At 39.9% G+C, this 72,089-nt stretch overlaps 1 pseudogene; it reads left to right on the forward strand.

Annotated features, from left to right (window-relative positions):
- The first annotated feature begins 12,857 nt into the window (after nucleotides 1–12,857).
- On the forward strand, nucleotides 12,858–50,232 carry LOC110719134 (annotated as a pseudogene).
- Nucleotides 50,233–72,089: the final 21,857 nt, after the last annotated feature.

Below are 72,089 nucleotides of genomic sequence, written 5' to 3' on the forward strand. Positions count from 1 at the left end.
CAGAGCATAGCAGAACAGAGCAGAGCAGGGCAGAGCATAGCAGAGCATGCAATGCAGAGCAGCTCTAAGGGACCTGTTTTATTTGCAGACGATCTCTTTTCTTTCAGTTTTGTTTGTTTTTTTAGATCCGCCACTAACATAGTATAGATATTTTGTATACTTATCACTATAACCCTATATATATTGTCATATTGATTAAAGGTAATCACTGACGAGTTTTTTCCAAAAACTAGCAGGGAGTATGATATGTTCTATTATTATTTATGACTAATGACCTTTAATTTTGAACCTAGAAAAAATCGTAAGCCACAATTCTGGATGTTGGTGTCATTAAAATACTTTGGCTTGATGGCAAAGCACGAATAATGAATTTAACAGTCTTTCTTTTTACTTTTTGTGCGAGGTAGCTGCATAATGAGTACCATGCTGAGCAATATAACATAATTGTCAGCCATAAATTGAATTGACTTTTATTCTTCTCACTATTAGTGTACAACCCACTACCTGTCCAAAAGTGCATGGCCCAATTTTCAACACCTACTTCAAATATTAACTCATAATTCCTTACAAAAACTACTACCAAATGAAAAAAAAAATCTAATTTTATTTATTATGGAGTTGAATTCCTACATCAGACTTCAAATATAATAACTCATAATTCCTTACAAAAACTACTACCAAATAAAAAAAATTCTAATTTTATTTATTATGGAGTTCAATTCCTACATCAGTACTACATGGAAACTCTGTTCAATTGGTAGTTTTCTTGGATGCTTGATTGTTATCTTTCTTTATAACCAAAGTTACCAAAGTTTAAGCTATTTTGCAGCTACAAACACCGTGTTTAATCCATTCGATGCGGTGGCACCAATGCCGGCCATGATTTTCAAGCCTCCCACACCATACATGAGTGTTTGGGTCCAATTTATCTAATTGGGCCTAGTCATGTATTTGGGTCCAATTATCTTATTGGGCCTGGTCACTAAATGACTTCATATTCCAAGGTCAAGGCCCGAGCCTCCAATCAAGCCATGTCAACCAAGAGTCCTTTGGTCCGAATTGCCATGGTCAGCCCATGACTATTTAAAGGCCCAATTACTCTCCTATCATCATGTGCAAAGGTATAAAAGCCTTCAATTCATTCATTTGTACATAACAACACAACAAAGCCTCAAGCATCAAATCTCTTGCATAGCTTTCTCTCTCAAAACAGCTTGACTTCGGCATCGGAGGGGTCTTCCTCGGATCCACCCCCGAGGCCAGTTTACGTGTTTTAGTTGTGCAGGAAACCTTCGGCTTAGCATCAATTGGACCGGACCAGTCTTCAGCCACTTCAGCGAGCCTTCGGCAAGGCCCCATTGTTTTCATCCGAAACAATTTGGCACCGTCTGTGGGGAAGACTTTCAAAAATCTTTAAGCAAAATTTCTGATCAAAATCATCTTGCAATCATCTTAGAAGCAATGGCTAAGAACCGCAAGAGCAAAAGCCTCCGTCAAGGAGCAGGCGAAAAGCCTAAAACTCCTACACCATCGCCCTCACCGGACCGGAACTCTCCCAAGGGTGCCAGTTCGGGGGGAGGATCATATAGGGAGGATTCCCTTTCTCCCGTAATTCACAACTCTCATCATAGGCCGAGTCCCTCTCGGTCTAGCAGAGGTCAGTCCGATCATAGGACTCATTCAGTGCCCCAAAGCCAACCATCGACCGTCCGCTCTCATTCCCACACTCCGTCGAGGACCCCTTTGACGGGGCCCAGCTCGGAGGAGGTGGCGAGAGCGCTGGCAGTGCTCATGGAGGCAATGAGGCCACAAAATATGCCTCCACCTCGCGATCGAACTCCTCTGCATACCCGGCATCAGCGGAGGAAGCTAGACCATGATGGTGGGAAACCTCCTTCCTTCCGGGAACTGGAAAAGTGGGAAGAGGATTCCTGGAGAACTGAAAGAGAGAGGAAAAAGAACCCTCAATTTTTCAGAGGATCCTCAACCTCTCGACCAGAAACGCATAAAAGCAGCAGCTCAGCTTCTCGGCCAGAATCTGCTCGTCGAGAGCAACCTGAGACTGTTCGCCGAAGCGTCCTCGACCGACTCGGCGGCAAGGAACCGAGCGTGCACAGTCGCCTCTCGTTCCCCGCAACCGAGGCCCAGACTTCCCAGCCAGGGATGAAAACCACTCCTACCTCTCTAAGAGGACGGAGCGCGGTCCCTTCGGCCAGGAACAAGGGCAAGGTCGTTATGCTACCCACCAGTTCCCCATTCGAGAAATGGATACTGGAAGAGCACGTGCCCACGGTTAAAATACCGTCGCACATCACATATGATGGGACTTCGGATCCGAAGGACCACATTGCCTCGTATGAGGCTCATATGCATCTTTGCCCCAGATCCGAAGCGACTTGGTGCAAATATTTTCCAACCACTCTCAAGGGGGTCGCGCAAGCATGGATCTCCAAGGGAGTGAAGCAAGGCTCTATAACAGGGTGGGACGATTTGTCCTCCAAATTTAGGAGCAAGTTTTCCACGGCAAACCGCCGAGAGAAGACTACTGCAGAACTCATGGGTCTGCAACAAGGGGAGGTCGAAAGCCTCCAAGAGTATCTGACCCGTTTCAGCAACGAGTCATCCAGCGTCTCTCAGCTGGACTAGGGGCTAGCCGATTTTGCAATGCAGAATGGCCTTCAGCCTGGGAAGTTCCTATACTTCATGGTCATGCATACCCCGCAGACCTCAGAAGAAGCTCTGAACGCCTCGGATAAATTCATCCAAGCCGAAGAGTGGAACAAAAAAAAACCCAACCTCAATCTAGGGGAGGGAAGCAAAAACAAACACCCTTGTCTGAAGGCCAAGGCCAGAGGACTAAGGGAAAGGCCAAGGCCTCGGAACGATCTTCGACCAATGAGCCGAACAAGGAAAAATCTGCCTCATACACAGACAAATACGAGTCCTACACTCCGCACTCTCTTCCACGCGCCAAAATTTACAGCGTGACGAAGGAAGAGCAGAGTTACCGAAAGCCGAGACCACTCCTAGAGTGGTATTAGCGAAAAAATAAAAATCAGTGGTGCGAGTTCCACGAATCTACGGGGCATAACACTGAGGAGTGTACCCAACTGAAGGACCAGATCGAGGACATGGTCCGGAAGGGATACTTGAAAAAATACATCGTGGATCACCGCGAGAAAAAGGAGGCCGAGAAGTCAGCAAAGGACCCTCGGCAAGACCTCGACTTCCCCCGGAAGAACAGTAAAAATGCGGAGGGAAAATTCTCTCCGATCAATGTTATCTTGGGAGGAATATGCTCTCGGAGGGAACACAAGAAACACCTTAGGGCTCTGACCCACCAGGTGAACAACGCTGACATTCAGCCCCCCTAGTCACCGGTGCCGAACACGACGTTCACAGCTGCCGACTGCCGGGGGGTAACGTTCCCTCACGAGGATCCGTTGGTGATCATCGCCACGGTGGCCAACCACGACGTCAGCAAGGTCCTTGTTGACGGTGGCAGCGGAGCAAACATTCTGTTCCGAAAGGCCTACAATCAAATCAAGCTGAAGCCCAAGCACCTTACGCCGGTACCCTACCCGGTATCCGGATTCAACGGGGCTTCAACTTACCCAGATGGGAAGGTGACACTTCCTGTCACCATCGGCTGCGATGAGGCAGCCAGGAATGTCATGACTGAATTTTTTGTCATTGACGCTCCTTCAGTGTACAACGTGATTTTGGGGAGACCCATAATTCACGAGATCCAAGGGGTCGTCTCAACTTATCATCAGCTGATGATTTACGTCTCAGACGCTGGCTTCCTCGAAAGGATCCAGTGCAGCCAAAAGGACGCCCGAAGGTGCAACTACCTTAAGCCATCCACTAGTCGCCAAAATGACGATGATAAGGATGAGGAGGAGAAAGAAAGAGAAAGAGAGCCTAGCACAAAAAAGCCGAAAGGCCTAAGTGCTTCGGCCCAAGGTTCTGTGCCCAGAGAAAAAGGGCCAGAAAGGGAAAAGGCTAGCTCTTCATCTGAGCCGAAAGACTCAGAGAGCCAGCCGAAGAACAAAAAGTCTGGGACGCCTGCTGACATAGACAACAGGCCAGATTGTGAAGAGTCCAGTCCATCAGCAATGGACATGGACCATCAGACTGAAACGGTCGAGTTGACCGAAGGAGACGCTGAGAAATGTGTAACAATCGGGATGGACCTTGATCCGAACACCCGTTGTGAACTTATTCAGCTCCTTCGGGACAACAGAGATGTGTTTGCTTTCTCGGCAGCTGATATGCCCGGGATAAGTCCATACCTCATCTCCCATAAGCTTAATGTTGACCCAACGTGTCGACCAATTAAGCAAAAGAAGCGGAATTACTCCGCTAATAAGAACCGAGACATCGCAGCCGAGGTCAAAAAGTTGCTGGAGGCAGGCTTCATCGAGCCTTGTCAATATCTAGAATGGTTGGCAAATGTGGTGATGGTTCAGAAGGCCAATGGTACCTGGAGGATGTGCGTTGACTTCACGGACCTAAATAAGGCCTGTCCGAAGGATTTCTATCCCTTGCCGAGGATCGATCAGCTAGTCGACTCGACAAGTGGCCATGCCTTGCTTAGTTTCATGGACGCATTCTCGGGGTATCATCAGATCTTCATGCACCCCGACGATCGAGCAAAGACGACATTCGTCACGAACGCCGGGGTGTACAATTATAAAATGATGCCCTTCGGATTGAAAAATGCGGGGGCAACCTATCAAAGGCTGGTGGATCAAGTTTTTGCCGATCAAAAGGGCCGAAACATGGAAGTCTATGTTGACGATTCGATCGTCAAAAGCAAAAAATCTGAGGACCATGTTAAAGACCTGGCTGAAACCTTCTCCACCTTAAGAAAGCATCAAATGAAGCTGAATCCGAAGAAGTGTGTCTTCGGCGTGAAGTTAGGGAAATTCCTTGGGTTCATGGTCAGCAAGAGGTGGATTGATGCAATCCCTCCCAAGTTAAAGCAGCGCTCGACCTTCCTAAGCCGAAAACAAAGCGGGATGTTCAGCGGCTCACCGGAAGAATGGCAGCCCTCTCGAAGTTCATTTTCAGAGCTTCGGATAAGGGGTTACCTTTCTTCAAAGCCCTAAAACTCCCGAAAACAAAAGAGCTCGTCTGGGAGGAAGAGCAAAAAGAAGCCTTCAAGTAGCTTCGGGAGCATCTGGCTCAACTCCCAACATTGGCTAGCCCAGCAGAGGGAGAAACTTTGTATCTGTATGTGGCTGTTAGCCCAGCCACCATCAGTGCAGTGCTGCTGAAGGAAGAAAGCAAAATTCAGCAACCGATCTATTTCGTCAGTCACACTCTGACGGATGCCGAGACTCGCTACCCTCTACTCGAGAAAGTCGCTTTTGCGGTAGTGGTAGCTGCCCGGAAGCTGAGGCCCTATTTTGATTTCCATCAGATAGTGGTCTTAACTGATCAGCCGCTGGAAAAAGTTCTCGGCAAAGTTGAAAAATCTGGTAGGCTGGCCAAGTGGGCTTTTGAGCTCACCGAATTCAGCATCAGTTACCAGCCGAGGGCTGCCATCAAGGCTCAAGCTCTAGCGAATTTCTTGGCCGAATGCTCGTACCAAGAGACGCTAGACAATGAAAGGAAAGTCTGGACCGTGTTTACGGATAGATCCTCCACCGTAAATGGTTCGGGGGCAGGGGTAGTGATAACCTCTCCCGATGGCAAATCCTTTGAGTATGCACTAAAATTTTCTTTTAAGGCTTCGAACAACGAAGCTGAATATGAGGAAGCAATCGTTGGCCTAGAATTGTGCATCTCCCTGGAAGCCGAGCATGTCTGCTTGAAAACAGACTCTCAGCTAGTTGCATATCAGATCAGTGGCAGCTACGAGGCCAAAGAGCCCTCCATGATAGCCTATCTTGCCAAGATCAAATCAGTCATTGCAAAGCTGAGAACTTTTGAGGTTCAGCTGATCCCAAGGGGTCAGAATACCCAAGCCGATGCACTCTCCAAACTTGCCAGTTCAACTCTCACTGAGCTGAACAGATCTGTATATGTGGAAGTGCGTCGAGAAAGAAGTGTCGACGAAGCACCTGAAGTGTGCTGCGCTGATCCAGAGCCTAGCTGGATGGACCCCATCCTAACTTTCAAGCTCCGGGGAGAAATTCCCAAATATAGAATTTTGGCCTCCAAGCTGAAGAGAACCAGTTCGAGGTTCATTGTCTTCAAGGGAGAGCTTCTGAAAAAGTCCTTCTCAGCCCCACTGTTGAAATGCGTGGGACCAACAGATGCAGATTATATCCTACGGGAGATTCACCTCGGCATCTGCGGGAACCACATTGGGGGAAGGACCTTAGCCCACAAGGCATTGAGGGCCGGATATTACTGGCCCACCATGATCTCAGATGCTAAGGAGCTGGTTCGGAAATGAGAAAAGTGTCAAAAATTCGCACCAGTTATCCATCAGCCAGCTAGGGATCTTCAGCCGATCCTTAATCCACTCCCGTTTACCCAATGGGGACTGGATATACTGGGACCATTTTCAGATGCTGTGTACCAGAAAAAATGGCTGATAGTCGGTGTTGACTATTTCAGTAAGTGGATCGAGGCCGAAGCAGCCTCGAACATTACAGAGCAAACTGTCAGAAAATTTATCTGGCAGAATATCATCACTCGTTTCGACATCCCGAGAGTATTTGTCTTCGATCATGGGAGGCAATACGATAACTTACCGCTGAAGCTGTATAAAGAACAATTCAGCATCAAACTGGCATATTCAGCGGTATGCCACCCGCAAAGTAACGGACAAGCCGAAGCTGCAAATAAAAAGATCCTAAATGCCCTCAAAAAGAGGGTGGAAGATCAAAAGTCCAAGTGGATGGAGGAGCTCCCAGGAACCCTTTGGTCCCTTCGGACAACTGAAAAAGAGGCAACGGGCTATTCACCTTTTGAACTGGTGTATGGTGCCGAAGCCGTTCTTCCAGTGGAAATCGGCTCTGAGAGTTTACGAGTGCACCACTTCTCGCCTGAGAATGAGCAACTGATGAAGGAATCTCTCGATTTCCTCGACGAAGTAAGAGACTCAGCCCGAGACAGAATGGCTGCTTATAAGCAGAGAATCAGCAAATTTTACAACCGAAGGGTCCATGCAAGGCCTCTCAAAATTGGAGACCATGTCCTTCGGAATGCTGCTGCAGTTTAGAAAGGCCGAATCCATGGGAAACTCTCAGCTGCATGGGAAGGGCCCTATGAAATCTGTGATGAGCTTCAGCCAGGGACATACCGACTTCGGCAGTCGGATGGAACTGAGTTGAAAAATCACTGGAACGATGATGTACTGAAGAAATATCATGTGTAAACCCTTCGGGGAAGAGCAATCTTTGTAAGTACATTTTGAATTAATGAAAGGCCTTGGAGCCACCATTTATATAAATATTTGCAACTTTTTATTCTTTCAAAGTTTTCTTTGTTCTATCTACTATTTAAGGGTTTTTATTCAGCCTCGTCTGAAACCTTCGCCTCCGGGTAACTGGGTTTCAGATTGCTGACAAACTCGTCTTTTTAAAGAACACTGGTCTTTCAGCTGAAGTCAAACTTCAGTAAGACTTGTTCTCCAAAGACATGAGTCCATGGACAAGTCTGGGATATTGCCTTAACTGAGCCTTGTATCCCAGAAAGCCATTATCCGAAACATTGCCTTCAGTTGGCCATGTGTTTCGGATATCCATTTTTTAAAGATAGACAGAAAATCAAGGATAACAGCAACTGTTGGAAATTTTTTATTCAGCCTCGTCTGAAACCTTCGCCTCCGGGTAACTTGGTTTCAGATTGCTGAAGTCAAACTTCAGTAAGACTTGTTCTCCAAAGACATGTTCTTTAGTCTGGGATATTGCCTTAACTGAGCCTTGTATCCCAGAAAGCCATTATCTGAAGCATTGCCTTCAGTTGGCCCTGTGTTTCGGATATCCATTTTTACAAAAGATAGAGAAACAAAACCCAGCTCAGTAATCCAAAGACTTGAATCTTCAGATTTCTAGGGGGGCAAGAGGCACTACCAGTGCAAGTTTATGTTCAGCAAGATTCTTCAAACCGGAAGCTTTATACTTAGCAAATTTTTGCGAGAATTTCTCAAGCTCAGAAACAGTAAAGCATTCAAAATAAGACAAAGCAGTTGAAGAAAGGAACATCAGATTAATGACTCATGCTCAGAAAGCGAGCTACAAGTTCAAATAAATTAAAGACTATATCGGCAGCCGCCCACAAGCAGAAAATAACAGCTGCTGAAATACGTACAAAAAAAAAAATAAACTGTTTGTACATCAAGGCAAGCTGAAGCAAAAAGATAAGGCAAAAAGAGATTCAGAAAGCGGCGAGTCTGAAGTTAAGCGCATGTTGAACCGCAAGATTCTGAAGACGACTGCCCGATTTCCTATGCTTCAGTTGGAGGACCAGGCTGATCAGCCGGGCCAAGCCCCGGGGCAGTCTCGGTTCCAGCAGCAGAGGAGGCAGGTTGGGCTCTTGCCTGAGCTTCAGCGGCTCGCTGTTCAGCCTCCAACTCCTTCCGCTCAGCTTCCTCCTCGGCTTGTTCAGCCTGAAGGATCTCATGCTCGGCAGGAGTGGCATACAGCATGTGCGGATCTTCGGGGTCCTGAGCCCAAAGCGCACACTTGGACCAATACAGCGAAGGCTCAGCATGGAGAGCCAACCTCCGAGCCACCTTAAACCCATTAATGAAGCCCATCTCATATTCTTCTTGGGTGTAAAGGCGGACTTGGAGTAGGGCTTCAGCATCAGCCAACTTCTTTTGACTCTCCTCCAAATCCTTTTTAGATTTTTCTAACTCTTCTGAGAGTTTGGAGGAAGAAGTATTCTGCTCATCAAGCTCCAGCTGGACGTTGGAAGCTTCGGTGTTGGCCTGGATCAACTCATCTCCCTTGACTCTCAGCTGATCTTCCAACTCCTTCAGCAGCAGCTTGGGCAGTAGAAAGGTGAACATCCCTTGCCTGTAGAGCCTCTTCAGCAGCCATCCTGCTGGCTTCAAGAGCTTCCAGCTTATGTTGCACCTCAGCTTGTGCAGCAGCTCCTTCTTGAATTCGGCTCTCGATGGCAGCTTTAAATTTGGAGATGTCCACTCCCATTTGCTCCTGAAGGAATTTCTCCCCTTCCATCAGCGGGGGAAAAACATCCTTCTCCATAGCCGAGCAGAAGGTTTGAATGGCTTCAGCAGCCTTCTTTTCATACTCTTCGCTCTGCTGCTGCTTCTCTTCAGCAGCTTGCTTCTTCAGCTCAGCAAGCTTCGCCTCCTCCCGGGCAATTTTTGCCTCCTCCCAGGCATGCTCCAGCTTGTCTTGGAGGGTGTCAATCAACTTTACAGTAAGAGTCTGATTATGCACAACCTGTTTGCAGGGGCACATCAGTTGAAATAAATAAAGTAATAAAAAAGGGAAAAGGCCAGAAAGGAGGAGAAGAGCTGAGTGAAAGCAAAGCAACTAAAAGATTAAGTACCTGCATCAGCAAACGCTGGTTGTCTCTTGCAGGGTCAGGGACCCTTCGGCTGGATTCTCCCATCCCAGCCGTGGCCTTCAGCGACCACACCCTTGCTCGGTCCACTTCGGACATGCTAGTCAAGTCGCCGAAGTAGCCTGCAGCCCCTTCACGGTTCTGACCCCAAATTCGTTCCCAAACAGGTTCTGGGACTGTGATACGGGGGGTCGAGAAACCCAAATCTCCAGAGTTCAGCGTCTGGAATGAGGGGAAGGAAGAAGAGGGAACCTCCTGAATCTTCTCAGGCTCAGCATGACCTTCTCCTTCGGCGGAGCCCAGTTGTTCTCCACCAAGGTCTGCAACAACGACCTTCTCTCAGATAGACGAAGAAAAGCGTCAACCTCCCTATCAATATCATCTGAGAAGCCTTCAGCAATCGGCTTCTCAGATTCTTCAGCACGGTGTCCCTAAACCCCCCCTCCCCCTTCGGATCAGGAGTTCTTTGGTCCACCTCCATCTCTTGAGTTTCGGGAGGTGGAGGGGGGGTTTGAGGACGCGGAGCTTCCGGCGGAGGGGGAGCCCTCGGCGAGCGTCTACCTTCATCAGGCTCCCGTATGAGGATGCCCCCGGTAGGCCTCATCCCCATCTGAAACTGCCGAGGCCCCAACACGGCCAACCTCCTCCTTCTCTTTGCTAAGGACTGCTCGTCCATTTCTTCAGATTCTGACGAAGATGGATCTTCAGAACGAGCAGGCGCCTTTCCTTCTCTTCTTCCGCTCCCTTCCTCAGACTGCAGAAAGGGGGGGCAGCAAAGTATGAGTAAAAAAAAAAAAAAAAAAAAAAAAAAAAAAAAAAAAAAAAAAAAAAAAAAAAACCCAAGCAAGTCAGGAACTTACTGGAACCCTCGGCTAAACTCCAGGTGCAAGGATACCCCCCTCAGCAGCACCAGACGTCCCAACACCTCCTTCCAAGGAGTTGATTACTCGGGATACGTCAGCTACTGTCTGAGCAGCCTGTGCTTCCTCGGGTAATAAAGGCCGAAGGGGATCTCGCTTCTCCCACCAAGGCTTCTGCTTGATGTATTCGGCAGCGGCTTCAATTTGAAGACCCGTTTCGTGCAGATGCAGCGGACGGTTCTTCGGAGCTGTGATTGCCGGAGCCCGGTCTAGAATGACCCTTTCAGCGTTCACCCCGAGCCGGTTATAATCAATTCCCGAGGTAGCTTCGCTCAGCTTTGAAAAGAACAGACGAAGGTTAAACCAAGGGAATAAGCATCAAATACAAATCAAAATTGACTAAGTTAAAGTCCTCGGCCCCAGCCGAACATACTTACCACCCCTGTACTTTCGGCTGAGGCCGACAACTGCCAACATCTTCTCTTGGAAAATGTAATGGTTATCCGGAAGCCATCTGCCCGGGAGAGTTCTCATTCGGCCAACTCCCCCGGGGTTATTCTGCTTCCCGAAGAAGCTCATTTGCTCATAACTCGGGTGGCTAGTGGCATCAAGGTCCTCAGGACCCAAGTCTTGCATGTTCGGATCAGGCCTGGAGAGGTATCGGGGAGCCCCGAAAAAAAATGGATGCTCCGGATCAGCGGGAACTCTCACCCAGACCCATTGACCCCTCCAATCCTTATCCGAGGAGTCGTTCGGCCACATAGTCAGATATTGGGGGCGACTCTCCATTCGCCACCAGCCTGAAGACTCGTGTTGGTCGTACACGCTCTGGAGGTTCTGCACTAGCTGATGCATCTTTCGGAAGCAGTGCAAATTCGGTTCAACAGCAAAAAACCGACACACCCAGAGATAAGTCATCACCCGCCGAATGCTAACGGGTGTTAATTGGCACAGGGAGATCCTGTACTTTAATAAAATGTCCCTGACGAAGGGATCTAAAGGAAACCGAAGCCCGTATTGCAATTGCCGAGTGTACACCCCTACATACCCAGGAGGGGGATGGTGAATCCTATCAGTCGGCGAGGGCATTCGGCACCAATGCCCATCCTCTTCAAAAATGTCGTAGTGCAACTCAATTTGCTCGGCGAATCGGTAGGTTTCGGCATGCCGAACTCACCATGAGTATGGGTTATTTCTCACCATGGCGTCCTGGGCCTCGGCGTCCTACCATTTAGCATGCCCAAGAAGCAGGTCCCAGAGCACAGGGGGCAAATCTTCAGCCTTCCCAGCCTGTTCTCTCTGCTCAGGTTGCTCCGCTTCGCCGGCCTCGGCGTCCTGCTAAGGCGGCACAGCGTTTAAAGGAACTGTCGGAATCCCCTTTTCCGAGTCTTCACCGGCTCGTTCCCCGTTCCAAACGTCGGCGCGGTCACGGGGACCCCTAGCCTGACCCCGTCGACCCGGCTGACGCCTCCTTTCTCGAGCCATAATCAAATTCAGAGAAGGAAAGAAGGGAGAAGAAGAATTTCCCTAAAAAAGGGCAAGAAAATCGAAAAAGCTCGGAGAAAATTACCTTCAAATTGGCCGGAATACGCCGGTCAAATCAGTGGAAGCGATGGATTTGAGTCTCGAACTTGGATTAGAAAATGGTATGCTGGAAATTCAGAGCGAAAATGGGTTTGCGTGAGAATTTGAGTGTAAGTTGGTGAAGAAATGAGGTTGAAATGCGAATCAGACCTTATAATTCCAGGAAGGAGAATCCCAAAGGTCGAAAAGTTCAAATTAACCGCTAAACACTCTCTCTCTTGATTAACCGCCCACTATCCACTCCACTTCCTGTTAATTATCCAATTTACAGTTATTTAATTAATAACTGTTTAAAAATTTAAATCTTTTGATTTAATTAAATCATTTACTTCCCTCCATTTCTTATTCGATTCAAACCTGACCCGTCATCCTTCCAAATCGGGTCTGGGGGGCAAGTTGTTTGGGTCCAATTTATCTAATTGGGCCTAGTCATGTATTTGGGTCCAATTATCTTATTGGGCCTGGTCACTAAATGACTTCATATTCCAAGGTCAAGGCCCGAGCCTCCAATCAAGCCAAGTCAACCAAGAGTCCTTTGGTCCGAATTGCCATGGTCAGCCCATGACTATTTAAAGGCCCAATTGCTCTCCTCTCATCATGTGCAAAGGTATAAAAGCCTTCAATTCATTCATTTGTACATAACAACACAACAAAGCCTCAAGCATCAAATCTCTTGCATAGCTTTCTCTCTCTAAACACTGTTTGACTTCGGCGTCGGAGGGGTCTTCCTCGGATCCACCCCCGAGGCCAGTTTACGTGTTTTAGTTGTGTAGGAAACCTTCGGTCCAGCATCAATTGGACCGGACCAGTCTTCAGCCACTTCAGCGGGCCTTCGGCAAGGCCCCATTGTTTTCATCCGAAACAATGAGTACGACCAATAAAACCCTCTCGGTCTATAATAAAAGTCTTGTGTCCATGAACAACCTTGTTCAAGCTAATAAAATCGTTTCAAGTCTTATTGAGAAACGACCGTTGTCAACTTTATTAGACAATAAGACGATGCCAAATGTCTGTATGGAGAAGTTAAAAAATCCAACAAACAAGACCAGTGTACAAAATTGCAATATGTTCAATGGTAGATGGGTTTACAAACCAGAAGAGGGTCCGGATTATGATACAAATAGTTGTCCATTTGTTGAGGAGAAGATGAGTTGCCAAAAGAACGGAGATGTGAGAAATGGAGATGGGAAGCTAAAGACTGCCTCATACCATTGTAAGTGCTTATACCATTGTAAGTGTTTATATTACTTGTAACTAAAGTTTACTTGTACTAATATATTTGTAATCGTACAAATATGCATGCTTTTCATTATTAAATCATTATTTACTATGTCATCATTCCTAGGTTTAATGGAAGAGACATGCTAGAAAGGCTAAGAAATAAAAGGGTAATTATCGAGTTCCATTGGAGCCCATTTCTAATTGAGTTCGACGAAAATCATAAGAGTAGGAAGAAGGTCCTTGTGTTGGACAAGGTTTCATCCAATTCGGAACTATGGCGAGGGGCTGATGTTATGGTGTTTAATTCAGGACATTGGTGGAGTCATACCGGAAAATTCAAAATGTGAGTAGCAAATATTATCCTTTAAATGGCTTATTTTAGCGATTTCTTATGTGAAAATTCTATAGTAGTCGTTTGAAATATGACTGCCATAATATTTTACTGAATAAATAGTTCATAATTAACGTATTTTTATCCAATTAATTATATATATTGATTTATTTTTGCTATAAAATTTTATTCTCAGCATTTTTTTAATTTATCAAATTTTTTAGTTTTATTTATGTAATTTTTACACTTATTTTATAGTTTCTTGAAAAATATTTATTTTATGTTGGATTAAAATTTTCAAAATTTATATATGCACTGTAGAAATTAGAATACTAATTGTGTCCAATTTATAGTGTGAAAAAATGAATCGCACATATTGTTTATCATTAAAATAATAAGGTAGTCATACTTCAAATGACCACTGTATTACTTTATCCGTCCCATAATATAGTTCATGTTTTCCTAACCAAAATATTGTTCATGTTTCTATTTTTGGATAGTATGTAAAGACCTTTATACCCTAACTTTTTTAACTTCATTCATTGTAATTCCTAATTTACCCTTGAATAATTTTACACATAATTTATACTTTTTTTCCACTTTATCTCTTTAACTTTTGTCTATGATTGTAATTTTCACTTTTAGTAATGTATTTTATCTACTTTCTCCTCCTATTTCTTAAATATGGTAGAAAAACACAGACAAAAATTATATTATAGGACATAAGTTCATTATTTGTAAATGTTTTTGAACTTGTTAGGGATGTTGCAAAACTTATAAGCTGCCACATGCAATGGCATAAATTAACATCCTATATTATTAGGGGATGTAAAATCGACTGCTTTATGACTTTATCTTTTCTTGGTATTTTATGGTCTCATATACATAGTATACAAGCAGAGGGGAACCTTCCACCGGGGTCATTCGGGGCCAGGCCAGCTATAAATTATTATAATTAATTAAATACCTTATATGAAGTGAACATTTTTGAACAAGTAGTAAAATATTTGAGTATAGTGATCAGTAAAATATTTAAATCTTGGCCCCTATAATATTTTTGTCTAAGATCCGCTACAATATACAAGTACATAGAGATGTTATTAGTTCTTTGGCAGGGGCGATTCTAAGGGTGTGCGGGGTTATCGACCGAACAAGCCCCTAAATTTTAGGGGTCCCAAATTTTGGATATATGTATATTAGTCTCATGTTAAAACAAAAAAAATAACATTGCAGCCATGGTTTGAATGCTACTTTTTAAAACAAAGGTTTAAGGTTTAATTCCTTAAACCAACAAATTTTACTCTTTTTTTTGGAAAGCAATACTAGAGAATGTCCATGTTCATTGATTAACAACATAAAAATCTTCCCTTCCTTATTTTCCTTTATTCTCTCCTAAAAATTATCATTTCCTCTCTGCCATTTCCTTTTTCACTCCTCAAAATTTTCAATCCTAACTAAAATCTTTTAATCTTTCCCTTATTTCTCCCAAAATATTTCAATCTATATTTATTTCTTCATCAAAATTAACAATTACCTAAAATTAATTCACCCCTTATTAATTTTTAAACAATATAATCTCCAATTTTAAACTTAAAATTCCAACCCAAAATCTTCTAATCTTCCCCTTTTTTCTCCAATTTTAAGATAAAATGAATAAAAAAAAAAAGTACCTTGATTTTCTACAGAAATTCTTTATATATGTATTTTACTAGCTCTTTCAATTTTACAAAAAAAAAAAAAAAAAAAAAAAAATCATCAAGGTAATATCATAATTCTTAATAATTATAATGAATGAATTTATTTTATGAAAAATAATTGGTTATTATATATATTGAATCTAAGGACCCAATTTGATAAGTTGAACAGGGCCCAAAAATATTATCCAATTATAGCCCCGGCCCTGTTCTTTGGAACAATATATAAGTAATGATGCAAGCTTCTCATTATTCATTTTAGCAAACTCTTTAGTATACTGATAAGCGCACATTAGGGCGCGCTTTAAGGCATATAAATGGGTGATTTTGGATGTATTTAGGCCCGTTTTGGTCGTTTATTGCCTTGTTACACTCGTTTCCTTCATATTACGTGCTTCACGGGTTTCGGTCTGTTTTTGGTGTGTTAACAGGTATAGTTGACCAAGTTATGTCGAGTCCCGAACCATTGGTGCGTAATCAGGCTATTATCGATCCTAGTCCACCAAGCTAAGGCTTTGTTGCGGTTCTCAAGGCCTTGAAAGGCAAGTTAAGTAGCAGGCAAGGCAGAACAGTTCACAAATATGAAAGGCATTAGCACGGCCGTGCAAGATTCAGCACGGCCGTGCCAGGCATTAGCACGGCCGTGCCAAGCCAATTTTCAGCACGTCCATGCCAGATTCAGCACGACCGTGCCAGGCATTAGCACGGCCGTGCCAGATTCAGCACGGCCGTGCCAGGCATTAGCACGGCCGTGCCAAATTCAGCACGGCCGTGCCAGGAAGCTGCACGGCCGTGCCATATATAGCACGGCCGTGCCAATTTGAAGAAGAAACCCGGTTTACTTACTGACAAGCTAGCACGGCCGTGCCAAATACAGCACGGCCGTGCTGATCCAGGGTTAACTGCGCGCTTGACTTCTCCGAATTAGAAGACGTATATAAGGCCCAACTTTAAGAGGATTCCGGAGAGAGTTTTAGAGATAGTTTTGAGAGCCTTTGTAGAGATTTATTGGAGAACGTTCTTAGTATTAGAGATTCATTAGTTTTCTTAGAGAATTTCCTAGAGATTTTAGTTTTCTTGGATTGATTTGAAGCAAGATTTGCGAAGGTTCTTTGTATTATTCATTGACGACGGATATCAAAGTTCTGAACTTTTCCATTGATTCGCATCAATACAATTGGTATTATTCATTCTTGTTTATTAATCAAGCTTTATTATTCCTTAATCAGAATTCATGTTTATATCTATTATGCTTTTGGAATTCATTATTGCTTTGATTATGAATATGTGTGAGTAGTCTCCTAGCTAGGGTTTCGGGATGAAACCCGGCCTAGATAATCTATGTAATTGAGGATTGATTTTGATAAACGGATTGTGATTAAATTGATTATATGCGATTGCATGTTAATTCATTATAATAGGAGTAGCTAACCTAGAATCTTGAATTTGATTGCATGATATCCTTGATTTGAACAAGAGATTGTGAATTGAGTATTTCATTATTGAATGTGGTTTGATTATGTATCGAGTAATGTTAAGTGCATGAGAAATCCAAGCTTAGTATTGCCCGTTGTCTTCCTATCACATGATATTGATCAGACTTATAGTCTTTGCATATCCCGTTTGTCTCTGTGATTCCTTGTTGCGTAGTTACCGATGGTTTGGTGAATTCCCGTTCTCCCTAGTGTCTTAGTTTATTGATTTATTCCATCTTATTAGTATCATTTTAGAACACCATTTTCCATTGATTTCGAACTAGCTTAGGTTTAAGATTGATTTGCAATTACTCTCGTTCCTTGTGGACCGAACCTTTATTTGCCATTGTACTTGGTTATAGGGTGTTCGTATAAGTATTGTTTGATTGAGAGTTAGATTGTAGCGACCGATTTAACCCTTGTCAAAATGGCGCCGTTGCCGGGGAACGGTGTTTGTTAATTGCTTTTTGATTTCTTGAGTCTAGTTCATCATAAAAAAAAAAGCACAAAAAGATATTTCCCTTTTGGCTACACTTGTAGCCCTGCTATTTAATTGGTTTGGTTAGTGTGTATGCGCAGGTCTAAACAGAGAGAATTAATACACTTCGATCCAGAAATCGAAAGAACTTTGAAGAGCAATCGTAAATCTCGATTGACGTCATCAAACTCTCAAGGAAATGAACACAACACACAACAGGTTCCAATGGCAGACATACCGCGCCAACCCAATCGGCCAGCACCACGACCCCTTAAGGAGTTGGGAACTCCTGGGGCGTATAGAGCTTCAAGTGGGATTGCTCCACCCACTACTGAGGCCAATGATTTCGAGATCCGGCCGGCTATGATCACCCTCATTGAGAGAAGGCAGTTTAGTGGTGCCAAGCATGAGAGCCCTTTGGCTCATTTGAACGAATTTGAGAAGTACTGCAATACCATCAAGGTTAATGGGGTGAATCAAGAGTTTGTGAGATTGAAGCTTTTCCCCTTTTCACTTATTGGGAGAGCTCTCGAATGGTTAGAGAAGGAGGTGAAGCCGAACTCTCTACACACTTGGGATGATGTCACGACAACATTTTTGGGAAGATTCTATTCTCAAAAGAAGACGGCCGATGCTAGAGCCTTGATTCAAGGGTTTCGGCAAAGGAGTGGGGAGTCGATCTATGAAGCATGGGAAAGGTACAAGGAGTACCAAAGAGAGTGCCCACACCACGGAATCCCAACATATCAAGTTTTACAGATTTTCTATGGAGGATTGAGTCCTCAAGGGAAGACCAGTTTGGATGCGGGAGCAGGTTGCCCAATAATGAACAAAACTGAAGAGCAAGTCATAGATATTATCGAAGATGTGGTACGACACCACATGGATTAGCAAGACGGCGAGCGAGATGCTGTGAACAAGAGTGGAGGAGCGGTCTATTCAGTGGACCACCTCAATGCCATTAGCAACCTGACATCACAAATTACGAACCTCGGGAAGGAGATGTCAGTGATTAAATCCAAGCTCGATTCCGTGCCATTGCAAGATCTTCCCTCCCAATCTAAGGGGAGAGGTATGAATCCTAATCCTTCCGTTTCTAATATGCCTGTAGGATGTATTTTCTGTGAAAACTGTGGGTCTTATGATCATTATACTAATGCTTGTAATTTTGATCCCTCATATGATCCTAATAATAATGATGGTAATAGATATAATAATGAACAGGTCAATGCTATGTCTTATGATAACAGACCTAGGAATGACAATAATAGATATCTGCCACCTAATCAAAGAGGGAACAATTATAATCAGGGAGGTAATGATTTTGATTATCAAAACCAGTGGGGAAATAGGGGCCAAAGGGACCAAAATTCCCAAGGACCCTATAATCAACATGGTGGTTTTGGAAATCAAAACCAATACCAACAGGGTAATCAAATGAATCATAATTCCCAAGGGCAATTCAATCAAGGGGGAAACGACATTAATAACAGGGGAAACTGGAATAATAATAAGGGGTACTCTAATCAAAATCCCCAACAATCTAATGTGCATGGTTCCCGAGCTACAAATGATAATTATTATGCTCATGGACCACCACAGAGATCTAGCTTGGAGGAAATGATGGAGTCCCAGGCCAAAATGTTCAACACTTTTATGTCCACCACTGATAAAAAGTTTAGTGAAGTGATGACACATAATAAGATGCTTGAAACCCAGATTTCTCAGTTGGCTAGTGCTATAAAAGATGGGGTTGGAGTTTCAAAACTACCGCCTCAAGGTATTGACCCTAAAAACTCTGTAAATGCTATCACCACTAGGAGTGGAAAGACATTGAGGGGGAGCGATGAAGTAGTACCCCCTAAGAGTCAACCTGTGACTCCACCTATCACTGATAATGTTGTAGGAAGTGAGCATGAGAGGACCAGAGAAAAAGATAAAATTAATGAGGTCCCAAAGGAACAGGTGGGAGCACAAAACAATGAACCCGACCTATTACATAGACTCCCCTACCCCCAAAAATATGTGAGACATAAGCTAGATGCCCAATTCGGGAAGTTTTTAGAGACCTTGAGAGAAGTCCACCTTTCTATACAATTCACTGATGCTATCAAGCAAATGCCTAACTATTCTAGGTTTTTAAAAGATATATTGAGTGGTAGAAGAAACTGTGAAGGGGTAGAAACTGTTAACCTCACTGAACACTGTAGTGCTATAATAATGAACAAAATGCCTCCTAAGTTAGGAGATCCGGGTAGCAGAGCACAACGTCGAGATAGAGAACAATGGAACACCCAACTGATAGGACAACACACAGCGATAAGTCTTGGCGTTCATCGTCTTACCCAACCCTGAAATAGGAACCGCCCGAAGCCAAGCAGAGGTGTGATCACCCTACTGTGATTTCCACAATGCTGATTGTCGAGGAGTTAAAGAATAAGCAGATTCATCATTATCATCATCATTATTATTATTATTATTATTATTATTATTATTATTATTATTATTATTATTATTATTATTATTATTATTATTATTATTATTATTATTATTATTATTATTATTATTATTATTATTATTATTATTATTATTATTATTAGTATTATTATTATGGGTTACCCGAGTTTTTTTGTAACCCGAGTTTTTTTTGTCAGGGGTTACTCGACTTACTCGTTCAGGATTTACTTGAGGGCCTCGAATGATTCACTCGGTCAAAGTAAGGTTACTCGAGGGGTTATTCGGTCATGGGTTACTCGAGTTACTCGATCAAAAGTTACTCGAGTTACTTGGTTATGAGATACTCAGTCATGGGTTACTCGACTTACTCCATCAGGGGTTACTCGAGTTAATCAGTCAGGAATTATTTAAGGAGTTCGGTCAGGGGTTACTCGATTAATTAGGTTAGGGTTTGCATAAGGAGTTCGGTTAGGGATTATTCGGTAAGGGGATTACTTGAGGGATCGGTCAGGGGTTACTTGATGGGTTACCCAGTCAGGAGCCACTTTAGGGGTTACTCGGTCAGGGGTTACTGGAGAGATTTGATCATGGATTACTCGAGGGGATACTCGGTCAAGGGTTTCTTGAGGGGTTACTTGGTCAGGATTAACTCAAGTAACCCTTCACCGAGTAACTCGAGTAACCTCGGCACTGAAAAACTCGAGTAACCCCGACTGAGAAACTCGAGTAGCCCCTGACCGAGAAACTCGAGTTGCTAGGAGAAACTCGTGTAATATCAGCAACTCGGGTAACCCGCCAACTTGAGTAACTCTTGACCAAGAAACTCGAGTAACCCTAAAAACTCAAGTAACCCCTGATCGAGAAACTCAAGAAACCTCTGCCTCACAGTACAACAGGCCGTATACAAAATTTTTTAATCAATTAATGAGTGTCTCTTGTATATATATGGTTGCTGATTCCTAGTGTTGATACACAATAGTTGTAGCCTAATATTTTTGTGCTGGTATGTTAAATACACTTGAAATGTTGTCATAAGGTTTAACGATTTGGAAAATTTATAAACTTTGAAGAATTTGCATGTATGGTCCAATTTCTCAATATATTGGGAACTAATGAGCACTAGAAGTGTTAGATTTGGGCGATTATACTTTTTCGGGAGTCCATAAGCTTTTCTATAGTTTTGGGTAAACTGGGTATGACCCATTTCAACCTGACCCTAATGATGTACAGTCCGAGTTTAGACATAGGTGTGTTGTGGTTCATTTTTTTAGCACAACTTATTTCGGCTCAGCCCACTTTGATCCATTTAATTTGGTCTAATCCGCATAACTTGGTGATACAACTCATACAAGTATACAACACAATAACCCACCCAAAAACTCTCAATAAACCCAAATCACATGAATCACTTTGCACGCCCAAGATTTTAATTAGGTAGCATAATTGAGGGAAATTTGAACATATTATGACTGACTATTGATAAGGGAATGGATCCCAACATTGAGGGAAATTTAAGTGATGAGGTCCTAGGATATTGCATTGAGTTTTTGGAAATTTCATCAAATGCCCTAAGTTATTTTTTTTATTCACCATATACCCATGAAAATTTTCAAATTCATCATATACTCATGACTTTCACAAAAATGTCATCAAATACCCAAATGACTAACGGATGTCAACTACGTTAGTCATTAAGGATAATTATGCTACATGGCATGTTTTAATTGGTACATTTTTTGTTATTATTTTATTTAACAAAAAATTAAGAAAAATAAAACTAAAAAAAAAACCCAGCCGCTTTCCCACAGCACCAGCACCCCCATGGCAGCCCAGACCTTTGCCCCCACCCCCATCGGTAACTAACCCACCCACCGCTTGTCCCAACTATCGCGCGTCGGCGCGAAATCCGCTCCTGAACCGCTGCGCCGGCGCAGAATCCTCCCCTAATCCCCAAACACCGGTGTCCCTTCCCTTGAGCCTCCTTGTCCACGCACCTAATAACCCCTCTTTTCCTCGAAAAAACCCTCCCCGCCTTGGGCGCAGAAGAACAAAAATCACCCCTCCCCCTACCTTCTCCAACCCCTAACCACCACACCGAAACCCTAAAATCCAAATCTAGGAACTCGATTTTGGGTTTTTAGGGTTTCCATGTGGTGGTTTCAACTAAGGTGGGACGCGGCGTCGTAGGGTAGGGGGTTTGGGTTGCTGATGAAGTAGTTTCAACGTGGTGGCCTAGGTTTCGACGACGATGGAAAGGTGGAAAACAATTTACGATTCAAGCAAAGGTAGGGTGGCAGAGGGTATAGTGGTTTAGTGTAAACAGCAGGCGCCGGCGCGGGGTTGGTGGGAGGGTGGCGCTAGCGCGCTAGTGGGAGGTGGGTGGCGATTGTTGGGAGGTGGCTGGGCATACAAGGTTAATCCACCGTCGGAGGAAGGTGATGGCCGGTGGTTTTAGTAGTGGTTTTTTAAAAAAAAAAAATTAAGTTTTTTTTATTAGTAATTGTAGACACCTATTTGTGTCTCCCCAAAACCAAACCTGGTGATGAGTACCTTTCACGTCGAATCATAATCAAATGAAGTGAAAGTGTGAAAAGTGTAGTGTTGCGAATAGTTTTAATTCTTTTCTCTTCTCTCTGTTTTTAAAAGCCTATTTTAAGAAAACAGCCAATCCAGTTTGGTTTGGTCCATAGCAAGGGTCCAATAATGGTGTAGTTGGATGGGGCTTGAAAGGAGCTTTCCAACGATATATTATAAGCCCAATTATGATGAATAATGAGGAAGTTATGGCAAAATTACTAAATTGGGCCCGGTATGATCTTTATATGCGGCCCAATGATCTAGAGGAGGGCCTAATATGGATTTATCATTCCTAAGGCAATTAGAATTGACTTTAGTCTTCTAGATTCATCTAGAAGGTTCTTTTTATTACTAATTCAATTAGCATTGATGAATTGACTTTGGTTTACTGTTTGGAGTTTTAATCAGAATAAAATAGTGTTTTTGAGGAAAATACGATTTTGCCCTTCTGTACGGCTAAATTTAATCCGAATTAAAAAAAAACGTGAAGTTAATTGTTAGCGCCTAACGACAGGGATTAGCGTCTGGCGCTAATGCTTGGCGCCCGACGCTAGCCTTAGCGCCCGACGCTAGCCTAAACGCCCGGCGCTAATGTTCAGCGTCTTGCGCTAACCTGTTTTGTTCTCGGCGAAACTCTGATTTGTTTTTCTATCCGTTTGGCTGATTTTCTCTATAAATAACCTTCTTAAACCTCCGTTTTCAATTCCCATCAATTCTCAACAATTTTCTATTCTTATTCTCTCTAGCTTTCAAGAATTCTTCTCTCTTTAGTTTTCTTTACAAAATTCCGCATTCACTAGATCTAGAAACACCTAGCCAAATTCGAAGTTGTTTTCGCCCTAGGCGTGAAAGGTTTTAATTTCTGAGGGTTTGGTTCTAAATCTCTCTTTCAATTATTTAATTTAATTATTTGATTTTATATTTTCCTTGAAGTTACTAACGCGTGTATTTTGTTATTAGAAAGAGATACGAGGCATCCAAGTAAGTGCTTAATTGATTTATTGTTATTATGATATAGGAATCATGTCTAGGTCGTTATTATGATTCCTAGTGTCATGTTAGAGCATTTTGATCTTTCTAGTTTTATGTTTAGGGTAATAACTATAATCTCTATTATCAAATATGACAATTATGTTTCCTACGATGCTTCCTATTTTCTTTCCTAGTAGCATGTTAGTATCATGTTAGGGTTAAAACTTTGATCTTTATTACTTAGTGACATGCTAGGGTTTATTATTAACCTTGTTAGTAACATGCCTAGGATCTTGCTATTATTATTATGCTTTATTATTAACATGATTATTTTTATGATAATAATTGTTATAGTTATGAATTTTATTATGATTATTATGTTGCATGATATATATTTTTTGTTATTGCTTGATCACACCTTTTATGCATGTTTAAAGGGAATTGGTACTTGTAATCATGCTTAATAAAATAATTAATAATCTTGTTTAGGGTTAATATGATTATAATTCAAGTGATCGCCAATAATAGTTTTGTTTGTGCATTAATGTTCAACCAACATAGATTAAACAGGTTTAGGGTAATCCTATTGATTGCATGTTAGTCAGATTGTGCACATGAATACGATGAGAATAAAGTAGAGGCCTATTATTAGGGCAGGTTCAATCTCTTTTCGGGTGGATTTGTACCTTCATCCCCGAACTATCAATCATGGTTCTAGACCTATTGGAGTTGACGATCTCTTGGATCGTTAAGGAGTGTAACCTTCACCTCGTGAACGGTTTACAAGTTCCTAAAACTTGTTGGCGACTCTTTTGCTCTATCTTCTTTCCCTTTGGATGCCACCTTACTTTAGTGTATGATCACAGTGGGGCTCAAGCTAGGGATAATGCTTGAAATATTCCATACAGTTTTTTAGCGACTCCGCTGGGGAGGATTTCTATTTTAATTCCTGAAATTTATTTCGGCAATGATTTAGAATGAGTGGATGAGACTCGAAAAGTTCTAAGTATTTCATGTGCGTAATTTTGATTAACATTATTTTCATATGCAGAAAAAAGATCTCATTGGAAAGACCACCCGTAACGAGTTAAAAACATATGATTTTTACACGTAGGAAATTTGAGGAATATCTTTCACAACTAGGATCGAAATAATGCTGCACGAAACTGGAAAATTGTATCGAGCACAGAAAGCTGCTGAGGCATGTAGGAACTAGCGCCAGGAAACAAAGTCTAGCGCCAATTATTTGAATTTAGCGGCAGGCGACAGCTTCTGTCGCCAGGCGCTAAAGCCGAATCGTTGGCGTCGGCCTCTGTTTGCTGGCGCCAAGTTTTCCAATACCGAGCCTGAATTATGCGTTCTAATTTTGACAAGTTTTAAGCACTGTTTGGTCGATCCTACTTCCTGATTGAGTTTTTCTCACTTTTCTGAAACCCATATGTGTTCTACATATGGACGTAACCCTCTGGGAATTTATGCTACATCTACCTGATTGAACACTCTGTGCAACAAAGGTTACATCCGAGAATGTTGAATTCACCAAATCATGGAAGCAAGTTTTTCTTAACTCGCGGTTTCCCATCCACTCGCGCCAACCCTTCATGGTTAGGCTTCTGCGCGGTGCATATGAACAATTAACCATGGACCCTCTTTGACTAACCCATATCCTGAACTTTAGAGAACTAGAGCCATGGTTAGGTTACAAACTCATTGCATCATGTTGTGCCTACTTGACTAATTATGCATTATTGGGTGTGCATACTCTATGTGGTTTTCCTAACCGTTTGTTTTACTTGTGTTAAGACTAAATAAACTGATTTATGACTAAAAGAACTTTTCCTAATTAATTAATTAATTTGAGTAATTAAAGTCTAATAATTCAATCAGAGTTGACTTAGTACGACTTTAGGCATACACTATAGAGTAATAATACCGAAAGCAGTTCCAGATCGACGTTCCAGCAATGGCGCCAAGATTTAAACTATAGCGCCACTCTGTGAAGCATAGCACCTAGCGACAGTCCTTTCATATGGCGCCACACTGCAAAGAGAGGCGTCAGTCCTGTCATTTTGGCGACAGTTCGGTTTATTGCTCGAGTCATCACCTTGTGTCTATTTGAACAGTTTGCTAATCAATTCGGTTAATTTTTACTAGTAATAATACCGTGTCAAGTCATTAATCCAGTCTAGGCACTAAGTCCCATGGTCTTACACAAAAGTAAAAGCATGTCACTCGCACTCACCATGTAAAGCACACATTAACATTTAATGCACACTTTGACCATGTCTAAGAGAGTCTTGTATGCGCGTATTTTCCGTCATTTTATTAAGAGGGTAAGTCGGATATTAATCCTCAAATTAAACCACTTGTTTGAACCCTATACTTAAATCCCTAAAATATACACCTTATTTTTGCCAAAAATATGCACCCTATTTTTGCTTTTTTCTTTTTCAAAGCCCGTAAAGTCAAAGTCAATTTGACTTAAGTCATAAAACAAAAAAATGGTTTAATTTACAGCGCGTGGTCAAGAAAGGAAGGGCGTTTGATCAAAGACAAACTTTTTATTCAAGTTTAACTTTTTGACAAACCAGTCACTCATAAAAGGAAAGCTTAGACGATAATGGAAACTCAAGAAGAAGTTAATGAGCTCAGGAACCAATTGATTACTGTTACTGAGGCGTTAAAAGTTTTAACCCTCAAAATCGATGATCCTGTGAAGCAACATTAGATGGACCTCATGCAAGAAAGCTTGAGCAAGTTGTCTAGTGACTATAAATTTCAAAGCATTAGCTCACAAGGGGTCTCAGTGGACAAGGATCTTCTTCTGCATAAGTTCAATGCCAATGACATCTCAAAATTCAGAGCGACTGACAACCCTTATTTTCACCTAAGAGCCTTTGAAACAATAATGAGCATTAAGGGTATTGACAAGAACGTGTTTCCCTCCTTGTTTTCTCTATCTCGTGAAACCGTTTGCCAACAATGGTTCTTCTCTCTTGAGAAAAAAAGAACCTTTACATGGGAATATATAGTAAACGCTTCTTGATAGGTACAAGTGCAACATTCAAGTTAAAACTGACTATAGGGAACTTGAAATTCTCAAGCAGAAGGAGAATGAAGGTTTCACTTCTTTCTTCAACAAATGGAGAGAAACCTTTGCTAAGATGATTGGCGTACCAAGCGAGAAAGAATCTGTGAGGTTGTTCATCAAGAACCTTTAAGAGAAGTACTCCAAGCATCTCAAATACCAGAATAATCTCCATACCTTCAAGGCCGTCTATGACATTGGAATTAATATTGAAGACGACCTGGCTAAGCTGAAAGCTGCTAACAGTAAATCCAACAGTGACTGGAAAGGCAAGAAGAACCACAATCCTTATTCTTTCAAAACCACCCACTAAAAAAATGTTAGCACCTTTAATTTTGGTGAAGTCCTTGCTATGAATAATCAAGTACAAAAGAAACCATTTAGGAGGAACTTTACTCCATCCTATAGGTATGAGTTATGACACCGCATTTGACCGACTAAATGCAAATGGTCTCATAACAACTATTGGACCATTTTGGGACCCACTAGTCGAGAAGAGGACAGCTAAATGGAACCCCAATGCACATTGAAAATATCACCAAGGTAGGGGCTATCTTATTGAAAATTGTTGGAAGCTTAAGGAAGCTATCCAAGATTTAATCGATAACAACAAACTGCCATTGCCTCCTGCCAGTAAGAAGCCAAGCATTGACAATGCACCTCTCGCTCATTCCTTGGCCATTTCTGTTGAAGAAAACAAGGTTGATCCCTCATCTCTCATCAAGCTTATTGAAAAAATCCATGCTATCGAAGAAGAGGAGGAGATCTTTTTCGATGCCATGGATGACTTTCCTGAACTGGCAAGTAAAGCGGATGTACGGTTGCTTACATTGTCCATGCTGGAGGGATTAAACTTGCTACGTGAAGCTCTCGAAGTCGTAAAAAAATAATTAGAGGAGCTTCAGAAAAAGTATGACAAGATTCCACCCACGAAGAAAAAACCCTTATCTCTACAAGTAATTGACAGACCCAAGAAGAGTAATAGACTCTATACTCCAATTGGGATTTCATACGCTAAAATGTTCAACATGCTCTCCGAGAGTGGCAATGTCAAACCTCTAGAACCAAGACCATTTGAATCACTAAAAAGGACAGATAGGTTCTACTGTCAATACCATCAATCAGGGGGTCACACTATTCAAAATTGTTTTAAATTTAAAGATTTAATTCAGAAGATGATTGATGATAAAAAGCTAGTCTAAATTCCACAAGAAGAAGATATCAGTATAAATGGGGTTTCGAATAGCGACAATGAAGACGTCTTTCTTAAGGATATGGAAGAACCGCCACTTTCAGTCATATATCCAATAAGCGATTTTTGGGATGAAGAAGATTCATCTATAGACGTCCTCAAAAGATCTGGGAGAACGCAACCTCCCATCTCAACACAACCTATACCGACTACGCAGCAAGTTCCCATACCTATCATAGAAGACAATGATATTGTCAAACAATTCCTGAAAACTAAGGTTGAAATGAATGTATGGAAGCTTCTAGCAACATCTCGAGAATATAGGTTTGCAGTGATGAATGCCTTGGATAAGATAGGGATAGATTCTGACACCACTCCTGAGGGGTTGGCTAACTTCCTTACGAGTGATCACCCTAGTACTATCAACTTGATCACCTTTTCTGACAAGGATTTACCTCCAGAAGGTGACAAGCATTATAAGGCACTAAACCTCACAATAGTTTGCAAGAGAATGAACGCCCTTATGACTCTTGTAGACAATGGATCGACAATTAATGTCTGTCCACTCAGAACTGCGAGGATGCTAGGCATAAGGGATGAAGACTTAACCCCGTCAACACAAGGAATAAGAGCTTATGATAACACTCGTCGTCAAGCCCTTGGTAAAATTACCATGAATATAACGGCGGGAGCGATAGAACACGCTACTACATTTCAAGTGGTAGATATAAAAGCCTCATTCAACTTACTGTTGGGACACCCTTGGCTTCATGACCTAAAAGTCGTACCTTCATCGCTCCACCAACAGCTAAAAGCCATAGTTGGAGGAATTCCTATTACGATTGACGCTTCACCCATGAGGATTAAAGCCATAGAAAATCCCATTATTAATGTGGAGCACGATGAAGACAATGAAGACTTATGGGGGTTTAATGAAGAGGTCTCCTTAATTGAGAAAGATGAAAGGACCCCTCTCTGCCATGACCCCCACTCCAATATGATAGTGAACACCATTCTGAAGAAGCAAGGGCATTTTTCTGGAATGACTCTAGGAAAGAAGAAAGGAATAGCAAAATCGCTGGAATTACCTGGCCTCCCTAAGTTAGACACTTTCGGACTTGGTTTCGAACCGACTCGGGAAGATCTCAAGCGATCCCAGGAAAAGTCAAAGGCGCGTAGGGACGCTCGCATCCAAAAGAAAGAAATCCCAATAGATTAGTATCCTCTTACTCTCAATGGACAATTCATAAAAGAAGAAGAGGACTATACATGCTACGAATTTCCCGAACCTTTTGTCGTAAATGGCATAAGGCAACCGGGATTCGAAATTTTCCTAGATTGCTATTTTCTAGATGAAATCCCAACTCCTATCCTCAAGGAGAAAGCACCCACATGCTTTGACTTTAATGTCATGGGATTACTATTTGGGCGAGAAAAAGATGAGCCGAAGCACATAGAGGATAAATCCTCGCTCATCCAAACGGTCCTACAAAGTGAGAACTTTGATCCCTCGAAGCTCATCACTCCAGCGGAAGGATCACTACAAGGATGGCGCAAGACAATCAAGGTGACTACTCCAAGTGGAAGGGGAATCTCCATTACGACAGGGAAAGGACCAATGTTCGAAGAGTCGTCAGAGTCAGAGTTAGAGTCCTTTCTTATAAAGTCATCTAAATCCTTAGTTGTAGCACCCCCTTCTTCTATATCTTCCCTTAGGATAGTTAGGAATCAAGTCCCTGAGGACATATCTCTTTTCGATGTAAAGATTTTTGAGTTTAATAATATGTCTTCTTCCTCTTACTCCTCGTGATTTTCTTTAAACCCAGATGACGAGCATTATTGCTTAACTAACAATGAAAATGACAAAGAATTTATTAAATCAATGGAAACACTTGAAAAGAAAACACCGATAATTGAGGAAACTGAGACGGTTGATATTTCAAAAGATTCAACCATTAAAAGAGAATTTAAAATCGGATTAACACTTAATGAACAAGAAAGAACCGATTTAATCAATCTACTTGATGAATTTATCAATGTAATTGCTTGGTCATATGAAGACATGTCAGGCATTAATAGAGAAATAGCTCAGCACACCATACCACTAATTCCAGGAATGAAACCTGTAAAACAAAAGTTGTGTCGAATGAAACCCGACGTAGCTCTTAAAATAAAAGAAGAAGTTCAAAAACAAATAACTGCAGGTTTCATCAGGGTATCCAAATACCTCGAATGGGTGGCCAACGTCGTCCCAATACCGAAAAAGGATGGAAGGGTAAGAATGTGTGTCCACTATCGAGATCTAAATAAGGCAAGTCCAAAGGACGACTTCCCTTTACTACACATCGATATTCTGGTAGATATTACAGCGAATCATGCACTTCTCTCGTTCATGGACAGATACGCGGGATACAATCAAGTTCTCATGGCATAAAACAACCTTCATAACACCATGGGATACTTACTGCTACACGGTAATGCCATTCGGGTTGAAAAACGCGGGTGCTACTTACCAACGAGCATCGACTGCCTTGCTCCATGACATGATGCACAAAGAAGTTGAAGTATATGTGGACGGTATGATTGTGAAAGCAAAAGATCGCCCAGGCCATCAAGTAGCCTTGAGAAAATTTTTCGAAGACTAAGAAAATACAACATGAGGTTGAATCCATCCAAGTGTGCTTTTGGAGTCACCTCAGGAAAACTTTTGGGTTATGTCATAAGCTCTAGAGGAATAGAGATAGACCCAACCAAGATCAAGGCAATCATGTCAATGCCACCGCCCAAAACCGAGAAGAAAATTCGAGGATTTATTGGCCGGTTGTAATACATAAGCAGGTTCATATCAAAATTGACAACAATATGTGAACCAATATTCAAAAAGCTTAAAAAGAATGTACCAGTAATATGGGATGATGAGTGTCAAAAATCCTTTGAAAAGATCAAAGCCTATCTCGCAAATCCTCCCGTATTAGCACCAGCACTTCCAGGAATACCTCTAAGGTTGTACTTAACAGTCACCAAAGAAACAATGGGAGCCATGCTTGCACAAGAAATAAAAGGTAAAGAAAATGCAATCTACTATCTAAGTAAAATGATGCTCGAGTACGAAGTACGTTATACACCACTTGAGAAATTGTGCCTCGCATTTGTGTGGGCCACAACCAAGTTAAGACATTACATGCTCGTGCATACAGTCTTTGTAGTTTCCTGAATGGATCCACTCAAGTATTTATTCGAGAAGTCTACACTCAATTGGCGCATATCGAGATGGATAGTTAACTTAGCCCAGTTCGATATAAGATTCATGCCCCAAAAAGCTATCAAAGGATCTATGGTTTAAGACTTTCTAGCGGACTTTCCAATAGAAGATTCAACGCCAATACACGACAATGAATTTCCAGACGAAGACTTGATGGTCACAGAAGATGATAATTGGACCTTATACTTCGATGGAGCCTCAAACCAAAAAGATGTGGCGTTGGAGTATTACTAGTATCACCTAAAGAAGAGCATGTTCCAATCTCCATAAACCTAGATTTCGACGTTACCAACAACACTGCAGAATACGAAGCATGCGTGGTAGGCCTTGAAACAGCTTTGGCATTGGTAGTGAAGAAATTACGAATATTCAGGGACTCTTCAATGATCATCAACCAGATCTCTAAGAGATCGAAAGTAAGGAGCGAAAGTCTAGCCCCTTAACAAAATTATCTAGAAACTCTCACTAATCAGTTAGAGAAGGTAGAATACACGTATCTACCTAGAGAGAAAAATCAATTTGTTGATGCCTTGGCAAGACTAGCCTTAATGGTTAGGATTCCTACGAAAATCGAGCAAATGCCTCTAACTATAGAAAAAAGGCATAAACAGGCTTATATTCAAGCTATAGAAGATGATGAAGTGATCCAAGATGATGAAGAAGAAGAAGAATAAAAATCGTGGTATACGGATATACTTAATTATGTCACTAAAGGTGAATACCCTCCTCATGCTGACAAAAGAGCGAAACGAGCATCAAGACTTTTGGATTCCCAATACGTACTCATAGACAACAAGTTACATAAAAGGATACCTAAGGGTCGAGCTCTCTTATGTGTAGGAAAAAAGGATGCTCAAAGAACAATAAGGATAGTCCACGAAGGCATTTGTGGAACTCATGTAAATAGCAAAATGCTAGTCCTAAAGATAATGCGAGAACGATACTATTGGACTACCATGAATAGGGATTGTCATAAATACGTAAAAAGATGCCCTAAATTCCAAATTTATGCCAATTTACAAAATGTTCCTCCATCCGTGGGTTGGGGGTCGCGTCCTTCGAAAATCCGAATTCGAGGTTGGGGCAAATTCGGTTTTCTTCAGGCTCTACTCTACACCTACACTTCACCATGGCCATTCTCAACATGGGGAATTGACATTATTGGTAAAATACTCCCCCAGGAACAGGAGGTCATGAATACATCCTAGTTGCAATTGATTACTTCACAAAGTGGGTCAAAGCAAAATCATATGCTAAACTCACTGCAAAACATGTAGCACTCTTTATCGAAAGAAATATTATTTGTCAATATGGAGTCCCACATGAAATGATAAGTGACAATGGAACTCACTTTCAAGCTGAGTGTGAAGAATTGTTACAAAAATATGGCATTCAACACCATCATTCTTCTCCTTATAGACCTCAAGAAAACGGAGCAGTTGAAGCGGCAAATAAAAATCTAAAGACTATCATGAAGAAAATGACGGAAAACTACAAGAATTGGCCTGACAAACTCCACTTCGCATTGCGGGGCTATCGCACGTCAATTCGCACATCAACAGGAAATACACCATTTTCCTTGGTTTATGGAATGAATGTCGTACAACCTGTAGAGCTAGAGATACCATCTCTACGCATTTCATTCGAAAGCAAACTCGATGAAGTTAAATGGACTAGGGCGAGATATGAGGAGCTAATTCTACTTGATGAAAAACGACTAGAAGCTTTACATCATACTCAATGCTATCAAACTCGTATGGCTAGGCATTTTAATAAGAAGGTCAAGACAAGAAACATCAAAGTAGGAGACTTGGTGTTAAAAGCATTAAGGAAGAATGTTTTAGATCCAAGGGGTAAATTTAAGCCTAATTGGTTTGGACCCTATATTGTCAAAACAATCCTATCAAGAGGTGCAGCAAAATTAACAGATATGGATGGCGATGAGTTCTCGAACATGACAAATCTTGATCAACTTAAAAAATACTACCCATAATTACTTGAGTAGGATACACAAGAGAGCTACGTTTGGCCTGATTCCTTAAGAAAGGATACGTAGGCAACCCTTTATGGGTGCTGCCACTTTACTTTTTGCAAACTTCGCGTCCCAGATTTAAACATAAATTTGACAGAAATTCGACGAAGCATCGGTGTCACAGAAAAAGTTCTGTCGCCAGCCGATTAACTCTAGCGCCAGACAATAGTGTCTGTCGCCTAACGCCAGACTGCCGCAGCTGGCGCCAGTCGTGAAAAAACGGCGCCATTTTTCTAGGAGTACCTGGGAATATTTCGGTTATTTTCGGAAAATTTTCGACTTCCGTACTCGAAAAAATTTCCGGAAAAATAAAATATTCAGTTTTCATTGCTTTAATAAATTAAATTTAAAGGAGATGATTTAATTAAAAAGCTGAAATTTCATTAATAAAATAAACTAAAAATTACATTATTGATGGAATTTAAATAAAGCGTAAATAAAACAAACTAACTTTAAATTTAAAACTAAGTCTAATAATTGAAAGTTAAACAATGCTTTAATCTTTTATCTTTTTCTGTGCTCTCTTCCAATTTTTGTCTGTATCCTCTTCATCATCCATGACTTTAGCTAGTAGGCATCCTTTAAAGGACCTACATTAAATTTTGGAGTAAATAGTTTCTCCCTTAGTAGAGCTCTTCTTCCTAGGCATTGTAGGTGTTTTGAATTCAACCTTTTCACCCAAGCGTTCCTTAACGGGAATCATTTTGTCACCTAGACGACTCTTCACATCACTTTTACTCTGATTTTTCTTCATGTCCTTTGAAGGTTTCTTGAGAAGATACGTCTTCACACCATTGGGCAAGGAAGGAGGAACCTTTTAGGTAATCACTTCCCATAAAGGTCTAGCGCTCCAATAAGCATCAAAATTTTCTACTTCTCGAGAAACAGGGAATTCATAGGGACGACGAACATCCCCAGAAGGAATGGTTTGAAGTAGGTCATACTGTCTTTTTACCCTGCAGGGATAATAAAAAGTCATCCTGGATAAGCTTGGAAGAAGGAAAAAGGGTTGCTTGTTGACACCAGCCCTCTTCTCTATTTTCCACCAAAGGATGACCCACTTGATGGAAAAGTTGCAAGAGGCAAAGACCTTCTTCCATTCATGACGCCCCGTCTTAGAGAAGCGTTTTTTCCTTTTCACAAAGCAATTTGGAGTGTATTTTCAACGTTGTCGGGAGGACTAATTAATTCTAGTCTCTCCATTAGCCACATTTGTAAAGAAATTCAATGCAAATAAATTAATATTACTATACAAAAATATGTTTTTGATTTCTGTAATTAAAAATATTATTTTTCTACCTGTAATAAAATTAGAGGGCCCCGAAAAGGTGTTTTTGGATTTCTTTTCAATTCATCAAGACTAAGAATAGTCTCTCCAACAATTAGTGGCATTGGGTTTCTCCCAGATTCAATCTGCTCCAAAACAGTTGATATAATTGCTTGACCCTCATTAGTTTTACCACTAGTGGGAAGATATTGGTTAAGCATGCAAAAGAGAAAAGCCCTTCTTCTATAAACATGAAAAGACTCAGAATAAGGTCTATCAAAATAATGGCGTTCAAATGCTTTCAAATAAACTATGCTACCATCTACTATATTTGTTAGATCTTTGTCTTTTAAATTAAAGAAGCGCTCAAAATTCTTATAATAATATTCATTTATTCTAAGGATTACTACAAGATCAAATGCAGGGAAGCCTAAGATAGCACCAAATTCTTCCGGCAAAGGGCTAATTTCATCACACCTGAGTCTAAAACAATGAGTATCCACATCCCAATATTCTAAGGCGGTATGAATGAAGCTTATATCAAGATCTACCCCCTTGACCCCATAAATACCCCCATATGAAAAAAGTCTAATTCTTTTCTCTCCTTGGCAGTTAGAGACCGACACCATTCATGGGTGAAGTTGGTAAAACACTTAGTGATTAAAGACATGATTGATTTCTTTTCAAAGAAAACTATGACTATATTTAATCTGCTGAAATTTTGTGGGAGAGGTATGGAATAAAAATGGTTCATTCAACTGTATACAAGATGAAAGGGATTGCAATGGGGATGATACAAGGTGGACATGATGATTCCTATAGCAAGTTGCTAGATTACTGCTATTTTTTATAGGAGAGGAATCCCGAATCAGTTGCTTCTTGTACATGGAAAGTATTTAACAGCCTGAGAAGCCTTTGCAGTTCAAGTCCATATTCATCATCTTTGCATCATAATTTATAGGTCTTGTGCAAGGGTGTAGGGGTTTGGTTGGTGTTGATGGGTGCCATTTAAAGGGGAACTATGGAGGAGTGTTGCTGTCTGTTGACTCCATTGATGCCAACAATGAGATCTTCCTTGTTGTTGTTGTAGTGGTGGACTCAGAGAACAAGTCTAGTTGGTGCCGGTTTTTCCACCATTTAAAGACTATCATCACTAAAACGGGAAGACAGGACTGGACCATAATGTCAGATAGACAAAAGGTGGAAATCTTGTTTACAATCTGTTATTTTTGTTCTTAACTATTTAAAATGAATGATGTGATAATGGCTGTCTGCTGTTATGTTGTAAATGCAAGGGTATTGACCCTTCACTAGATCAAGTTTGGCCCAAGGTGCCTAGGAGGTACTGTGCAAGGCATCTTTGCAAGAATTTTAAGTCAGAGTACCCAGGGATGCTGATGCATAAGGTGTTTTGGTCAATCACAAATGTCTTTTGGCTACACTTGTAGCCCTGCTATTTAATTGGTTTGGTTAGTGTGTATGCGTAGGTCTAAACAGAGAGAATTAATACCCTTCGATCCAGAAATCGAAAGAACTTTGAAGAGCAATCGTAAATCTCGATTGACGTCATCAAACTCTCAAGGAAAGGAACACAACACACAACAGGTTCCAATGGCAGACATACCGCGCCAACCCAATCGGCCAGCACCACGACCCCTTAAGGAGTTGGGAACTCCTGGGGCGTATAGAGCTTCAAGTGGGATTGCTCCACCCACTACTGAGGCCAATGATTTCGAGATCCGGCCGGCTATGATCACCCTCATTGAGAGACGGCAGTTTAGTGGTGCCAAGCATGAGAGCCCTTTGGCTCATTTGAACGAATTTGAGAAGTACTGCAATACCATCAAGGTTAATGGGGTGAATCAAGAGTTCATGAGATTGAAGCTTTTCCCCTTTTCACTTATTGGGAGAGCTCTCGAATGGTTAGAGAAGGAGGTGAAGCCGAACTCTCTACACACTTGGGATGATGTCACGACAGCATTTTTGGGAAGATTCTATTCTCAAAAGAAGACGGCCGATGCTAGAGCCTTGATTCAAGGGTTTCGGCAAAGGAGTGGGGAGTCGATTTATGAAGCATGGGAAAGGTACAAGGAGTACCAAAGAGAGTGCCCACACCACGGAATCCCAACATATCAAGTTTTACAGATTTTCTATGGAGGATTGAGTCCTCAAGGGAAGACCAGTTTGGATGCGGGAGCAGGTGGCCCAATAATGAAAAAAACTGAAGAGCAAGTCATAGATATTATCGAAGATGTGGTACGACACCACATGGATTAGCAAGACAGCGAGTGAGATGCTGTGAACAAGAGTGGAGGAGCGGTCTATTCAGTGGACCACCTCAATGCCATTAGCAACCTGACATCACAAATTACGAACCTCGGGAAGGAGATGTCAGTGATTAAAGCCAAGCTCGATTCCGTGCCATTGCAAGATCTTCCCTCCCAATCTAAGGGGAGAGGTATGAATCCTAATCCTTCCGTTTCTAATATGCCTGTAGGATGTATTTTCTGTGAAAACTGTGGGTCTTATAATCATTATACTAATGCTTGTAATTTTGATCCCTCATATGATCCTAATAATAATGATGGTAATAGATATAATAATGAACAGGTCAATGCTATGTCTTATGATAACGGACCTAGGAATGACAATAATAGATATCTGCCACCTAATCAAAGAGGGAACAATTATAATCAGGGAGGTAATGATTTTGATTATCAAAACCAGTGGGGAAATAGGGGCCAAAGGGACCAAAATTCCCAAGGACCCTATAATCAACATGGTGGTTTTGGAAATCAAAACCAATACCAACAGGGTAATCAAATGAATCATAATTCCCAAGGGCAATTCAATCAAGGGGGAAACGGCATTAATAACAGGGGAAACTGGAATAATAATAAGGGGTACTCTAATCAAAATCCCCAACAATCTAATGTGTATGGTTCCCGAGCTACAAATGATAATTCTTATGCTCATGGACCACCACAGAGATCTAGCTTGGAGGAAATGATGGAGTCCTAGGCCAAAATGTTCAACACTTTTATGTCCACCACTGATAAAAAGTTTAGTGAAGTGATGACACAAAATAAGATGCTTGAAACCCAGATTTCTCAGTTGGCTAGTGCTATAAAAGATGGGGTTGGAGTTTCAAAACTACCGCCTCAAGGTATTGACCCTAAAAACTCTGTAAATGCTATCACCACTAGGAGTGGAAAGACATTGAGGGGGAGCGATGAAGTAGTACCCCCTAAGAGTCAACCTGTGACTCCACCTATCACTGATAATGTTGTAGGAAGTGAGCATGAGAGGACCAGAGAAAAAGATAAAATTAATGAGGTCCCAAAGGAACAGGTGGGAGCACAAAACAATGAACCCGACCTATTACATAGACTCCCCTACCCCCAAAAATATGTGAGACATAAGCTAGATGCCCAATTCGGGAAGTTTTTAGAGACCTTGAGAGAAGTCCACCTTTCTATACCATTCACTGATGCTATCAAGCAAATGCCTAACTATGCTAGGTTTTTAAAAGATATATTGAGTGGTAGAAGAAACTGTGAAGGGGTAGAAACTGTTAACCTCACTGAACACTGTAGTGCTATAATAATGAACAAAATGCCTCCTAAGTTAGGAGATCCGGGTAGCTTTTCAATCCCTTGTGATATATTGATAATGCTTTGTGTGATCTTGGAGCTAGTGTTAGTCTCATGCCATATTCTGTTTATCAACGATTAAATATAGGAGAACTTCTTCCCACTAACATATCCCTTCAATTAGCCGATCGATCGATCAAATTTCCAAAGGGTAAAGTGGAAGATGTTCCCCTAAGGGTGGGGAAGTTTGTCATACATGTTGACTTTGTGGTCCTAGATATGGATGAGGATGTTCATATACCTATAATTCTAGGACGTCCTTTCCTAGCTACTTCGGGGGCCCTTATTGATGTAAAGGGTGCCAAGATTTCATTGAAAGTAGGAAAGGAGGTTTTAGATTTTGATTTAAATAAAACTATGAAATATCCTTGTTCTAATTCTGATAATTGCATGATGGTTGACACTGTTGATTCCATTGTCTCTGATATGCGTAACGAATTATTCTATACTAATCATGATTTTGAGTTGAATGAGAACAAGGAAAACAGGGACATGGAGGAGCAATTTCTAGATGCATTAGATGTGGCCACTGGAAAGGAGGCTAATGAAGCACCAAAGGTAAAGCTTAAACCCCTTCCAACACATAAAGGAAGGGTTTCCCCTGTGTTTGTAGTACCTAAGTAAGGGGCGGTGACTATTGTCAAGAATAAGAATGGTGAGCTTATCTCCACTGCAATGGCAAGTATTGATTATGGGTAACCTGTAATCCATGTGTTGCGTCAAGCTAATGACGTTAAAGAAGCGCTTCCGGGAGGCAACCCGAGACCCAGTCAATGAGGTACTTTTCTCTTTCTCTTTTTGCCTTCTAGGTAGTCTCTCGATGCCTGACATTGAGGACAATGTCTATACTAGCTTGGGGGGGGGGTGAATGGTTTCCTTGTTGATTTTCCCTTGTTTTTCTTCATATTCCTATAAAAAAATAAAAAAAAAAACGAGTTTCTTTTGGTTTCTTTTTGGTTTGTTTCTATCTAACCTGTGCAGATATGAAGACTCATGGAGGTAGCATTAGGAGCTTCGCCGCATCTCATGTTGTCTTAGTGTGTTTTCAAGAAGCATTTGGTGAAATCTTTCCCTTTTTCCTTTAGTTTTTTTTTTTTGTTTTTGTGTGCAATATATGAAAAGCTTCTGTTATGAGAATGTGTAGTCTAGTTTATATGATTTGCCTCATAGTCTTTTCCTATATTTTTGGATCGTGATAAACTTGTCTAATTGCATAAACTTTTGGAATAATGCTCATATTTGGATTCGAAACGTGAATGAATGTGTGTGGAATATCTATTTCTACTTAAGCCAGTGATGAATACACAGTTTGAGTCTATTGTTGATCAATGTAGACGAGTCTAGGCGAAGGTAGTTGGTTAGAACACTTTTGTCATGTGAAACTCTATGCCTTTGGGCTGTGGTAAGATGGAGTCGCTTCCCATTTGTGGATTTGATCCCCTTAATTGGTAGTTGCTTTGTTTTTGAATCCCGTGAGGTTTTATTGTTCTAGCCTTCATCATTCTTCTTGAGTGGCATATTTGGATCCTTGATTACGCATGTTTCGATCTTTGTGTTGACTTGTAGCTCCCAAGACCGACTTGACACTTTTAAGGGAGGAAGAGGGCACCTTTTTCATTTTTCTTATTCTTGTTCCTTTTGTTTTGTTATAAATTAATTTTCTTTTTACATCATCTTACTTGCTAACCATGTTGAGCCTTTAATTCCATTCTTGGTTACCCATGTTACAAACCCGATGGCCGATGTTTTACCAACCCTTAGTTGTGAAGCGTTTACCTCGCAAGGTTTGTTTGAGCTTATTGTGTATAAATCAAGAATAATGATCGATAGTTGGTTTGAGCAAGTTTGAAAGTGAGCTTAATTGTAAAGATGTAATATGAAAATTTGTTTTTGAATAAAAAAAAAAGAAAAAAAAAGAAAAGAAAATCAAAAACAAAAAAAAAAGGAGAAAAGCCGTCCGAATTGTGAAAAAGGCGAGGACATATGAATAAAAGCTTTGAAGTTTGAAAAAGGTGATTTGAGTGTGTATAACATAGAGAGTTTGGGATGTGTAAAAGTGTGATCAATGTTTATTGTGGAATGTGAATTGCATCTTTTGAACTATTGTTTTTGAGAATTGTGATTCTTGCGCTTCATTTAGGAATTAACCCCATTTTTTAAATTGTTTTCACCTACCTTACCCATTTCCAATACATTACAACCCTTTAAGACCCTTATACTTTAGAGGTGTTTGGTTCTCAAACGGTGGAGGGCGATACCTTTCAACCCTATGGAAAGATTATGCGTAATCGAGATGTCGGGATACCTTTGTTATTTCCTCAAAATATCACTTTTTCCGGTTCCTTCGAGGAATCACGAGGGGCCAATTAGGGTGGTGATTTGAAGCAAAAGGGGAGGACGTGGCCGGTTTGGTTAGGTTTAGAGGGAAGCATGACTTCTTTGTTCTCTATGCTGGGTTTAGGTTTTGTTTGCATTTTGATCAACGATACCTTGGATTGTGTGTCTCGTTGCTTGTTTGAGTGAGTTTTCATTCCGTGCATGGTTGTTCTAAGTAGGATCCATTGACTTCATTCCGTGCTAAATTGGATTTATATGTAATGGCAATAGTTTATTTGATCATGTGTGTGTGTGTATCCCTTAGTTTTGCTCGAGGACTAGCAAAAGTGTAGCTTGGGGGATTTTGACAAGCGCACATTAGGGCGCGCTTTAAGGCATATAAATGGGTGATTTTGGATGTATTTAGGCCCGTTTTGGTCGTTTATTGCCTTGTTACACTCGTTTCCTTCATATTACGTGCTTCACGGGTTTCGGTCTGTTTTTTGTGTGTTAACAGGTATAGTTGACCAAGTTATGTCGAGTCCCGAACCATTGGTGCGTAATCAGGCTATTATCGATCCTAGTCCACCAAGCTAAGGCTTTGCTGCGGTTCTCAAGGCCTTGAAAGGCAAGTTAAGTAGCAGGCAAGGCAGAACAGTTCACAAATATGACACATGTTCACTATTTTGCTCACAACCTTCGGTATACAAATGATAATGGAGTGATTCTAATTGCATTGGAAAGTAGACTTGAAGAGCTTTCCAACGATATATTGCACGCCTCAAACGGAGCTCTGGATAAGAAGTTGTGACTGTTTTAAGAAGACCAAAGTGCCTGCAACCTTCCTGCCTATGCTGCACGGCCGTGCCAGGCATTAGCACGGCCGTGCCAGATTCAGCACGGCCGTGCCAGGCATTAGCACGGCCGTGCCAAGCTAATTTTCAGCACGGCCGTGCCAGATTCAGCACGGCCGTGCCAGGCATTAGCACGGCCGTGCCAGATTCAGCACGGCCGTGCCAGGCATTAGCACGGCCGTGCCAAATGCAGCACGGCCGTGCCAAATTCAGCACGGCCGTGCCAGGAAGCTGCACGGTCGTTCCATATATAGCACGGCCGTGCCAATTTGAAGAAGAAACCCGGTTTACTTACTGACAAGCTAGCACGGCCGTGCCAAATACAGCACGGCCGTGCTGATCCAGGGTTAACTGCGCGCTTGACTTCTCCGAATTGGAAGACGTATATAAGGCCCAACTTTAAGAGGATTCCGGAGAGAGTTTTAGAGATAGTTTTGAGAGCCTTTGTAGAGAGTTATTGGAGAACGTTCTTAGTATTAGAGATTCATTAGTTTTCTTAGAGAATTTCCTAGAGATTTTAGTTTTCTTGGATTGATTTGAAGCAAGATTTGCGAACGTTCTTTGTATTATTCATTGACGACGGATATCAAAGTTCTGAACTTTTCCATTGATTCGCATCAATACAATTGGTATTATTCATTCTTGTTTATTAATCAAGCTTTATTATTCCTTAATCAGAATTCATGTTTATATCTATTATGCTTTTGGAATTCATTATTGCTTTGATTATGAATATGTGTGAGTAGTCTCCTAGCTAGGGTTTCGGGATGAAACCCGGCCTAGGTAATCTATGTAATTGAGGATTGATTTTGATAAACGGATTGTGATTAAATTGATTATATGCGATTGCATGTTAATTCATTATAATAGGAGTAGCTAACCTAGAATCTTGAATTTGATTGCATGATATCCTTGATTTGAACAAGAGATTGTGAATTGAGTATTTCATTATTGAATGTGGTTTGATTATGTATCGAGTAATGTTAAGTGCATGAGAAATCAAAGCTTAGTATTGCCCGTTGTCTTCCTATCACATGATATTGATCAGACTTATAGTCTTTGCATATCCCGTTTGTCTCTGTGATTCCTTGTTGCGTAGTTACCGATGGTTTGGTGAATTCCCGTTCTCCCTAGTGTCTTAGTTTATTGATTTATTCCATCTTATTAGTATCATTTTAGAACACCATTTTCCATTGATTTCGAACTAGCTTAGGTTTAAGATTGATTTGCAATTACTCTCGTTCCTTGTGGACCGAACCTTTATTTGCCATTGTACTTGGTTATAGGGTGTTCGTATAAGTATTGTTTGATTGAGAGTTAGATTGTAGCGACCGATTTAACCCTTGTCATATACATACACTTCATCCGTGCCTAAAGTTACCTTAACCCTTGATCTACGTTCCACTCATTTTATTACATTCTCTGTGTTTAGGTATGTTTGAAAAATCAAATAGATGCAAGAAATAAAGTGGATTAAAAAAAAACGACATGGGTGACTAACTGACTATATGAAAAACGATGTGAATAATATAAAAAGACAGTTTATGTGAGAGACCTAGTTAATGTGACCTAAATGTGTAAATAGTGTGAGGTAAATGTTTCAATAAGTTTTATTGTTAAATTGGTAGAGAAATATAATTGTGTGTCTTACCTTCTCATTCATGCTCATGAAAAATATATAGAGTTACAAACACTTACCTTAGAATAAAAGATAATTCTAGGAAAATATTTAGTTACCTAAAATATGCATAAGATATATTCTACCAAATCAAATAATATTTCATCATATCTCAATACCCCCCCCCCCCTCAAGTTGGAGCATACGGATCAAGAATGCCAAATTGAAACGGAGAAACTCAAACTGTGCTTTGCCAAGCGCCTTTGTGAAGATATCCGCAATTTGATAAGAAGTCGGAACATAGGAAGGAGAAATCAACCCTTCAGTAATTGCATCACGAACAAAGTGGCAATCAACCTCAATGTGTTTCGTTCTTTCATGAAACACCGGATTTTTAGCAAGATGGAGAGTTGAGTGATTGTCACAAAATAACTTAATAGCCTTCGGATGTTGAAAACCAAGACTTAATAACAATGCTTTGAGCCACTTGAGCTCACAAGTAGCGTTGTACATGCACCTATATTCCGCTTCTGAAGAAGATGTAGAAACAGTGGGTTGTTTCTTGGTTTTCCCTGAGATGGGTGACTTCCCAAGAAACACCAACCAACCAGATAAAGATCGACGAGTAAGGGGACATGCGGCCCAGTCTGAATCACACCAACCTTGCAAAGTCAAGTCACAATCAGAGCTCAATAAAATACCCTGTCCTGGAGTGCCCTTCAAATAAAGAACAACCCTCAATGCAGCATCCCAATGTTCGCGACGAGGCTCTTGCATAAACTGGGATAGCACATGTATGGAGTATGCCAAATCAGGACGAGTAACGGCCAGATAAATCAAACGGCCAACGAGTCGTCGATACGTCTCTGGATCGGAAAGAAATTCACCATTAGCTAGACCCAATTTGTGATTCTTTTCCATGGGAAACTCACTAGGCTTTGCACTCAAAAGACCTGCTTCGGAAATAATATCCAACGTATATTTTCGTTGACATAAAAACAAACCTACAGAGCTTCGAGCCACCTCAATGCCCAAAAAATATTTCAAAGGACCAAGGTCCTTCATCTTGAAGCAGTCACAAAGATAGGCTTTAAACACATTTAATGCAGCGGAATCATTCCCAGAAATTATCAAATCATCAACATACACTAAGAAAGTTATCTGAACTTTGGCTGTAGTATATGTAAATATAGAGTAATTAGAATAAGATTAGATGAAACCATACTGTTTTAAAGCCGTAGTAAGTTTGGCGAACCAACATCGAGGAGCCTGTTTCAAGCCATAAAGAGATTTTCGTAATCTGCAAACTAAGGTAGGATCCGAGCTTTCAAAACCTGGTGGAAAATTCATATAAACCTCTTCATCAAGATCTCCGTGTAAGAATGCATTATGAACATCCATTTGGTGAAGCTCCCAATTTTTCGCAGCTGTAATGGCCAAAATCGTACGCACCGTTGTCGTCTTTGCAACCGGAGCGAAGGTTTCATCATAATGCAAACCTTGGTCTTATAAACCCATTGACTGCCTAGAGCCTTTTTACCCGACGGAAGACGCTCCAAGGTCCAAGTACCATTGTCTTCCAAAGCTCGAATCTCTTCTTGCATAGATTTGCGCCATCCATCAAATCTCATTGCATCTTTGAAAGATTTCGGATCTTTGCTATCCACAACAGCTGAAATAAATTTTCGATAATTCACAGAAAAATTATCACAATGAATATAATGTGCTAATGGATACAGAGTACCTGAAGACTGATTGGATGGCGGAAACGGACTTTTAGCAAATACCGTGTATGTGACATAATCACGAAGAAAAACTGAAGAATATTTTTCCCGAAAACCACGCCCCATATTGGGCTATTGTTGTGCATCGGGATCCGTGGAGATGACTTGACGTTGTGGAGACGCTGCACTAGTGCTGCTGCCAGCAGTCTGCTGTTGTGACGAGCTGCTTTCAGCATTCCCAGCGTGCTGGGAAGTGGCTGGGGAAGCTGGCTGGCTGAATGTCCCATCACCCGCAACATTCCCAGTGTGCTGGGCAGTAGCTGGGGATGCCTGGAGCTGCGGAGTTGCCTCGGCAGATGGGTAGGCAGCAGCATACGCCCCCTCTGCCGTAGGTTCTCCCTCAAATTCACCCCTCAAATCAGTAAAATTATTATGCTCTTCAACCTCCGGAAAATCAATATGAATGTCTTCCGTCGTATCAAACACATTTAAGTCAATATTCACCTCCTCCGGACAACCAAAGGGAAAGACATCCTCTATAAATTTAACATCCCGAGATTCAAGATCATACATCCTCCAACCCTTCTTTCCAAATGGATACCCCAAAAACACACATTTACGACTTCTACTAGAAAACTTGTCCCCTCTAGTCTTTTGATTATGAGCAAAACATAGGCACCCAAAAGTTCGAATAGCTTCAAAAGTGGGTTGTTTATTAAAGAGAATCTCAAACGGGGTTTTTGTTTTGGAGAAGAGGGATCGGTGTTCGGTTTATCAAGTGAGCTGCAGCTAAAACACATTAACCCCAAAAATAGATAGGTAATTTGGCTTGGAAACGCAAGGCTCTACTAACATTAAGAATGTGTTTACGTTTTCGTTCTACCCTCCCATTTTGTTGTGGAGTTCCCACACAAGAGGTTTGAAATATAATGCCAGTTGCAACAAAAAAAATCAGTTAAACAAGAATTGAACTCTGTCCCATTGTCACTTTGAACAATTTTAATGGTTTGATTAAATTGTCGATCAATCATAGCAACAAAACCATAAACATCTGAAAAACCTCTGTCTTATCAATCAACAAATAAATCCAAACAGATCTTGAAAAATCATCAATTATAGTAAAAAAATAACGAGCTCCACACGACGAAACATGTCGATATGGACCCCATAAATCACAATGTATTTTCTCGAAAATTCGAGTAGACTTATTTTCACTCACATGAAACTTATTTCTAGGATGTTGAACACGAAAACAAATTTCACATCCTTTAACCAAACTACTCTTATTATTACTAATATGAGGAAGCAACTTAACTACTCTCTCTAAAGGATGTCCCATTCTTCTGTGCCAGAGCTCCAATTCTGATGACGCTTCAACCACAGACACACGGTGCACATCATCCAATTTGCTAAAATAATAGAGTCAGTCTCGCCTAAGAGCCGTTCCAATCAGCTCCTTCCGTTGGTCCTGTATAGCACACATATATGAGTTAAATTGCACAACAACATTCAATTGATCACTAAGTTGTGAGACAGAAATCAAATTGCAATTAAGATGAGGCACAAAAAGAACTCCAAAAATTGTGATTTTATTAGATAATTGGACGGAACCCTCCAAGGTAGCAAACATACTTTCACCGTTTGGTAAGCCAACCGGGAATTCAATAGTACGAGTATCAAACAACCAAGAACAATTACCGGTATCAACAATCCAACTATTATCATCAAACTTACCATGAAGCCGATTTTCGGGAATTTTGGTATTACCAATAAATCCGGCAAGAGCCTTCCATTATTCGCTAGAAAAGACTTGCCCCGAAGAAGGTGCCTGCGAATCTGCCGTGGTTGCATTAGCACGTGCCCCCCCCCCCCCTCGAGGACGGGGAGTCCATCCCTCCGGATATCCAGTCACCTTAAAGCACTTGTTCGGGTCATGTCCCTTCTTTTGACAGTGAGGACAAGGAGACCGAAACCAGCAGTTGGAAATTTCGTGGCCTTGTTTCTTGCAATGGGAGGAAATTTTAACGCCACACCCACTGTTGGAAGCACTATTGGAGGCAGCTCGAACAGCAAAACCGAGTGCCTCTGCCGGCTGCTGCTTGTCTTCAATGTCATGTTTTACAGTGCGGACTCGCTCCTCCTGAGACACAAGCTGATAAGCCCTATCGAGGCTTGGTAATGGGTCTTGCGAAAGAATATTGGTGCACAAGGAGGAGTAATATCCACTGTATAAGCCCATCAGAAAGTCATTGAGCTTAGTCTGCTCACGCCTTGCCTCGTGCAAATTCCCTGATGTGCAATTCGAGCAGCACACACATGAAATCTAAGGTTCATGGTGGTCTAATTCCTGCCATAAAGAGTGTAATTTTCCATAATAAACAGCCACATACATAGATTTCGTTTGCTCACACTTGGCAAGAGACGTTCTAATTTGTTAAACCCTAGGTCCATTCGTTTGAGCAAATCTTTTCTGGAGGTGATCCCAGAACGATTTGACCTCTCGAAATTGGGAAAGAGAAGACTTAACGTCGGCATCGATAGTATTTGTGATCCAAGAAATAAGCGTAGCATTTATGGTTGTATAATCGGACCTTGTACATGGAGGTTCCAGCTTGGTGATTGTGCCATCCAAGAAATCGAATTTACGCCTAGCCTCAAGGGCTGTTTGAATGTCGGCTGCCCACTCTTCATAATTGTCTCCTTTGAGTCGAGTTGGGGTAATGTAATCTCCGGGTCGGTCTTGAGGACCAAGATAGTATGGGGAATTGGTTCAATTTTAGATGGTGGTGGCGGCGGCGGTGGTGGATTATCGTCCCCGACCATGATGAATTAAAAAAAATTATCCTGCTCTTGATACCATGTGAAATTGGTAGATAGAGAAATATAATTGTGTGTCTTGCCTTCTCATTCATGCTCATGAAAAATATATAGAGTTACAAACACTTACCCTAGAATAAAAGATAATTCTAGGAAAATATTTATTTACCTAAAATATGCATAAGATATATTCTACCAAATCAAATAATATTTTATCATATCTCAATATTTATATAAGCAGAGCTTACGTTAATTTTATTTTAACACGGTCAATTTAAGATTAATTTTAACAATTATTATATTATGGTAAATTTAACCCCGTTAAATGACTTAAGAAATTATGATGTGAAACCTTATTTTTGGCAGATATATATTTATATGGAGTATACACATTCTTTCATTAATTATCCGTACTAAATGTGTCGTCGTATTTTGCTAGTTGCTGGAACAGTACAGTTAACGTCGTCGTCATTACACTTTGTACACATCTTTAATCATTAGAAAAGTCTACATATTCCTTGAATCTTCTATAGAATGCATGTAAAATATAAAGACAAATAAATCCTCTGTATTTTTTAAATCTTACGTAAAATGTTTGGGGTAAAAAACAAAAAATGTTAAAAAGCTAGAAATACAAGTGGCCAAGTTGGGACAAAATTTTTGTAACATATACAAAGTAGTATTATGTTAATAATTGATGCAACCACTAAAAATTTATCCTACTATCGGACTCGCACAGTCGCACAAGTACATTATTATTTCATTATTATGTAGTATTAGTATAATTGAGATGCTTCCCTATTTCTAAATAATCGCAATCCTTATTTTATTAATCTACTTTAAATACTTTTATCTTTTTTTTTTTTGACATTCCAAACCCCAACAAATATATTAAGAAGAGAATCAAATTACATCGAGGGCAACAACACTACTAACGCAGGGTGGGACTTCTTCAATCCAAACCCGCATTTCACTAAAAGATCTACTAAGATTAGCAAGCTTATGGGCTACAATATTGCCTTTCCTACCAACATGGCTATAAGCTAAAGAGGAGCAGCGATTAGCAAGCTTGCGAATGTCTTCAATAATAGTACCAACAGCAGACGCGAGCCTAAAACCCTTCACGAGCTTAAAGTAGAGGCTTTGACAGTCCACTTCCAAAATCAGATTACGGAGGCCAGCATCAAGAGCAATTGAAATAGCGTGCCTAGCAGCCATTGCTTCCGCAATTTCAACCTCGAAAGAACCCACCATTGAGCAGCACGTCGCAACCATCACATCCCCAAACTTTTATCAATACCTATTCTATTCCTTCTTTTACATGAAATCTAGACATTTTTAACAGTTTTAGACAATATTCTAGATTCATTCTTGTACATAAAAAGACAATTAAAAAAAATAATAAAAATTTAGAAGATTCTTATTTGATTTGTCTAAATAATGAGTTTTAGAATATTAAATTATCATAATTATTAATAAATTTAGAAGATTCTAATTTGATTTGTTTCACCAATTAGTTTTAGAGTATTCAATTATTATAATTTTAACCCAACTTTACCAACTTATTTATTAACATCCAACAGCCAAACAACCACAGTGAGGGATAGCTCAAGTGGTTAGAGCTCCCCTCCCGATTCCAAGAGATCTTGGGATTGATTCTCATCACCCGCCCTTGTGGCTCTTTAAACAACCAACATAAAAAACCAATATACAAACAGATCGATGATCAGACTACCTAACGAAGGTAGTATTACTTTATATAGAATTTTGTTTTGTGCATCATAGCAATCATTTACATAAACGCTTTAAAACAATTATGATATATGATTTTATGTACAAGTATTATAAACCACAAACAAATATGAACAACAGAACAATGTTTAAACTACTCCCTCCGTTTTAATATACTTACTCCATTTCTCTATGAAAGCATTCCCAACAATGAGCAAAAATTGGTTTCCTCATTCTCTCTCTATCCACTTTCTCTCTCTTCCAACCCATGAGCATTTTTGTGATCATATTTTTATCCTACCAATGATTAAAAAAAAATAAAAAAATAAAAAAATTTCTTCCCCATTCTCTCTCTAGTAGATCTTCTCACTTACTTTTACTAATACCCTCTTATATTTCTATCTAATATATTATTTTTAATTCTTTTTTTTTACTTGCATTGTGAACCCCACATGATTACTATTCATCTTAAAAAATGCTCATCCTATGAGCAATTTTCATTTTGCTCATGCGCATTTTTACTTTTGCTTATTGGTGTAAGTCATTTTTGTTTTAATTTCATCCAAAGTTTTGCTCATGAGCATTTTTTTCTCATTGTTGGGAATGCTCTGAGGGTGTTTTAGGAAAAATTAGAGAAAGTAATAAATACAGCGATAGTGGAGTAAGTGAAAGGTATCTTGGAGGAGAGAGAATCTAAAAGTAATCAAATTGAATCTCAGTAGTTAAGGGAAATAATGAATTAAATATTATAAAACGTTTCCAATTAAGAAAATAGAACAAGTATTTTTAAAAACGGTCGCAAAAGAAAAGTGGAGTACGTATTTGAAAACAAATGGAGTATTTTAGAACGGAAGTACCCATCAATTGTTGTGTTTGAAGTATATAGCTAGTTAAGCCTCAATTTATGTATAGCCCCATCCCTAGCAAGTCTTATTGGTTTCGATAAGTAAATAGCTATCTCACATGTGCACATATTCAGGTGGGATTTAATTCAATACAAAGGACAACTACTGGAGGAAATGCCAATAGATTTGGCATATGATTTGGGCATGAAAACATGGGCAAAATGGATTGAAGAAAACGTCGACCCCAAGAAAACAAGTGTATTCTTTAGGAGCATTTCAGCAGTACACGATGGAAAGAATTGGTGCTACAACTTAACTGCACCTATCAAGGATAATGAAGCCTATAAATCCTCCTTTCCGAAAACACTAATCAATATTATCGAAAATACGATCAAATCAATGAATATAACACAAGTGAAGTACTTGAACATCACCAAGCTTACGGAGCATAGAGTTGATTCACATCCATCCGTGTATAGGAGCAGCTGGAAATGGAAGGTTTATACCACCAAATATAAGAGGCTTCTTCCATCCTTTGCCGATTGTAGTCATTGGTGCCTTCCTGGATTACCCGATACTTGGAATCGATTGCTTTATGCTTCTCTTTTTTTTTATACTTCAAAGAACACGTCAAGCTAGTAACATATTTTCTTTCACTGTCATTGTTTAATTGGCCTATCACCCCCTCAATGTGTGACATTATGTCAAACATTGATATGTCACGCATTGAGGGGGTGATAGGCCAATTAAGCATGATATGTACTAGCTTAGATTGAAAAATCTGTATAAATCCACTTTTTGTTACAACCTTAGACAGATTTTTTTTTTTTTTTTTCTTTTTATTCATTATGTATCAAAACAAATCTAAATGAAAGTGTTGGTGTCAATTTCTCAAAGTTGATGCACACCAGTAGAAATTTGCATGATGATTATTAAACTTAGAATTTAGTTATCATTATTTACATTTTGTGATATGGTGGTTGTGATATCCCTTGTATACGTTGTCAACGAACTTATGCAGTGGTGTCAGATGTAAAGATTTGTTGACTTAATGATCTACACATATATAGTTGTCCATAAATTTTGCTTGTTTAGAGACAATCTTTTCCAAAACTACGATGTCACCAGAAACTGATGGAGTACGAGTAAGTTATTAGGATCTTGTTACTTACATAATCACTCAATTTTGACTGGTCATTATTAAGAAAGGGCAGCAAGTGAGGGATATATATATAGGATTCAAGTCTTAGATTTATGATTTGTGACTATTAGGCATTTTTTTAAATTTTTTTTATAATATTAAGGGCCTATTCACTTCACAGCTTAATTTCAGTTTAATTCAATTCAGTTTAGTTTAGTTCAGCTTCACTCATTTTATTTCAGTTCAGCTCCTAATTTCCTTCTCTCATAATAATATATTCATTTCAGCTCATTTCAATTCAATTTAGTTCAATTCAGCTGCAATCAGTTTAGTTAAGCTCTAATCAGTTCACTTCACCTTAGATCAATTCGAAAATGTGAACAGGTCCTAAATCTATTATCATGCATTACCATCAATAGCAACTTTTTGGTGCAGCAGGCCACACCATGCAGTAGGGGTTACCCGAGGTTTTTATTATTATTATTATTATTATTATTATTATTATTATTATTATTATTATTATTATTATTATTATTATTATTATTATTATTATTATTATTATTATTATCATCTCAAAAACAAAAGTCATACAACCTACAATAAATTAGTGGGACGCCGAGATATAGCCTGGGCCCCCACTCCTCTAGCTATTGCAAATCCTACCCTAGTGAAGATATGAGCTGCAGCACGAGCCCCAATGTCTTGCGTCGTCGAGAACCTCTGAATCCGCTTCATTAACTGTAGACATCCATTTGTGTCTCCCCAAAACCAAACCCAGTGATGAGTACCTTTCACGTCGAATCATAATCGAATGAAATGAAAGTGTGGAAAGTCCGGTGTTGCGGATAGTTTTTATTTCTTTTCTCTTCTCTCTGTTTTCGAAAACCCACTCTATTTTATGAAAACGTCCATTCCAGTTTAGTTTGGTCAATGATAAGGGTCAAATAATGGTATAGTTGGATGGGGCTTGCAAAGACCTTTCCAAGGATATATTATAAGCCCAATTCTGATGAATATTGAGGAAGTTATGGCCAATTTACTAAACTCGGCCCGCTTTGAGCTTTAAGTACGGCCTAATGATCTAGGGGAGGGCCTAATATAATTTATCATTCCTAATGCAATTAGGAATGGTTTTAGTCTTCTAGAACATTCTAGAAGGTTCTTATCATTCCTAGTTCAATTAGGACTCTTCAGAGTTTTAATCAAGATCAAATAGCATTTTCGATGGAATTATATTATTTTATCTTCCAGTACAGGAAATTTATCGGATTTTCGAAAACGCGTGGAAAACCGGTTTGGCGTCCAACCCCAGGCCTTGGCGCCTGGAACCGGGCTTGGCGCCAGACGCTAGCCATTGGCGCCTAGCACTAGCCACTGGTGTTGGCGCCAACTAGCCAGGGCTGGCGCCAATGTGTTTTTGCGATCTCCAGACTCTGTTTTGTTAAATTATCTTTTTTGGATGATTTTCTATATAAATATCGTATCAAAAACTCCGTTTTCATCCATCATCTACATTTATCATTCACCAATTCTCTTTATTCTTAAGTTTTAATCAACTCTCTTCATTCACCAATTATCAATATTCATTCATCAAATTAGCATTCATCTACAGTTAAATAATCCTTTTCACTCATCTCTTTTCATCAACTTTCTTCTTCATTCATTCTTTCTTTTCTAAACTTTGCTTTTTAACACAAAATTCCGCATTCACAAGATCTAGAAACACCTAGCCATATTCGAAGTTGCCTTCGCCCTAGACGCGAAAGGTTTTAATTTTTGAGGGTTTAGTCTCAAATCTCTATTTAAATTATTTAATTTAATTGTTTTGATTATTATTTTCCTTGAAGTTACTAACGCGTGTATTTTGTTATGAGAAAGAGGTACGAGCATCCAAGTAGGTACTTTAATTGATTAATTGATTTATGATGTAGATATCATGTTTATATTGTTATTATGATATTACTAGTATCATGTCTAGGATAATTTTAATATTAAATATGATTGCTATGATGCCTTTTATTCTCTTCCTAATATTTATGATTGCTAGTATCATGTTAGGGTTAAAGGTTTGATTTTTATTGTTTAGTGACATGCTAGGGTTTGTTATTAATCTTGTTAGTATCATGCCTAGGATCTTGCTATGCTTTAACATTATTATTATTATTATTATTAATTATGATTGATATTATTATTCATGTTTATTCCAATGATTGATTATTTATTATGATGATTAACATGATTATTATTATTCTTCATGATTATTTTTATGTTGCTTGCTTATTATTTATTGCTTGATCACCTTTTATTGCATGTTTAAAGGGAATTGGTACTTGTAATCGCGTTTAATAAGATATTAATAATCTTGTTAGGGTTAATTGTGATTATAATTCAAGTGATCGCCAATAATAGTTTACTTGTGCATTATATTCAACCAACATAGATTAAACAGGTTTAGGGTTAATTCTATTGATTGTATGTTAGTCAGAAAGCGCACATGAATACGAGCAGAATAAAGTAGAGGCCTATTATTAGGGCAGATTCAATCTCTTTTAGGTTGGATTTGTACCATCATCCCCGGACCCTTATTTGGTTCATGACCTTATGGAGTTGACGATCTCTTGGATCATTAAGGGGTGTAACCTTCACCTCGTGAACGGTTTACAAGTTCCTTAAAAACTTGTATGGCGACTCTTTTGCTCTATCTTCTTCCCTTTTGGACGCCACCTTACTTTAGTGTATGATCATAGTGGGGTTCGAGCTAGTGGGATTTTAAAGGCTTGAAACTATTCCCTACATTAACGCAACAGCCTCTTTCTCTAATTCCCCAAGCGAAGAAAAGGAGAAGGGAATGAAACCATATCCAATCGCCTGACATCGAGCTTCATACTTAACCCGCTTCCGATGAGCTGCATCAGCCACAACCTGCCCAAGAATGAAGTTAGACAGCCCTGACTGTGTCAAAGGAGAAGACCCTGTCAAATCAACACAGACATCGCGACCACGATCCCATGAATAAAGTAACACATCCGCGGGTATGAGGGCCTCGTCGTTCCCTCCGGACAACCCAATGTCAACCTCTTTTCTCGCTGAAATCCCAAAACAATAGCAAACATCAACAAGGGTATCCCGAACAACATTATGCCGATGTTTAATACCCACAATACCAACACAAGACACCGCGTGATCACCGAAAATATCTCCAGCAAAAACCCTCGAACAAGCAGAGCACAACGTCGAGATAGAGAACAATGGAACACCCAACTGATAGGACAACACACAGCGATAAGTCTTGGCGTTCATCGTCTTACCCAACCCTGAAATAGGAACCGCCCGAAGCCAAGCAGAGGTGTGATCACCCTACTGTGATTTCCACAATGCTGATTGTCGAGGAGTTAAAGAATAAGCAGATTCATCATTATCATCATTATTATTATTATTATTATTATTATTATTATTATTATTATTATTATTATTATTATTATTATTATTATTATTATTATTATTATTATTATTATTATTATTATTATTATTTATTATTATTATTATTATTATTATTATTATTATGGGTTACCCGAGTTTTTTTGTAACCCGAGTTTTTTTTGTCAGGGGTTACTCGACTTACTCGTTCAGGATTTACTTGAGGGCCTCGAATGATTCACTCGGTCAAAGTAAGGTTACTCGAGGGGTTATTCGGTCATGGGTTACTCGAGTTACTCGATCAAAAGTTACTCGAGTTACTTGGTTATGAGATACTCAGTCATGGGTTACTCGACTTACTCCATCAGGGGTTACTCGAGTTAATCAATCAGGAATTATTTAAGGAGTTCGGTCAGGGGTTACTCGATTAATTAGGTTAGGGTTTGCATAAGGAGTTCGGTTAGGGATTATTCGGTAAGGGGATTACTTGAGGGATCGGTCAGGGGTTACTTGATGGGTTACCCAGTCAGGAGCCACTTTAGGGGTTACTCGGTCAGGGGTTACTGGAGAGATTTGATCATGGATTACTCGAGGGGATACTCGGTCAAGGGTTGCTTGAGGGGTTACTTGGTCAGGATTAACTCAAGTAACCCTTCACCGAGTAACTCGAGTAACCTCGGCACTGAAAAACTCGAGTAACCCCGACTGAGAAACTCGAGTAGCCCCTGACCGAGAAACTCGAGTTGCTAGGAGAAACTCGTGTAATATCAGCAACTCGGGTAACCCGCCAACTTGAGTAACTCTTGACCAAGAAACTCGAGTAACCCTAAAAACTCAAGTAACCCCTGATCGAGAAACTCAAGAAACCTCTGCCTCACAGTACAACAGGCCGTATACAAAATTTTTTAATCAATTAATGAGTGTCTCTTGTATATATATGGTTGCTGATTCCTAGTGTTGATACACAATAGTTGTAGCCTAATATTTTTGTGCTGGTATGTTAAATACACTTGAAATGTTGTCATAAGGTTTAACGATTTGGAAAATTTAAAAACTTTGAAGAATTTGCATGTATGGTCCAATTTCTCAATATATTGGGAACTAATGAGCACTAGAAGTGTTAGATTTGGGCGATTATACTTTTTCGGGAGTCCATAAGCTTTTCTATAGTTTTGGGTAAACTGGGTATGACCCATTTCAACCTGACCCTAATGATGTACAGTCCGAGTTTAGACATAGGTGTGTTGTGGTTCATTTTTTAAGCACAACTTATTTCGGCTCAGCCCACTTTGATCCATTTAATTTGGTCTAATCCGCATAACCCGGTGATACAACTCATACAAGTATACAACACAATAACCCACCCAAAAACTCTCAATAAACCCAAATCACATGAATCACTTTGCACGCCCAAGATTTTAATTAGGTAGCATAATTGAGGGAAATTTGAACATATTATGACTGACTATTGATAAGGGAATGGATCCCAACATTGAGGGAAATTTAAGTGATGAGGTCCTAGGATATTGCATTGAGTTTTTGGAAATTTCATCAAATGCCCTAAGTTATTTTTTTTATTCACCATATACCTATGAAAATTTTCAAATTCATCATATACTCATGACTTTCACAAAAATGTCATCAAATACCCAAATGACTAACGGATGTCAACTACGTTAGTCATTAAGGATAATTATGCTACATGGCATGTTTTAATTGGTACATTTTTTGTTATTATTTTATTTAACAAAAAATTAAGAAAAATAAAACTAAAAAAAAAACCCAGCCGCTTTCCCACAGCACCAGCACCCCCATGGCAGCCCAGACCTTTGCCCCCACCCCCATCGGTAACTAACCCACCCACCGCTTGTCCCAACAATCGCGCGTCGGCGCGAAATCCGCTCCTGAACCGCTGCGCCGGCGCAGAATCCTCCCCTAATCCCCAGACACCGGTGTCCCTTCCCTTGAGCCTCCTTGTCCACGCACCTAATAACCCCTCTTTTCCTCGAAAAAACCCTCCCCGCCTTGGGCGCAGAAGAACAAAAATCACCCCTCCCCCTACCATCTCCAACCCCTAACCACCACACCGAAACCCTAAAATCCAAATCTAGGAACTCGATTTAGGGTTTTTAGGGTTTCCATGTGGTGGTTTCAACTAAGGTGGGACGCGGCGTCGTGGGGTTGGGGGTTTGGGTTGCTGATGAAGTAGTTTCAACGTGGTGGCCTGGGTTTCGACGACGATGGAAAGGTGGAAAACAATTTACGATTCAAGCAAAGGTAGGGTGGCAGAGGGTATAGTGGTTTAGTGTAAACAGCAGGCGCCGGCGCGGGGTTGGTGGGAGGGTGGCGCTAGTGGGAGTTGGGTGGCGGTTGTTGGGAGGTGGCTGGGCATACAAGATTAATCCACCGTCGGAGGAAGGTGATGGCCGGTGGTTTTAGTAGTGGTTTTTTTAAAAAAAAAATTAAGTTTTTTTTATTAGTAATTGTAGACACCCATTTGTGTCTCCCCAAAATCAAACCTGGTGATGAGTACCTTTCACGTCGAATCATAATCAAATGAAGTGAAAGTGTGAAAAGTGTAGTGTTGCGAATAGTTTTAATTCTTTTCTCTTCTCTCTGTTTTTAAAAGCCTATTTTAAGAAAACAGCCAATCCAGTTTGGTTTGGTCCATAGCAAGGATCCAATAATGGTGTAGTTGGATGGGGCTTGAAAGGAGCTTTCCAACGATATATTATAAGCCCAATTATGATGAATAATGAGGAAGTTATGGCAAAATTACTAAATTGGGCCCGGTATGATCTTTATATGCGGCCCAATGATCTAGAGGAGGGCCTAATATGGATTTATCATTCCTAAGGCAATTAGAATTGACTTTAGTCTTCTAGATTCATCTAGAAGGTTCTTTTTATTACTAATTCAATTAGCATTGATGAATTGACTTTGGTTTACTGTTTGGAGTTTTAATCAGAATAAAATAGTGTTTTTGAGGAAAATACGATTTTGCCCTTCTGTACGGCTAAATTTAATCCGAATTGAAAAAAAACGTGAAGTTAATTGTTAGCGCCTAACGACAGGGATTAGCGTCTGGCGCTAATGCTTGGCGCCCGGCGCTAGCCTTAGCGCCCGACGCTAGCCTAAACGCCCGGCGCTAATGTTCAGCGTCTTGCGCTAACCTGTTTTGTTCTCGGCGAAACTCTGATTTGTTTTTCTATCCGTTTGGCTGATTTTCTCTATAAATAACCTTCTTAAACCTCCGTTTTCAATTCCCATCAATTCTCAAAAATTTTCTATTCTTATTCTCTCTAGCTTTCAAGAATTCTTCTCTCTTTAGTTTTCTTTACAAAATTCCGCATTCACTAGATCTAGAAACACCTAGCCAAATTCGAAGTTGTTTTCGCCCTAGACGTGAAAGGTTTTAATTTCTGAGGGTTTGGTTCCAAATCTCTCTTTCAATTATTTAATTTAATTATTTGATTTTATATTTTCCTTGAAGTTACTAACGCGTGTATTTTGTTATTAGAAAGAGATACGAGGCATCCAAGTAAGTGCTTAATTGATTTATTGTTATTATGATATAGGAATCATGTCTAGGTCGTTATTATGATTCCTAGTGTCATGTTAGAGCATTTTGATCTTTCTAGTTTTATGTTTAGGGTAATAACTATAATCTCTATTATCAAATATGACAATTATGTTTCCTACGATGCTTCCTATTTTCTTTCCTAGTATCATGTTAGTATCATGTTAGGGTTAAAACTTTAATCTTTATTACTTAGTGACATGCTAGGGTTTATTATTAACCTTGTTAGTAACATGCCTAGGATCTTGCTATTATTATTATGCTTTATTATTAACATGATTATTTTTATGATAATAATTGTTATAGTTATGAATTTTATTATGATTATTATGTTGCATGATATATATTTTTTGTTATTGCTTGATCACACCTTTTATGCATGTTTAAAGGGAATTGGTACTTGTAATCATGCTTAATAAAATAATTAATAATCTTGTTTAGGGTTAATATGATTATAATTCAAGTGATCGCCAATAATAGTTTTGTTTGTGCATTAATGTTCAACCAACATAGATTAAACAGGTTTAGGGTAATCCTATTGATTGCATGTTAGTCAGATTGTGCACATGAATACGATGAGAATAAAGTAGAGGCCTATTATTAGGGCAGGTTCAATCTCTTTTCGAGTGGATTTGTACCTTCATCCCCGAACTATCAATCATGGTTCTAAACCTATTGGAGTTGACGATCTCTTGGATCGTTAAGGAGTGTAACCTTCACCTCGTGAACGGTTTACAAGTTCCTAAAACTTGTTGGCGACTCTTTTGCTCTATCTTCTTTCCCTTTGGATGCCACCTTACTTTAGTGTATGATCACAGTGGGGCTCAAGCTAGGGATAATGCTTGAAATATTCCATACAGTTTTTTAGCGACTCTGCTGGGGAGGATTTCTATTTTAATTCCTGAAATTTATTTCGGCAATGATTTAGAATGAGTGGATGAGACTCGAAAAGTTCTAAGTATTTCATGTGCGTAATTTTGATTAACATTATTTTCATATGCAGAAAAAAGATCTCATTGGAAAGACCACCCGTAACGAGTTAAAAACATATGATTTTTACACGTAGGAAATTTGAGGAATATCTTTCACAACTAGGATCGAAATAATGCTGCACGAAACTGGAAAATTGTATCGAGCACAGAAAGCTGCTGAGGCATGTAGGAACTAGCGCCAGGAAACAAAGTCTAGCGCCAATTATTTGAATTTAGCGGCAGGCGACAGCTTCTGTCGCCAGGCGCTAAAGCCGAATCGTTGGCGTCGGCCTGTGTTTGCTGGCGCCAAGTTCTTCCAATACCGAGCCTGAATTATGCGTTCTAATTTTGACAAGTTTTAAGCACTGTTTGGTCGATCCTACTTCCTGATTGAGTTTTTCTCACTTTTCTGAAACCCATATGTGTTCTACATATGGACGTAACCCTCTGGGAATTTATGCTACATCTACCTGATTGAACACTCTGTGCAACAAAGGTTACATCCGAGAATGTTGAATTCACCAAATCATGGAAGCGAGTTTTTCTTAACTCGCGGTTTCCCATCCACTCGCGCCAACCCTTCATGGTTAGGCTTCTGCGCGGTGCATATGAACAATTAACCATGGACCCTCTTTGACTAACCCATATCCTGAACTTTAGAGAACTAGAGCCATGGTTAGGTTACAAACTCATTGCATCATGTTGTGCCTACTTGACTAATTATGCATTATTGGGTGTGCATACTCTATGTGGTTTTCCTAACCGTTTGTTTTACTTGTGTTAAGACTAAATAAACTGATTTATGACTAAAAGAACTTTTCCTAATTAATTAATTAATTTGAGTAATTAAAGTCTAATAATTCAATCAGAGTTGACTTAGTACGACTTTAGGCATACACTATAGAGTAATAATACCGAAAGCAGTTCCAGATCGACGTTCCAGCAATGGCGCCAAGATTTAAACTATAGCGCCACTCTGTGAAGCATAGCACCTAGCGACAGTCCTTTCGTCTGGCGCCACACTGCAAAGAGAGGCGTCAGTCCTGTCATTTTGGCGACAGTTCGGTTTATTGCTCGAGTCATCACCTTGTGTCTATTTGAACAGTTTGCTAATCAATTCGGTTAATTTTTACTAGTAATAATACCGTGTCAAGTCATTAATCCAGTCTAGGCACTAAGTCCCATGGTCTTACACAAAAGTAAAAGCATGTCACTCGCACTCACCATGTAAAGCACACATTAACATTTAATGCACACTTTGACCATGTCTAAGAGAGTCTTGTATGCGCGTATTTTCCGTCATTTTATTAAGAGGGTAAGTCGGATATTAATCCTCAAATTAAACCACTTGTTTGAACCCTATACTTAAATCCCTAAAATATACACCTTATTTTTGCCAAAAATATGCACCCTATTTTTGCTTTTTTCTTTTTCAAAGCCCGTAAAGTCAAAGTCAATTTGACTTAAGTCATAAAACAAAAAAATGGTTTAATTTACAGCGCGTGGTCAAGAAAGGAAGGGCGTTTGATCAAAGACAAACTTTTTATTCAAGTTTAACTTTTTGACAAACCAATCACTCATAAAAGGAAAGCTTAGACGATAATGGAAACTCAAGAAGAAGTTAATGAGCTCAGGAACCAATTGATTACTGTTACTGAGGCGTTAAAAGTTTTAACCCTCAAAATCGATGATCCTGTGAAGCAACATTAGATGGACCTCATGCAAGAAAGCTTGAGCAAGTTGTCTAGTGACTATAAATTTCAAAGCATTAGCTCACAAGGGGTCTCAGTGGACAAGGATCTTCTTCTGCATAAGTTCAATGCCAATGACATCTCAAAATTCAGAGCGACTGACAACCCTTATTTTCACCTAAGAGCCTTTGAAACAATAATGAGCATTAAGGGTATTGACAAGAACGTGTTTCCCTCCTTGTTTTCTCTATCTCTTGAAACCGTTTGCCAACAATGGTTCTTCTCTCTTGAGAAAGAAAGAACCTTTACTTGGGAATATATAGTAAACGCTTTCATTGATAGGTACAAGTGCAACATTCAAGTTAAAACTGACTATAGGGAACTTGAAATTCTCAAGCAGAAGGAGAATGAAGGTTTCACTTCTTTCTTCAACAAATGGAGAGAAACCTCTGCTAAGATGATTAGCGTACCAAGCGAGAAAGAATCTGTGAGGTTGTTCATCAAGAACCTTTAAGAGAAGTACTCCAAGCATCTCAAATACCAGAATAATCTCCATACCTTCAAGGCCGTCTATGACATTGGAATTAATATTGAAGACGACCTGGCTAAGCTGAAAGCTGCTAACAGTAAATCCAACAGTGACTGGAAAGGCAAGAAGAACCACAATCCTTATTCTTTCAAAACCACCCACTAAAAAAATGTTAGCACCTTTAATTTTGGTGAAGTCCTTGCTATGAATAATCAAGTACAAAAGAAACCATTTAGGAGGAACTTTACTCCATCCTATAGGTATGAGTTATGACACCGCATTTGACCGACTAAATGCAAAAGGTCTCATAACAACTATTGGACCATTTTGGGACCCAGTAGTCGAGAAGAGGACAGCTAAATGGAACCCCAATGCACATTGAAAATATCACCAAGGTAGGGGCTATCTTATTGAAAATTGTTGGAAGCTTAAGGAAGCTATCCAAGATTTAATCGATAACAACAAACTGCCATTGCCTCCTGCCAGTAAGAAGCCAAGCATTGACAATGCACCTCTCGCTCATTCCTTGGCCATCTCTGTTGAAGAAAACAAGGTTGATCCCTCATCTCTCATCAAGCTTATTGAAAAAATCCATGCTATCGAAGAAGAGGAGGAGATCTTTTTCGATGCCATGGATGACTTTCCTGAACTGGCAAGTAAAGCGGATGTACAGTTGCTTACATTGTCCATGCTGGAGGGATTAAACTTGCTACGTGAAGCTCTCGAAGTCGTAAAAAAATAATTAGAGGAGCTTCAGAAAAAGTATGACAAGATTCCACCCACGAAGAAAAAACCCTTATCTCTACAAGTAATTGACAGACCCAAGAAGAGTAATAGACTCTATACTCCAATTGGGATTTCATACGCTAAAATGTTCAACATGCTCTCCGAGAGTGGCAATGTCAAACCTCTAGAACCAAGACCATTTGAATCACTAAAAAGGACAGATAGGTTCTACTGTCAATACCATCAATCAGGGGGTCACACTATTCAAAACTGTTTTAAATTTAAAGATTTAATTCAGAAGATGATTGATGATAAAAAGCTAGTCTAAATTCCACAAGAAGAAGATATCAGTATAAATGGGGTTTCGAATAGCGACAATGAAGACGTCTTTCTTAAGGATATGGAAGAACCGCCACTTTCAGTCATATATACAATAAGCGATTTTAGGGATGAAGAAGATTCATCTATAGACGTCCTCAAAAGATCTGGGAGAACGCAACCTCCCATCTCAACACAACCTATACCGACTACGCAGCAAGTTCCCATACCTATCATAGAAGACAATGATATTGTCAAACAATTCCTGAAAACTAAGGTTGAAATGAATGTATGGAAGCTTCTAGCAACATCTCGAGAATATAGGTTGGCAGTGATGAATGCCTTGGATAAGATAGGGATAAATTCTGACACCACTCCTGAGGGGTTGGCTAACTTCCTTACGAGTGATCACCCTAGTACTATCAACTTGATCACCTTTTCTGACAAGGATTTACCTCCAGAAGGTGACAAGCATTATAAGGCACTAAACCTCACAATAGTTTGCAAGAGAATGAACGCCCTTATGACTCTTGTAGACAATAGATCGACAATTAATGTCTGTCCACTCAGAACTGCGAGGATGCTAGGCATAAGGGATGAAGACTTAACCCCGTCAACACAAGGAATAAGAGCTTATGATAACACTCGTCGTCAAGCCCTTGGTAAAATTACCATGAATATAACGGCGGGAGCGATAGAACACGCTACTACATTTCAAGTGGTAGATATAAAAGCCTCATTCAACTTACTGTTGGGACACCCTTGGCTTCATGACCTAAAATTCGTACCTTCATCGCTCCACCAACAGCTAAAAGCCATAGTTGGAGGAATTCCTATTACGATTGACGCTTCACCCATGAGGATTAAAGCCATAGAAAATCCCATTATTAATGTGGAGCACGATGAAGACAATGAAGACTTATGGGGGTTTAATGAAGAGGTCTCCTTAATTGAGAAAGATGAAAGGACCCCTCTCTGCCATGACCCCCATTCCAATATGATAGTGAACACCATTCGGAAGAAGCAAGGGCATTTTCCTGGAATGACTCTAGGAAAGAAGAAAGGAATAGCAAAATCGCTGGAATTACCTGGCCTCCCTAAGTTAGACACTTTCGGACTTGGTTTCGAACCGACTCGGGAAGATCTCAAGCGATCCCAGGAAAAGTCAAAGGCGCGTAGGGACGCTCGCATCCAAAAGAAAGCAATCCCAATAGATTAGTATCCTCTTACTCTCAATGGACAATTCATAAAAGAAGGAGAGGACTATACATGCTACGAATTTCCCGAACCTTTTGTCGTAAATGGCATAAGGCAACCGGGATTCGAAATTTTCCTAGATTGCTATTTTCTAGATGAAATCCCAACTCTTATCCTCAAGGAGAAAGCACCCACATGCTTTCACTTTAATGTCATGGGATTACTATTTGGGCGAGAAAAAGATGAGCCGAAGCACATAGAGGATATATCCTCGCTCATCCAAACGGTCCTACAAAGTGAGAACTTTGATCCCTCGAAGCTCATCACTCCAGCGGAAGGATCACTACAAGGATGGCGCAAGACAATCAAGGTGACTACTCCAAGTGGAAGGGGAATCTCCATTACGACAGGGAAAGGACCAATGTTCGAAGAGTCGTCAGAGTCAGAGTTAGATTCCTTTCTTATAAAGTCATCTAAATCCTTAGTTGTAGCACCCCCTTCTTCTATATCTTCCCCTAGGATAGTTAGGAATCAAGTCCCTGAGGACATATCTCTTTTCGATGTAATGATTTTTGAGTTTAATAATATGTCTTCTTCCTCTTACTCCTCGTGATTTTCTTTAAACCCAGATGACGAGCATTATTGCTTAACTAACAATGAAAATGACAAAGAATTTATTAAATCAATGGAAACACTTGAAAAGAAAACACCGATAATTGAGGAAACTGAGACGGTTGATATTTCAAAAGATTCAACCATTAAAAGAGAATTTAAAATCGGATTAACACTTAATGAACAAGAAAGAACCGATTTAATCAATCTACTTGAAGAATTTATCAATGTAATTGCTTGGTCATATGAAGACATGCCAGACATTAATAGAGAAATAGCTCAGCACACCATACCACTAATTCCAGGAATGAAACCTGTAAAACAAAAGTTGTGTCGAATGAAACCCGACGTAGCTCTTAAAATAAAAGAAGAAGTTCAAAAACAAATAACTGCAGGTTTCATCAGGGTATCCAAATACCTCGAATGGGTGGCCAACGTCGTCCCAATACCGAAAAAGGATGGAAGGGTAAGAATGTGTGTCCACTATCGAGATCTAAATAAGGCAAGTCCAAAGGACGACTTCCCTTTACTACACATCGATATTCTGGTAGATATTACAGCGAATCATGCACTTCTCTCGTTCATGGACAGATACGCGGGATACAATCAAGTTCTCATGGCATAAAACAACCTTCATAACACCATGGGATACTTACTGCTACACGGTAATGCCATTCGGGTTGAAAAACGCGGGTGCTACTTACCAACGAGCATCGACTGCCTTGCTCCATGACATGATGCACAAAGAAGTTGAAGTATATGTGGACGGTATGATTGGGAAAGCAAAAGATCGCCCAGGCCATCAAGTAGCCTTGAGAAAATTTTTCGAAGACTAAGAAAATACAACATGAGGTTGAATCCATCCAAGTGTGCTTTTGGAGTCACCTCAGGAAAACTTTTGGGTTATGTCATAAGCTCTAGAGGAATAGAGATAGACCCAACCAAGATCAAGGCAATCATGTCAATGCCACCGCCCAAAACCGAGAAGAAAATTCGAGGATTTATTAGCCGGTTGTAATACATAAGCAGGTTCATATCAAAATTGACAACAATATGTGAACCAATATTCAAAAAGCCTAAAAAGAATGTACCAGTAATATGGGATGATGAGTGTCAAAAATCCTTTGAAAAGATCAAAGCCTATCTCGCAAATCCTCCCGTATTAGCACCAGCACTTCCAGGAATACCTCTAAGGTTGTACTTAACAGTCACCAAAGAAACAATGGGAGCCATGCTTGCACAAGAAATAAAAGGTAAAGAAAATGCAATCTACTATCTAAGTAAAATGATGCTCGAGTACGAAGTACGTTATACACCACTTGAGAAATTGTGCCTCGCATTTGTGTGGGCCACAACCAAGTTAAGACATTACATGCTCGTGCATACAGTCTTTGTAGTTTCCTGAATGGATCCACTCAAGTATTTATTCGAGAAGTCTACACTCAATTGGCGCATATCGAGATGGATAGTTAACTTAGCCCAGTTCGATATAAGATTCATGCCCCAAAAAGCTATCAAAGGATCTATGGTTTAAGACTTTCTAGCGGACTTTCCAATAGAAGATTCAACGCCAATACACGACAATGAATTTCCAGACGAAGACTTGATGGTCACAGAAGATGATAATTGGACCTTATACTTCGATGGAGCCTCAAACCAAAAGGATGTGGCGTTGGAGTATTACTAGTATCACCTAAAGAAGAGCATGTTCCAATCTCCATAAACCTAGATTTCGACGTTACCAACAACACTGCAGAATACGAAGCATGCGTGGTAGGCCTTGAAACAACTTTGGCATTGGTAGTGAAGAAATTACGAATATTCAGGGACTCTTCAATGATCATCAACCAGATCTCTAAGAGATCGAAAGTAAGGAGCGAAAGTCTAGCCCCTTAACAAAATTATCTAGAAACTCTCACTAATCAGTTAGAGAAGGTAGAATACACATATCTACCTAGAGAGAAAAATCAATTTGTTGATGCCTTGGCAAGACTAGCCTTAATGGTTAGGATTCCTACGAAAATCGAGCAAATGCCTCTAACTATAGAAAAAAGGCATAAACAGGCTTATATTCAAGCTATAGAAGATGATGAAGTGATCCAAGATGATGAAGAAGAAGAAGAATAAAAATCGTGGTATACGGATATACTTAATTATGTCACTAAAGGTGAATACCCTCCTCATGCTGACAAAAGAGCGAAACGAGCATCAAGACTTTTGGATTCCCAATACGTACTCATAGACAACAAGTTACATAAAAGGATACCTAAGGGTCGAGCTCTCTTATGTGTAGGAAAAAAGGATGCTCAAAGAACAATAAGGATAGTCCACGAAGGCATTTGTGGAACTCATGTAAATAGCAAAATGCTAGTCCTAAAGATAATGCGAGAACGATACTATTGGACTACCATGAATAGGGATTGTCATAAATACGTAAAAAGATGCCCTAAATTCCAAATTTATGCCAATTTACAAAATGTTCCTCCATCCGTGGGTTGGGGGTCGCGTCCTTCGAAAATCCGAATTCGAGGTTGGGGCAAATTCGGTTTTCTTCGGGCTCTACTCTACACCTACACTTCACCATGGCCATTCTCAACATGGGGAATTGACATTATTGGTAAAATACTCCCCCAGGAACAGGAGGTCATGAATACATCCTAGTTGCAATTGATTACTTCACAAAGTGGGTCAAAGCAAAATCATATGCTAAACTCACTGCAAAACATGTAGCACTCTTTATCGAAAGAAATATTATTTGTCAATATGGAGTCCCACATTAAATGATAAGTGACAATGGAACTCACTTTCAAGCTGAGTGTGAAGAATTGTTACAAAAATATGGCATTCAACACCATCATTCTTCTCCTTATAGACCTCAAGAAAACGGAGCAGTTGAAGCAGCAAATAAAAATCTAAAGACTATCATCAAGAAAATGACGGAAAACTACAAGAATTGGCCTGACAAACTCCACTTCGCATTGCGGGGCTATCGCACGTCAATTCTCACATCAACAGGAAATACACCATTTTTCTTGGTTTATGGAATGAATGTCGTACAACCTGTAGAGCTAGAGATACCATCTCTACGCATTTCATTCGAAAGCAAACTCGATGAAGTTAAATGGACTAGGGCGAGATATGAGGAGCTAATTCTACTTGATGAAAAACGACTAGAAGCTTTACATCATACTCAATGCTATCAAACTCGTATGGCTAGGCATTTTAATAAGAAGGTCAAGACAAGAAACATCAAAGTAGGAGACTTGGTGTTAAAAGCATTAAGGAAGAATGTTTTAGATCCAAGGGGTAAATTTAGGCCTAATTGGTCTGGACCCTATATTGTCAAAACAATCCTATCAAGAGGTGCAGCAAAATTAACAGATATGGATGGCGATGAGTTCTCGAACATGACAAATCTTGATCAACTTAAAAAATACTACCCATAATTACTTGAGTAGGATACACAAGAGAGCTACGTTTGGCCTGATTCCTTAAGAAAGGATACGTAGGCAACCCTTTATGGGTGCTGCCACTTTACTTTTTGCAAACTTCGCGTCCCAGATTTAAACATAAATTTGACAGAAATTCGACGAAGCATCGGCGTCACAGAAAAAGTTTTGTCGCCAGCCGATTAACTCTAGCGCCAGACAATAGTGTCTGTCGCCTAACGCCAGACTGCCGCAGCTGGCGCCAGTCGTGAAAAAACGGCGCCATTTTTCTAGGAGTACCTGGGAATATTTCGGTTATTTTCGGAAAATTTTCGACTTCCGTACTCGAAAAAATTTCCGGAAAAATAAAATATTCAGTTTTCATTGCTTTAATAAATTAAATTTAAAGGAGATGATTTAATTAAAAAGCTGAAATTTCATTAATAAAATAAACTAAAAATTACATTATTGATGGAATTTAAATAAAGCGTAAATAAAACAAACTAACTTTAAATTTAAAACTAAGTCTAATAATTGAAAGTTAAACAATGCTTTAATCTTTTATCTTTTTATGTGCTCTCTTCCAATTTTTGTCTGTATCCTCTTCATCATCCATGACTTTAGCTAGTAGGCATCCTTTAAAGGACCTACATTAAATTTTGGAGTAAATAGTTTCTCCCTTAGTAGAGCTCTTCTTCCTAGGCATTGTAGGTGTTTTGAATTCAACCTTTTCACCCAAGCGTTCCTTAACGGGAATCATTTTGTCACCTAGACGACTCTTCACATCACTTTTACTCTGATTTTTCTTCATGTCCTTTGAAGGTTTCTTGAGAAGATACGTCTTCACACCATTGGGCAAGGAAGGAGGAACCTTTTAGGTAATCACTTCCCATAAAGGTCTAGCGCTCCAATAAGCATCAAAATTTTCTACTTCTTGAGAAACAGGGAATTCATAGGGACGACGAACATCCCCAGAAGGAATGGTTTGAAGTAGGTCATACTGTCTTTTTACCCTGCAGGGATAATAAAAAGTCATCCTGGATAAGCTTGGAAGAAGGAAAAAGGGTTGCTTGTTGACACCAACCCTCTTCTCTATTTTCCACCAAGGGATGACCCACTTGATGGAAAAGTTGCAAGAGGCAAAGACCTTCTTCCATTCATGACGCCCCATCTTAGAGAAGCGTTTTTTCCTTTTCACAAAGCAATTTGGAGTGTATTTTCAACGTTGTCGGGAGGACTAATTAATTCTAGTCTCTCCATTAGCCACATTTGTAAAGAAATTCAATGCAAATAAATTAATATTACTATACAAAAATATGTTTTTGATTTCTGTAATTAAAAATATTATTTTTCTACCTGTAATAAAATTAGAGGGCCCCGAAAAGGTGTTTTTGGATTTCTTTTCAATTCATCAAGACTAAGAATAGTCTCTCCAACAATTAGTGGCATTGGGTTTCTCCCAGATTCAATCTGCTCCAAAACAGTTGATATAATTGCTTGACCCTCATTAGTTTTACCACTAGTGGGAAGATATTGGTTAAGCATGCAAAAGAGAAAAGCCCTTCTTCTATAAACATGAAAAGACTCAGAATAAGGTCTATCAAAATAATGGCGTTCAAATGCTTTCAAATAAACTATGCTACCATCTACTATATTTGTTAGATCTTTGTCTTTTAAATTAAAGAAGCGCTCAAAATTCTTATAATAATATTCATTTATTCTAAGGATTACTACAAGATCAAATGCAGGGAAGCCTAAGATAGCACCGAATTCTTCCGGCAAAGGGCTAATTTCATCACACCTGAGTCTAAAACAATGAGTATCCACATCCCAATATTCTAAGGCGGTATGAATGAAGCTTATATCAAGATCTACCCCCTTGACCCCATAAATACCCCCATATGAAAAAAGTCTAATTCTTTTCTCTCCTTGGCAGTTAGAGACCGACACCATTCATGGGTGAAGTTGGTAAAACACTTAGTGATTAAAGACATGATCGATTTCTTTTCAAAGAAAACTAAGACTATATTTTATCTGCTGAAATTATGAAGAATATCGGCTGATCAGGGGGCTATTTATACACAACATCGGCACAATTTCAATCCGGAAAGGATTCGGAGTCAGCGCTCATCAACGCCAAACGCCAGAGCCTAGCGCCAAGCGCTAACAATTAAATGCAAACATTCTCTTTGATAGATACACCTAGGCAATTATGAGTATAAAAAATAAGAGTGTGTGTGTGACATGAATCTCATGAACAACCCTATAGTTAGCTGCCATTGGGCAGCTAAGAAGCTTTTGGAAGAGATTAGAGCCAGCCCTAACATCAAAGAAAAGGCATTAAATGAACTTTTGTGGGAGAGGTATGGAATAAAAATGGTTGATTCAACTGTATACAAGATGAAAGGGATTGCAATGGGGATGATACAAGGTGGACATGATGATTCCTATAGCAAGTTGCTAGATTACTGCTATTTTTTATAGGAGAGGAATCCCGAATCAGTTGCTTCTTGTACATGGAAAGTATTTAACAGCCTGAGAAGCCTTTGCAGTTCAAGTCCATATTCATCATCTTTGCATCATAATTTATAGGTCTTGTGCAAGGGTGTAGGGGTTTGGTTGGTGTTGATGGGTGCCATTTAAAGGGGAACTATGGAGGAGTGTTGCTGTCTGTTGACTCCATTGATGCCAACAATGAGATCTTCCTTGTTGTTGTTGTAGTGGTGGACTCAGAGAACAAGTCTAGTTGGTGCCGGTTTTTCCACCATTTGAAGACTATCATCACTAAAACGGGAAGACAGGACTGGACCATAATGTCAGATAGACAAAAGGTGGAAATCTTGTTTACATTCTGTTATTTTTGTTCTTAACTATTTAAAATGAATGATGTGATAATGGCTGTCTGCTGTTATGTTGTAAATGCAAGGGTATTGACCCTTCACTAGATCAAGTTTGGCCCAAGGTGCCTAGGAGGTACTGTGCAAGGCATCTTTGCAAGAATTTTAAGTCAGAGTACCCAGGGATGCTGATGCATAAGGTGTTTTGGTCAATCACAAATGCCTTTTCTGAGTTCAGCTTCAGGAAGGCAATCACCAAGCTTCAAGCACTTGTTGGTTTAGGTGTTGTGAAGTGGTTCAAAGAAATAGGGTCCACTAGAAAGATCGACAAAATGGAGGTTTGATCCAAAGTTGTGCTATGATGAAAACACTTATAATTTTGTTGAAAGCTTCAACAGTACAATTGGTGTGGACAGAACATACCCCATTCATACTCTTTTGGAAGGTAAAAATTGAAATTCTATAGTTTTACTTTCCTTTTTTGCACCAAGTTATAACTGTGTGTATCTGTGTGTATGTGTGAGAATGATAGCTATGGTGAGGCATGCTACAAGGCAACAATGAAGTGAGGAATGGGTTAAAGGTCTTTGCCCTAACATAATGGAGACGGTTAGGGATCTTATCAAGGAATCTAGATCTTGCCATGCTTACCTAGATGGGAGAGGTAAGTATGAAATATCAGATGGGAAGAGCATGCTCCCAGTTTCACTTAACTCAAGGAGTTGTGTCTGTGGAAGGTGGAAAATAACTGGTATTCCATGTAGGCATGGAATGAGGGGTCAGTTACATGCTGGAAAGGAACCAACTGACTATGTCAGTGAATGGTATTCAGTGGCTAGGTACAAGGCCACTTACAATGGCAACATTTTACCTCTTCTAGATAAAGAGCAATGGCCAGAGTTGGATAACCCAAAACTATTGCCACCACCAATCAAGAGGAGTGTAGGCACACCCGCTAGGAATAGAAAAAGAGAAGAGGGAGAACAAAGGAAAAGGAAGAGAAGTGCCACTGTCAAATGTAGCAAGTGCAACCAATATGGCCACAACACTCTCACATGTAAGGGAGGGGCAACTCAGAAGGAGTTAAGGGAGCAACAAGGGAAGGTAGCCACCAAGAATGCTAATGGGAAAGGGTCAACAAGACAACAACCTTCATCACAACCCTTTGATACCAACCTAATTGACCTTATGATTAACAGCTGTGTAGGAAGCCAGAACTCAACAAGGGAAAGATCACATCAACAGCAATCTAGAGCAACAACTGGGAGGATGCAAGATGTAGGACAAAGTTTCAGCCAGCCAACAAGGTAGAACCCTGCACCTTCAAACACAAGAATTGGCGCTTCAAGTCAGCTAGCACCAAGTAGGGTATTTGACCAACACATCCGTCCAAAAAGGCAAAAAATTATGAACAGGCTATCCATGTTGGAACTTGATGTAATTGGTGTTGCATTTTAATTATTTTGGCAAAAACTGGATTAATATGATTAACTTTATGTAATTTTTTAACTACAAAATTGCAAGAATTGCCTAGTTGTGGGGCAATTTTTTGTGTAAACAGTGGTAGTTGTGTATATATGTTAATTCAAGCCTCTTTTGCTATTATATGGGAATTATTTTTGTTTTTGCTTATAAAGCAAATGCATTTATAAACATAGAATTACCAAATAAGACTTTTATTTCATAAAATTAACTTGAGTTACAATAAGCTACAATATTAATATGACAATACAATTAATTACCCCCTATTTTTGAATAATAAAATCACAACTAACAACACATACTTAAAAATTCCAACTTTCACTACTTCCTTAACATAAGACACAAAGTCTGTCAACTGCAAAACCAATGAATCAATCCCATTGTTGTTCTTCATTGCAGCATTCAGCCCCAAAATATCACTTTCGTCCAGCCACTTGAAGAACCCACAATCATTGCACTTGAAAAATGCTTTCCTTGGGTTGCGAATTGTGTTTGAAATCTTCAACTTTGCAAGCTATTATGTGGCCTAGACCAACATCGTGGACTCACAAACTCCAACGAACTGGACGAATTGGAGGGAAAGGAGTAGTGAGATGTAGAAGATGACATGCTTG

This window comes from Chenopodium quinoa, unplaced genomic scaffold (genome assembly GCF_001683475.1).
Source record: "Chenopodium quinoa cultivar QQ74 unplaced genomic scaffold, ASM168347v1, whole genome shotgun sequence".
Taxonomy (NCBI): Eukaryota; Viridiplantae; Streptophyta; class Magnoliopsida; order Caryophyllales; family Amaranthaceae; genus Chenopodium; species Chenopodium quinoa.